This window comes from Juglans regia, chromosome 7 (genome assembly GCF_001411555.2).
Source record: "Juglans regia cultivar Chandler chromosome 7, Walnut 2.0, whole genome shotgun sequence".
Classification (NCBI taxonomy): Eukaryota; Viridiplantae; Streptophyta; class Magnoliopsida; order Fagales; family Juglandaceae; genus Juglans; species Juglans regia.
Genome location: NC_049907.1, coordinates 46862461 through 46932593, shown reverse-complemented (window position 1 = coordinate 46932593; position 70133 = coordinate 46862461). Strand labels below are relative to the sequence as shown.

Here is a 70133-nt window from a genome sequence, read left to right as displayed (position 1 = left end):
TATTTTGTTTTCAAAAAGGACTGAATATTTTCAACGACTTCAGCAATAAGCAAGAATTTTGAAGGGGATACCATAAAGAATTGGACTGAAGAAAACTCCTCTACGACCCCAGTCATCGCGGAAGCTCTAGTTGCTAAATTGGTTATCAAAATGGCGATGCATCTGAATTACTCGTTTATCTTGTTAGAAGGAGATGCTCAATTAGTTATTTCTTCTATCGAGGGAGAGTCTACATACGAAAAGATCATCGACATCATTGGAGATATTGTAAAATATTTTAAAAATTCATAAAAATTAACACTTTATAATAATTAATCGATCTCAAAATTAATTTGCAGACTCAATACACAATGAGGCGCTACAAACTTCATCTTTGGTAACATTCCACTAGCTATTATTATTATAGTTTTGTGTTGATTGATAGTAGGAAGTACCCTAGACTTTTTGTTTATTTGTTAAAATATTTCTCTATAATGCAAGCTTGATTAGGGGACCAAAAAAAAAGAGTCACGTGGCAGACTGATACGACAGAAAGCTGCTGGATAATTCACGCCTGCAACTAATAATTAGCAAAAGACGCATACAATAGCCACGTATAAAACGACGCAATCCATTTTATACGGAGTGGCACTACTCTTTGAATTAAAGGTAGACAAAGCTTGTTAAATATTCTCAACTCATCTCAACTCATCATTATAATATTTTTAAATTCTAACATAAAATATAATAAACAATTCAACTTTTTTAAATTTTAAAATAATAATAATATTAAAAAATAATATTTTAACAATATTTTATCATCTCAACTCAACTCAACTCAACTCACTTCAACATTCAAACACAACCAAAAAGTTGCTACGTTCACGGTTTCTAGCTACTGTTGAGAGTTACAGTTAGACAAATAATTATTATTTTTTTATATACAGTTAGACAAATGATTATTATTATTTTTATATGTATTTTTTTATATGTTTTTAAAAAAATAAAAAATTATAATTTTATTAAAAAATACTTTTTAATTATTAAATAATATATATATATAGGATCGATGATGATGATGTAGCTATAGCTAGCTATTTTCTTTTTTATCATTTTTAGGACTAATATCAGTTCGGCCAAGTCAGTACGACTTGATGGAAAAGGTTCCTTTGCCGCACGTTGCTACGTACTATATCCTTCGGATGAATTTATAGTCGAGTACTTCTTGAGTAATGCATGGATTGTGCATAGCGGCGCAGTACATTTCTTTTAAAAACAGTAGATTTATTATTAAAAATTATTATTATTTATATAAATCCTATATATATTTATTTTTATTTTTTTAAAAAATATACTATACTTATACATTTTATGATTATAAGAGCATTTACATTGACTTCTTCAAATAACATTTCATTTCTAAATTTAACTAATTTTATCAATAGTTAGCCCACATTAAGTTAGTCAAACTCTTTTCATCCAAAATATTATCTACAATAATTTTATCATTTTATTTAAAGATGAAAAGAATTGTTTCAACTCCAAATGTATTGTTTATTAATTTCGACTCCCTCTCTCTCGCAATTTCTCTATCTTTCTTCTTCTCTCTTTCTCTTCTATGTTTCTTCCTCTCTTTTTCATTCTCTTCTTCCCCATTTCTCTCTCGCGTCTCTTCCTTCGTTCTTTTCTTTTAGTTTTTTTTTTCTCTTTTTTCTCTTCTTCTTCCCTCTTTCTCTTCTTCTATCTTTTTCCCTCACAACTATTCTCTCCCGCGACGGCACTCTCCAACACGACAAGCACATTGTAAGATTCGAAACCCTAATATTGATTTTACTCTTAATTTTTATTATTTGGATTTGATTTTGTTGATGTTGTTTGGGTTTGATTCAAAACCCTAACCTTGATTCGAACCATTGAAATTGAGATGAGGATAAATAATGCTCGAAAGTGCTGTAATGTTTCTCTAGAAATCTCAAAATTGGGTTTAAGGTACTGAGTTTCTAAGCAATATGCAAGAATCTCGTGTATATAAGATATTACTGGAGAAAGGTTTTCTTTGAGTTCCCCGAATGAATTTATATTTATTTGGAGCGTGATCAAGTCCAAGTTGTTTGCACTTTCTATATGTGATGGGTATTAATTTGTTCTGCATCTGATTATAACATGCTTGAGTTTTTCATCTTTATACTCCAGCAGGAATTTGGCCTGAAGTTGCATTATGGTCTATTGTTTTCCAAGTTAATGTAAGGAAATTATAGAACACCTCCAAGCATTTATGGCAGGTTGCAGTTGAAATGATTGTTGTGATGTTTGAAGTCTCACAATTCTTTTCCTATTACTTCTGCAAAGCATATATTTGATCATATTTTCTGGTTCAACCTCTTTGAATTGTGCAGTGTACAGTTTCTAAATATTGGAGTCTGTAATTCATTTTGGGCTGTTATATGTTGGTGAAATTCATCTTTGTAAATTTTGGGATTGTAGCCTATGCTATTTTGTAGTTTTTTGTTATTTTGGATCACAAATATGGGTTGCTTGAGAACGCTTATATCCATGCCCCATCAAGGTGTAATCATCTTGAGTTCTTTGTGTGATTATTTAAAGTGATTCCAACGCTTGATCAAAAGCTTGTTCAATGGTATGACAAAAATTCTTTAGGACTTAGATTTGGTTTAACTTATGTGCAAGTCCATGTACTCTTTATATCCATGCCCCATGAGAGATTTGTTGTATGAGCCACATGCTTTGTCAACATAATCTATGGTAGTAAGATATGCCACTTCACATGATCTTAAAGCTTCTTCTTTACCGTTTAATGATGGCTTCGATTGTCAAAGTTTAAATATATCTACGATGAAATGATGTAGGACAAGTTACCCAAGAACAATGACTCAATTATATGGGAACCGAGATAATTCCCTTCTTAGTTTTGCAAGATCAAGTAAGAACCATTGCAAGTCCCAAGACCATTGATTATCAATGGATATGGGCGTAACAAGTGGTACAGAAGTAATGAAAGATACAAATGTGTTGTGAGATATGAGCACGACCTAGAATAGATATGTGCCAAGGGATCAGAAGGAAAGAATAATACAAACAAAAGTTATGATAGAGACGGTAGTGCTGAAGTATAAAGTGATGCTGGATTTTGTGGTGAAGCTACCTACCTACGTGGTTGATTTCATCAGGAGGCAAGACCATGGAGATCAGAGGAAGTTTTGTAATAATGTTTTTTGTAGTTTCAATGGAATTAAAGGAACTTTAACTGATTGCAAGAAGTCAACAAATATGATGACTAAATGGGAATTCCAGAAGAAGATGGTAAAAATGGTTGCATGATTGCATAAAACTCTTGGATAGAGCATTGGCTTGGTACTTCGAAATAAATAAAGAATTGGCTTAGTTGCATTGAAGATCGATGAAATTATTTTGATAAAATTGATATCGTGTGATGAAACTTTGTTTATTAGATTGTGAAAATGAAAATGAATATGATTATTGGAGATTATATAAGATTATAGAAGGTTATGAAAATATAATTAATTAAAAAATAAAAATTAATTATAAAAATAAAAAATAATAATATTTTTTTATTATAGAGTGTGATAAGTAATCCAATGTAGATTTTAAATTTTGGATAATTAGCTAAAAATGAAAAAACTACATATTAGTTAAAATTTAAATAATAAAATATCAAATCCAATGGCAATGCTCTAACTATCATCTTACTTTATAGCTAACTAACTTTGGAGTTTAATTCTTGGTTAAAAGTACTCTCTTTTTTTTGTATGCCGCAATAAAATTATTTTAACTATATAATTTTTTTTTATCATTTAACTATGAAAATTTAATCCATGGAAAGGTAGTGGGCTATTATATTATTATTATTATTATTATTATATATAAACCTGCATGCACCGGCCTAAGATTAACGAAAACTGGATCAAGAAGCTGAAGTAATAAATCCCAACTCTGAAAGACGATATATACGAGAGAATAAACCTCGTTTGTTGCATTGGCCTTGTGATTCCAATGGCATTAATTGAGGAGGAATGTATATGAAACATGCACTCCTTCAAACAAAACCTTCTGACTGGTTGGGCTTATAACCCACTAAAACCAGGTTGCCAATAATGTGAGGCCGCGTATGTATTTCATCTTTATGATGGTGTGACTGCACCTCACCTGATAAGAAGAACAGAGGGAAAGGGATTTTTCCCTTTTTGGATTTTATCACAGTATTTAATTCTAGATTTTCCCCTGGTCATTTGTAATATATACTGGAATTCTGATGTTGCCTTCATTAACTCGGTGTTTGGTTGCCCATAAACATTTGCTAGAAACATTGTTGCATAAATAAGAATGGTCCTTTATTTCTCATCACTCTCCTCCTCTGAACAGAAAAAAATGGTGCATTTAGTCTCGTTTTCTCTTTGTTTTAGTGTAGTGCTTTCACCAAGTTCTCAAGTATAGTGCTTTTACCAAGTTTGGTAAAGATTAGGCACAACAAGAACAGAGAAACAACAAGCTTGCTGAAGAGCTTAAATGTCGCTCTCGGGATTATATGGGTTTTTGGGTGGGTAATAACCAGACCGATAGCCGTGAGAGAAAGGAGCTTCATCAAAGAGATTATTGGAGTTAGCAAATCTTCACCATTGGACTCCATATTATTTTGATAATCAAAGTTTCTCAAGGGCCTTCATCATCATGGATTATCGCTGAAATATACTCTCCACACCACGCAAAAACCCAAAGCATTCACTTTCTCCAGGAGACACAAATGCGCAAGAGGAAACCACAGCCCAATCTCATCAAAACCTATTTGTGCATGTTTTTTTTTTTTGGAAACTGGGTACTTTCGCCCCAAAATATATGGGCAATCATTCATGTGGGCATAGTGGGCGACAGACTAGTGGGGCAAAATGGGGCTGGGTGAGTGAACGACTAAGATGGTGGGCAATTTCTGAGGTGGGCAACGGATACTCGGCGTCGGACTGGTGGTGGTGGACTGCTGGCGGTGGAACTCTGCTCGACGGTGAAACTAGAAGCACAGCTCGGTTCCTATGAAGCATAGATCGGTTTCCAATCTCTTTTGTTTGCCCCTTTTTTTTTTCATGTGAACGAGTCTAAGTTGAGTTCGGTGTAATTTATTTGAGGAAAAGTAGCCCGATGTTATGAACCCACTAGGTAGAACTCACCCTTGAAAACTAGCTTACAAGGGAAGGGTGCCTACGAGCTTATAAACCATCAACTAATCCCATACTTAGTCAATGTGGGATCGTAACAACCACCACGCTCCGCAACCGACGTCCACGGCGGTCCCGGCGCTCACACGGGCTGGCTGTGTGCTAGGTCTTTTCCTAGCTCCGGGCGAACACTGCCATGCCGGCATCACCCCCCGTGCCGCACGATTGCAACCGTCGCAACATGGCCTTAGATGTGAGGTGACTCTGATACCACTTGTAATGGCTCAAACTAGGGATTTAAGAATTATGTATGGATTCAGATGAACATTCATGTATATTGATAAGAAAATGATAAGGCTCTCTTCGAGGGGAGCTCCTCCATAGATGAAAAACCGAAAATAATAAAAGGTTCACACGTTCTGGATGCTCCTCATTCCGTTACAATGCCTAGATATACTAGTAATGTAAAAGGACTGGATTACCCTTAGGTTATTGGATTACAACTTGAAAGAAAATTAAAGCCGGAATGTGTATCAGGTCTGGCCCATTCAAGGCCCACGAACTCCACCTAGCTGCCCATTGTTACGGCCCATTCATTAACTCAGCCCACGCACGATCCTAATCATATCCGACACAAGTCTTCAGAAAGAACCCTAAGTCCCGAACGCTCAAGTCCTTCTCCCTTGCTGTTCTCTTCTCGTCATTGTCGGCGTGTAACATTCCCTCCCCCATCACAACACCTTGCCCACAAGGTGTGGGTAATCGGTGCATAACTGCGTGTACGGCTCCCAGGAGGCTTCTTCGTGCGTTTGGCCAGTCCACCGAACCAAGAGCTCGACGACGGGTAAGTTTCTCACTTTCTTCAATCTGCGTTGAAGGATTTCTTCGGGTTCTGGTTTTAGTACTCCATGCTTGTCCGTGGGTGGTAAAGTCGGGATGAGATTGACCTGATTTCCCAATTTCTTCTTTAATTGCGAGATGTGGAAGACGTCGTGAAGTTGAGCGGAAGGGGGTAGTTGAATTCTGTAAGCTACCTCACCAACTTTCCGAATCACCTGAAAGGGCCCGTAGAATCTCGGAGAGAGTTTCAGACAGTGGTGGCTGCGAAGTGAGGACTGACGATACGGTTGGAGTTTCAGGTAAACCCACTCACCGACTTCTAAATGTTGTTCCTTTCTGTTCTTATCAGCATATTTCTTCATTCTCTCCTGGGATCTGACCAAGTTTTGTTTCAACAGGGCCCAAAGCTGGTCTCTTTCGCGCAGTGTAAGCTCTACCTCTTCTAATCTTGCAGTTCCTGATGTATAACTTGTTAGCTTAGGTGGTGTATATCCATAAAGTGCCTGGAAGGGTGTTATTTTACTCGAAGCATGTTGGCTCGAGTTATAGCACCACTCGGCCAAGGCCACCCATTTAGACCACTCCTTAGGTTTATCACCAACATAGGATCTCAAGTAGTTTTCCACCCATTTGTTAACAGCTTCGGTTTGGCCGTCTGTCTGAGGATGGTATGCCGTGCTGAAAGCCAACCTAACACCCTGTAATGATAGGAATTCTTGCCAAAACTTGCTAGTGAATGTTGGATCTCGATCTGAGGTAATCGAGTTGGGCATTCCATGTAGTTTGAAAATGTGCTTGAGGAATAGCTGGGCGATAGTCTTTGCTGTGAATGGGTGGGAAATTGGAATAAAATGGGAGTATTTGGTAAACCTGTCAACAACTACCCATAATGCATTGAAACGACCAGAATTAGGTAAGCCTTCCACAAAGTCCATTGTAATGTCGGCCCACGGTATTGTTGGAATTGGTAGGGGTTGGAGCAAGCCACTGGGTAGTGTATTATCCACTTTGACAGTTTGGCAAATGTCACAGTCCTTTAGGAATTTTCTCACATCTAATTTCTGGCCAGGCCAGTAAAAATCCTTCTTGACCCGATAAAGGGTCTTATCAAAACCCAAGTGACCCCTTAAGGGGCTGCCATGTAACAAATCCAGGAGTTTGTTGATGAAAGAAGGAACTGTAGGAATGTAAACTCTGCCTTTATAAAACAGAATATCACTCTTCACTGTGTAAGGGGACTGTAGCTGCCCTTGTTTGTGTTTCTGTAAAAGAAGCTGAATTTTATCATCCCTTGAGTATAAAGAGGTGATATCATTCATCCAGTCCCAATGTGGAACAGAAATGAGAGACACCATAACCTCCGAGTCTAGCCCTTGCCTAGATAAGGCATCAGCTACCATGTTTTCCTTGCCTTTTTTATATTCCACCACAAAGTCATATCCCATGAGTTTCGCAATCCATTTTTGCTGTATAACTGTCCCCACTCGTTGGTCAAGCAAGAATTTCAAACTTTGATGATCCGTTTTGATAATAAACGGCTGGCCCAATAGGTAATGGCGCCACTTTTGAACTGCTGAAACTAGGGCCAGAAATTCTTTTTCGTAGGTAGAGAGCTGTAAAGATCTTCCTTTCAAAGCTTGACTAAAAAATGCGAGGGGTCTCCCTGTTTGCATAAGCACTGCCCCAATAGCTTCACCCGACGCATCACATTCAATGACAAAGGGTTTTTGAAAATTGGGCAGTGCTAAGACGGGGGGTTCAGTCATAGCTGTTTTAAGTGCATTAAAAGCTGTTTGGGCTTCCTCATCCCAAGTAAAACAGTCTTTTTTTAGTAAACTGGTCAGTTTTGCTGCTATAGCCCCATATCCTCTCACAAATCTCCGATAATAGCCCGTGAGGCCTAAAAAACCTCGTAAGGCTTTAAGGGATTTGGGTGGTGGCCAGCTCTTCATGGCCTTGATTTTTTCCGGGTCTGCCCTCACGCCTTGGCCAGAAATTAAATGGCCCAAGTATGCAATCTCCACGCAGCCAAACTCACACTTACTTAGCTTAGCATACAGCTGGTTGTCTCTTAAGATGTCAAAAGCAAGCTGTAGGTGGTGTAGGTGAGTCTCTTCATCCTTGCTGTAAATCAAAATATCATCAAAAAAAACCAAAATAAACTTCCGTAAATAAGGCTTAAAAACCTGATTCATCAAACTCTGAAAAGTGGATGGTGCATTGGTTAAGCCGAATGGCATAACCAAGAATTCGTAGTGGCCTTCATGTGTACGGAATGCGGTTTTAGGGATGTCTTCAGTTTTCACCCTTATTTGATGATAACCCGACCTCAAGTCGAGTTTAGAAAACACTTTGGCACCATGTAGTTCATCCATTAATTCCTCCACCACTGGAATTGGATATTTATCTTTCACTGTGACATGGTTGAGGGCACGATAGTCAACACATAAGCGCCAAGTGCCATCTGCCTTCCTTACCAACAAAACAGGTGAGGAATACGGGCTTTGACTAGGTCGAATAACACCAGATTCCAGCAACTCCTTGATGATTTTTTCGATTTCATCATTCTGAAAATATGGGTAACGATAGGGTCTCACAGATATGGGTTGGGTACCCGGTAATAGGGTGATACTGTGGTCTTGTGATCTGGTTGGTGGAAGGCTAGAAGGGAGGGCAAAAATGTCAGGATATAGGTCAAGGAGGTGCTGTATGAGTTTAGGAATATGGGCAAGTGTTTGGGCTTGGGAAACTTGTTCAATGAGCTGGAGTAACACCCCTTTTTTTTCCAGAGCCGTAGCTCTATTAACTGGACCTTCTTCCATTAAAGTGCTGCCTCGCAGCCCTTTTAAAATTACCACAGTGTCTTGGTAATTAAACTGCATACTGAGGGTATGGAAGTTCCATAAAATTGACCCTAGTCCTTGTAACCATTGCACACCCAACACTACATCACATCCTGCCAACACTAGCAAATACATATCCACAGAAAACTTCATATCTTGGATAATCATTGGAACATTTTTAATTCTGCCCTCACTTTGAACTTGGTCGCCGTTTGCAACTTTCACCCTTACTTTGTCATTAGTTAACACATGTAAGGAAAGTTTTGACATTAAGGAAGGGTCTAGGAAGTTGTGAGTACTTCCCGAATCAATGAGAATAGTTACTGGTTGGATACCAATTCTGCCCACAACTCGCATCGTTTTAGGGTTCAAAGACCCGATAATAGCATGTAAAGTAATCTCTGGAGGTGCACTATTGATCTCTTCAGTGATCTGGTCATTTTCCTTCTTAGTGTCAAGATCGACTACCTCATAATTCTCCTCAATCTCCTCAATCAAGTAGAGTTTTGGACTTGCACATTTGTGGCCAGGGGACCATTTGGAGTCACACGAGTAACAGAGGCCTTTTGACCTGCGCTCTCTCATCTCATTGGGACTAATCTTATGGACTGGAACAATGGCTTTAGGGTAGTTTAAGTGGCTGTCTATGGTTTGGGACTGGTGTGCAGGTTTAAGGTAGGGTGGCTGATGGTTTTGTGTGGCTGTTTGGTAAGGTGAATTTCGGTATGGAGGTTTCTTTTGCAAAAAATTTTTTTCCTCTTGCATTTTGGCCAGACCATAAGCTGCGAGCAGGTCAGTGGGTTTAAACATCTTAACTGACAACCTTATATCATCCTTAAGGCCACTGAGAAAGCAACTAAGTTTGTAAATCTCAGACAACCCACGCAGCCTGTTAGACAAGGCTTCAAATTCAGTTTTATAATCATCCACACTTCCTTTCTGGCTCAACTTAGCCAGTTGTTCCATTGGATCATCATAAGTGGTAGGACCAAATCGAATTACTAATGCCTTCACAAAGGCCTCCCAACTATTGATAGTCCCAGATTCTTCCAAGTCTTGAAACCAAACTAGTGCCTTCCCTTCCATATGGAGGGACACCAACCGTAGTTTGTGCTGAGGAAGGGTATTATGATAGGTAAAGAAATGATTTACCTTAAATAACCATCCATGGGGGTTATCTCCATGAAAAACTGGAAAGTCCAATCGAATGGGTCTTGGCTGGATGTCGGTATTGTGAGGTACGAGTTGTGAATTCTGATTTTCCAGATTTTGATTTTGTTGGGAATTGCTAGCTACATATCCTGATAGTGTTGCCTTCACACTGTGCAGATCTGCTGCCATACCCGAAAACTGCTTCAGCATGGTCTCCATTTGACGCCGCATAGCCAGCATCTCCACTCCTATTGTAGTAAACTGGCTCTCAGTGTTTTGGATGTGATCTTCCGTGATTTTTTGCTGAACATTGAGGCCTTCGAATAAGTCCTTCATACGCGTGCTTTCAGCCATGGTGACTCAGGGCAGGAAAGGGCTCTGGATACCACTTGTAATGAACCCACTAGGTAGAACTCACCCTTGAAAACTAGCTTACAAGGGAAGGGTGCCTAAGAGCTTATAAACCATCAACTAATCCCATACTTAGTCAATGTGGGATCGTAACACCCGACTGCTTAGAAGCAATTCTGTATATATATTACTCTATGATGGTGGGCTATCATGGCATTAATGTTGATTGACATTTTTATATATCTACTACTATTCATTTTTACATTCCACACCTATAATTTTTACATAAAGTATGAGAGTATTTTTTGTAAGATATGTGAGTGTTTTTCATAAAATGTGGGATGATGAATAGTGATTAATGAGAAATTTTCATGTTGATTATAATTCAACATCCGATAGCCAGCCAATTTGCAATGTTTATCTATGTGTCACTCTCTTACTAGGCCGAACAATGAGGACTTCTGAGAAAGGTTTTTTTTTTTTTAAAAAGTGAAGTTGCCGATTACATGGCCCAGTTGGGTCCAGTAGAGACGGGCTAGAAAGTGTAATTTTTATTTTGTTTTCAAAAGGACTGAATCTGTTCCACTACATGCCCAGCCCACCATGCTTTCCATGGCCTCGGAGCTCGAACGCGGGAGTCACAGCACAGTGACAAATTTCCCCGCGGCAGCGCAACAAGAAGCCGCCACATAATCAATCTGAACTTGGAAAGAATAACTGCGATCATAAACGACATTATGGAATTAAAGATTGTTGTGGAAAAAGACGAAGAAGCAGAGTGAGAATAGCAGAAACCAAACCAATTTTAATTTTGGATTTTAAGAAAACCTGAAGACCGGGGCTAAAATAGGAGCAAGAGATACGCTGGTTCACTCGTACCAAGAATAGGAATAGGGAATTTCCCATAGAAAGACGTAGGAACCCCAAACTCACCAAAAAGTTCGTTACAAGCCATTCTCTCTGAATTCACTCTCTCTCACTGTGGCTTCAGAAAGAAGACGAAAGATACTTCTGTTTTTCGCAAAGACTCTCAGTGGGCTTCTATTCTTCACACGCAGCTCCCAGTGTCGTTGGACTGTGAGATAGCTTCTTCCGGTTGGTGTGACGGAAAAGCAAAAAGAAAATGGCTGAGAACAAGACCATTAGCTTGGATGAGATCAAGAAGGAGAACGTCGATCTTGTATGTTCCTTTTTTTCTTTTGTTCTTCTATTTTCCCGAGTGTGTTTTTGTTTTACGTTCTCCCGGTTTTCTGCATTATCTATTACTGTTTTGGGAGGGAGTCTTTTCGTTTCTGGTGACTCTGTTTTTGTTTCTGCGTCCAATGCGTTCTTGTAGTTGTTACGGTAGGCCATCATTTTTATGTTCTCATAATAGTGACGTTCGTCTCCTGGTTTCTGAACTCTATTTCTGTGCATTCATTTAGTATTTCGTTTCTGTACTATCTGTTTCTTGTTTTTCTTATGTCTTTCGATCGCGTTTCTGCTTTCTTGATTTCTGCGTATGTTTTTTGTTCTCCCTGGTTTTCCTTCTTTCCTTTTTTTTTCCCCCGTTAATTCTCTTGTTTTATGCTATTCCTCGTCACAAAATCTCAGCTACTGGTTTCAATGCTGTAAACTTATTCTCTGAGTTGTTAGGCTATTTGCTTTTCTTATCTTTTCGATGTGTTAGTTCTAGATCACTTCCTAAAAAAATCTCTGTTTGGTGGCCGAGTAAAATATCACAAATTCGAATTTTTCTTTAGGACCCTGGAAAGTATGGAACCTCTTGCCGTTGAGCTTAGTTGAAGTATTTATCTCCCTTTTTTTGGCTTAGTGGCACACTGGTGTTATGATTAAGCTTAGTTATAAGTATTGTTACACAGTTTTTGAAATCTTGGAATTTGAGTTAGATTGCCAGAAGGGATGGTTTTGAAGTCTTGTTTTAGCGAACGCCAAAAAAGAAAAGGAATTTGATTGTTTACTGTGCTAAGTTGTTATTTTTTTGTTGATTCATTACTCCAATGATATGCAACGTGTACGTGTATGCAGGAGCGCATACCAGTTCAGGAAGTATTTGAACAATTACAATGCTCAAGACATGGTTTGTCAACCGAGGAGGGGCAGAAGAGACTTCAAATCTTTGGGCCAAACAAGCTAGAAGAAAAGAAGGTAATATCCATAAAACTTTTGTGTGTATTTCCCTCTAGTTTCAATAAATAGTAACAGATCCGTTACGAACGATCCTGAAACAGGAAAGTAAGTTTCTGAAATTCTTGGGTTTTATGTGGAATCCTCTATCCTGGGTGATGGAGGCTGCCGCTATCATGGCAATAGCTTTGGCAAATGGAGGGGTAACATCTCTCTCTCTCACCCGCGCATACAGGACACGCATGCACACACCATTAAAACAACGAAAAATTCTTAATCTCACTTTGAAATGATTTTCTTTTTTAAACTAAACAAATGTAGGGCAAGCCCCCAGACTGGCAGGATTTTGTAGGGATAGTGGCTTTGCTTCTAATTAACTCCACTATAAGCTTCATTGAGGAAAACAATGCAGGCAACGCTGCAGCAGCACTTATGGCAGGTCTTGCGCCAAAAACCAAGGTAATTATACATGATGTCACGGCTACAACAATACTTAACCCATGTGTGATGTAGTCAAGTCTGCGTTCTTGCTTTGTTGATTGTAGGTTCTGAGAGATGGAAGATGGACAGAGCAAGAGGCTGCAATCTTAGTACCGGGAGATGTGATTAGTATTAAGTTAGGAGATATTATCCCAGCTGATGCTCGTCTCTTGGAGGGAGACCCGCTCAAGATCGACCAGTCTGCCCTAACTGGTGAGTCTCTGCCGGTTACAAAGAATCCGGGTCATGAAGTCTTCTCTGGGTCCACTGTCAAACAAGGTGAGCTAGAGGCCGTTGTGATTGCCACTGGGGTGCACACCTTCTTTGGCAAGGCTGCTCACCTGGTCGACAGCACCAACCAGGAAGGACACTTCCAAAAGGTACCATCCCTAGAGTCCAGTGTGAAAATTTTTGAATGAAGCTCGAAAGAGCTATGAATGAACAGAGGAAAAGTGGGGGGTATTTTGTGAAATTGTGATATAATTTTATGATAACTTGGGAACTCGATAAATAATTACTGGCAAACTTGATCCGTTCTGAATACTACGATACAGAATTGGGTTTCATGAGCTTTGGTGAAGGGCAGGCTTCAATAAATTCTGAATAAATAGTTGTGCCAAGTTTGAACAACGAGGCCATCTCATTTTGCAGTCTTTTGCTCTGTCTAACGTGCAGTGGATGATGATTGTTTGATCAGGTGTTGACTGCCATTGGAAACTTCTGCATATGCTCGATCGCTCTGGGGATGATAATAGAGATAGTTGTTATGTACCCAGTTCAGAAACGTGATTACAGGAATGGGATCGACAATCTATTGGTGCTTCTCATTGGGGGCATCCCAATAGCTATGCCTACTGTTTTGTCTGTGACAATGGCTATTGGTTCCCACCGGCTGTCAAAACAGGGTGCTATCACCAAGAGGATGACAGCCATTGAAGAGATGGCTGGAATGGATGTTCTCTGTAGTGACAAGACCGGGACTCTTACTCTCAACAAGCTTACTGTAGACAAGACCATGATAGAGGTTAGTGGTTAAATTGTAGATGAGTACGTATAAACGTATGCCTAACTATGCATGAGGTAGGAGAAAAGGTAAATACAGAAGAACATATACTGTGATCTAATTGTTGAGTGAATCAACAATTATAATACTCGGTGATTTATTAATCGTGGAATGTTGATTAACAGGTATTTGTGAAGGATGTGAACCAGGACGCTCTGATTTTACTTGGGGCCAGGGCTTCCAGGGTTGAGAATCAGGATGCAATTGACGCTTGTATTGTTGGGATGTTGGGTGACCCCAAGGAGGTACGTTATACACCAAATACGTAATCTTTTCAACTTAATCCTAAATTCAGTTTTTCTTTTCAAAGTTATGTATGCTTTCACTGATCAGCTCACTGATCTTGCTGCTACCATACTCTCTCCACGCAATTGGAGCACCATGCTTTACTTTCTTGGCCGGCTGATTGGTTTATTCAGTCTTTTGATAATATTTAGGAGGTTTGTGCAGCCGTTTCTTATATACCCCAACCTTAAAAAGGCTATAATTTTCAAACGAAAGAAAGGAAAGGAGAAGGATGTGTTTGCAATTGCTCAGGATATGTTTGCAACTTCCTAAGATCCAGATGGAGAATTTGGAAGTTTTTGGTTCTTAATTTTTTTTCCTTGTTGGCGATGAGACGAGTGGTCACATTGAACTTCAATTGATAGTTTTGACCAGCTTAATATTCTACCAGTTTTGGCTTTCCTTGCTAGATTTTTGTATGGTTGACTATTAAAATTCCACACCTTGTTTTGGCTTTTTTTGCATGGCAGGCGCGAGAAGGTATCAATGAGGTGCATTTCTTTCCCTTTAACCCAGTTGACAAGCGTACGGCCATAACATACATCGACTCTGAAGGCAATTGGCACCGAGTTAGCAAAGGCGCCCCAGAGCAGGTGCTAGATTATTATTCGACTCATCATTAGTCATTACTGAGTTTTTTCGTTACAACTATCTTTGTACCGTGTTTATCTTTTATCTATAAAGCTAAGACCTCAATCCCTGCCAGATCATTGAGCTCTGCAACCTCCGGGAAGATGTAAAAGAGAAAGCCCATGCAATCATTGCCAAGTTTGCTGATCGTGGTCTTCGCTCTCTTGCTGTTGCTAGACAAGTGAGTTTGTGTTGTATTCTTCTCAGAGCTCTCCTTGGACGGTAAGGCTATTGTTAACCAAACTTGAGTTGTCATTGATTGTCTACTTTCAGGCGGTGCCAGAAAAAACCAAGGAGAGCGCAGGAGGACCATGGCAATTTGTGGGTCTATTGCCTCTCTTTGATCCTCCGAGACATGACAGTGCAGAGACCATTCGCCGAGCCCTCAATCTTGGTGTCAATGTTAAAATGATCACAGGTGATCAGCTCGCCATTGGGAAGGAGACTGGTCGCAGGCTTGGCATGGGAACAAACATGTATCCTTCCTCCTCCCTCCTCGGTGATCATAAAGACGAGTCCATTGCTGCCCTTCCTGTTGATGAGCTTATTGAGAAGGCTGATGGCTTTGCTGGCGTCTTCCCTGGTAATTGGACTGCATTCTTCATTTTGATTGAGATCTATGCGGCGTTCACCTGTAGCCATCTCAACATTGTGACTTTGGGAGAATCATTATATGAAATGAATAACTCCATGGGGGAATGAATTGGTGAAATACGAAAAAATTCTAATGATTAAATTAAGAGGGAAAAAGGAGTGCAAGAGTTTTGTTTCCTAAATGCAAGAATTTGTTGTCAATGTGGGATGGTTTAAAGTGAAGTTTGAGTGATTGTAAGATTTTTCAAGCGGGAACTAACTAGTGGAAGCCTACAGAACACAAATATGAAATCGTGAAGAGGCTGCAAGAGAGGAAGCATATATGTGGGATGACTGGAGATGGTGTAAATGATGCCCCGGCTCTAAAGAGGGCAGATATTGGGATTGCAGTTTCTGATGCTACTGACGCAGCCCAAGGTGCATCTGACATAGTCCTGACAGAGCCCGGATTAAGTGTAATTATTAGTGCGGTCTTGACTAGCAGAGCCATTTTCCAGAGAATGAAGAACTACACCATCTATGCAGTTTCTATAACTATCCGTATCGTGCTGGGTTTTATGCTTCTGGCACTGATATGGAAATTCGATTTCTCACCTTTCATGGTTCTGGTAATTGCCATACTCAATGATGGAACTATCATGACCATCTCGAAAGACAGGGTGAAGCCTTCTCCCCTTCCTGATTCATGGAAGCTTAAGGAGATCTTTGCCACCGGCATCGTTCTTGGCACCTATCTAGCTGTCATGACCGTTGTTTTCTTTTGGGCTGCTCACGAAACCGACTTCTTCTCGGTAAGAAAATATCAATATCCCAGCTAATTGCAAATTCATGGCATTTGTATAGACTTTCAGAAATATTTTATTGATGTTAGTTGGTCCTTAATACAAAATCAATCTAATAGCAAATTCATGATTATTCTTACATAACATCGACAGGATAAGTTTGGTGTAAGATCTATAAGGAACAACAATGAAGAGCTTACTGCAGCTGTCTACCTTCAAGTGAGCATTGTAAGTCAGGCACTCATCTTTGTTACTCGGTCCCGGAGCTTGTCTTATGTTGAACGCCCTGGTCTCTTGCTTGTGGTTGCCTTTCTTATAGCACAGCTGGTGAGTGTTATAGGAAACTCGAGTTTCTGGTTTCCCATGTGGTTCCCTTACAAAGGAGCATATAAATGACCCAAGTAGTGATTTGTTTTTCTGATGGATCAATGAAGGTGGCAACTATTATTGCCGTGTATGGAAACTGGGGCTTTGCGAGGATACGCGGAATTGGGTGGGGATGGGCTGGCGTTATTTGGATCTACAGCGTCGTCTTTTACATCCCTTTGGATATTCTTAAATTCATTATCCGATATGTGTTGAGTGGCAAGGCCTGGAATAATCTGCTCGAGAATAAGGTAACAGATTTTTTTCTTGATTCAAGGAATATGTGTTTAGTAAACATTTTTTCACCAATCTTTGACCATTCTTTTTTTGCAACCCATTATCCAGACTGCTTTCACGACGAAGAAGGATTATGGAAGGGGAGAGAGGGAAGCGCAATGGGCTGCAGCTCAACGGTCGCTGCACGGGCTTCATCCTCCCGAGACATCAGAACCTTTCACTGATAAGAACAACCATGGGGAGTTGTCTGAAATCGCCGAACAGGCCAAGAGGCGTGCTGAAGTTGCCAGGTAATTTTCAGGGTTTGCTGACATATAAAGGAATATATGCGTGCGTGCGTGCGTGCATGTGTAATTAGAAGTTAAATCAACCATTTTGTTTTGTTTCCAGGTTGAGGGAGCTCCACACGCTCAAGGGTCACGTTGAGTCTGTAGTGAAACTGAAGGGGCTTGATATTGAAACCATTCAGCAACACTACACTGTTTGAGGGAGGAAATAGTTTGGCAAATGAGCAGAGAGGCGGGCATACAAGTGACAGGAGTTCTTTGTTTAACGTTTGTCCTTTCCTCTCGTATGATTTTTGTAGGATGGCTAACTCTGATATTAATTAGCTTTGTATGCATATAGTCTGCATTCATTTTAAATGATAATTCCTTTCTTTGTGCTTCAAGCTTGTCAACTATTCCTGTTTATCGAGTAGAAAGATTTTCTATAAATCCTGACTTCACACACACACAATCGAAAACCGTAAATTACTTTCTATGTCGTTGCAAGATATACAATCGAAAACCGTAAATTAATCTCCTGTAAGGAGTTGGAACAAGCAAACATCATGTTTCAAGTACCATATGGCCCCTTCAGCTGCATGCTAAATGTTTTAGGCGTCCTTTGGAGAATAACCAATATGTTTCAAGTACCATAAGGCCCCTTCAGCTGCTTGCTCTGCTGCTGTTTTCTTTTTCAATTGGGGAGCACCAAAGCACACCAAAACCGTGGTTGAGGCTTCCTCCATCACGACAATAACCTTGAAGGTGAACCTATTTAGAACTACGAAATAGTCACTCACAATGAAGCATCCATGGAGGCAATATCTAACTATAGATTCTTGCATCTTTGGAGAGTTGGGGTGTTTGAGTAACATAATATATATATATATGTTGAACATACATTTTTGCATGGCTTGGCCCTTCCTCTTTGCAGCATTCAAATAAAGGGGGCTTCCAATAGTTTGCAGCGCAGATCTCGAACAGATTTGATTTCGCCAATCCCTTCTTTGAAGCGCCTACGTCATTTGTAAAGGTAAATTCTTCACAAATTCCAGTCCAACATAATCTCAAAAAACAAAAAAAAAAAAAAACTTTTTGGGGGCAACTTGAGTAGTGCTTATGAGAAGAGGAGTGTTAAGGCTAAAAAGGAATTACTCCAAAATAAATTTAGAAACTGACGTGATTTTATATGATCTATCAAATTTGCTTTACAATAAAAGTAATTTTACAATCTGAGATTATTTTTAAGATTACATTAATTTATAAAATTATTTTTATATAATCGATTTGTGACTAGAGGATTTTTCTTATGAGAAAGACGTGGGAATCTACTACAATTTACCTGGAGTTGAAGCTGAGTTCTCTCTTTACACCTTGCCATATACTGGAGATTCTAACGAGGATAATGATAGACTTATTACCCTCTTATTATCTTTTTATTATTTTATTGTTTACATCTAACAATAGATGGCGGGTTCTTGGAATAAAATACGGAGATTTACAAGAAAAATCTTATTAATTTGTTTTAAGTTAGCGTTAAACTTATTTATTATACTCTCCATAAATGTTTCGAAAATAAAACATTTCACCGAAATATTTATTATTTATAAAATTGGTAGGGAGCAAATAACAATACTGATGGGTGTGGCTTAAAACCTTTCAAAAAGAAGTATGATATGAAAAGGGACAAACATATGGATAGAAATGTAAAGCACCAATTTCCCAAACATCTCATTTTCCTCTTAAAAGGGGACAGCCTCGCTACTCTGCTGACCTTATTTTTTGTAAATATGTTATCTCTAATTTTGGGTAAAGAAGCCCAGGAAACAATGCCAAAAGACATAGCAGTAATGTATGGCACAAACAATCTTGGGTTTAGATCTGTACCATCTGTAGATTCATTCTGAAAGGCTATGTTTCCCCTGCCCCCCATCACTCCATTGGAGGTGAATTCTCTGCACTCTCTGGGACAAAGAAAAGCATCTTCTTCAACCATCAAGTTCTGTGCTTGAATGTTGTAAGCTTGATTGGCTTTTGTGGGTCGCCCATCATATTCAACCAGCTTTAGACCCTGTTTGGCGCTTGGCTTTACTACTTTTCCTAATGCCCTGGTTTTGGGTTTCCTTGAATTAACCTGGAAAACCCCACACACACCAGATAAGGAAAAAAAAAACCTGAAATACCCAATTGCAAACAGCCACATACAGAGAGAGAGAGAGAGAGAGAGAGAGAGGAATTGGCGTTTCTGTCTACCTGGGAGTGGGAAGTGGGAGAGGCGTGTGGATTTATGGGGGGAAGAAGCTTGAGATCAACAAAGAATTTTTCTGGGTTCGAGGAATTCATTTCCATATTGCTGCTTACCCACTGCAGGAACTAATGGGTCTAAGCGGTTAAGCAACTAACCAGAGAGACGGGTTTGCCCAAACTCGTACGTTTTACACCGAAATGACATTATCACCCAGGTATAGCTGCTAGATGTAGAGCAGCATCAAGCAGCAGATCTGCCCAGATAATTAGGTAATGAACCATCAACTACTTTTAGCTCATATCTTGTGCTTGCATTTAAATAATTGAATTCAAAACGTCACTCTTCCATATAAATCATCATTATTATTTCGCTCTACCGACGTAATAGTATTTATTTTCTTTAGAATACGATTAGTTCTTGCAAAATAATTATTTCACAATTTGTTTGAATTTTATGACAAGGAATAGCTCTTCTCTGTAAAATACTCGGCCCTCAAAATGATGAATATTTATTCCTCATGGGTTGTTGGGAAAGAAAATTTTTAAAAGCTTTTTTATTTTTTCAAAATAGTTTTTAAATAAAAAATATGCAAAGATATTAGAAAATTTTCACTTGAAATGAAAAAGTATCTCATTAGTACAAATTAATAGCTGGGACGATCCAATGAAATTAAAAAATATATATATCATATTTTTTATTGGAAAGATATTTTTCATTTCAAGTAAAATGGAGAAATATCCTTATTTTTAAGCACATCAGACGATATTCAATGCTACTTCCATAAAAAATGTATAGTTTTTTCTTCATTAATTCCTGTACTGTTCCCAAAAAAATATAATTCTGATATTACTATACCATTTCTAATACTGTTACAGAGAAATAGCGGAATTAAGAATTTTCTGAAGCCTTCTGAATTCTGATCTCGTGCATGGAGTATTACAGAGAAATGAAGTATATATGCTTACTTTGACCCTCTTTATGTGTATATATACTTGTTATAGCCTTAAAGATGGGTTAAAATAACATGCATGGATAATTACAATTATTATTCTTCCTTGATGCTTTCTAGACTCGGTTGCCAATGATCAAGAGCTGCAAGTTTCTTGGGAGACCCTTTCATCCCAGGCCTCGTAAAATCACTAGGCCTCTTTCTTGTAAGCAGTTTGACCTCAGAAGAACTGTTACTGCTGCTTGGTGATCCTGTTTCCTGACTTGAGTACTCCTCGCCACGAGTCTCTTGAGTCTTGATACCCTTTAGCAAGCCCATGAAGCAACTGTCATCAGAAAAGCAACACTGCTTGTCTGCATTAGGTTTCATGCTGCTGGCATATGTTAGGTTTGGAGAAGAAACAGCGCCATTATCTTCTTCCTCTCCTTTGCTAGATTGAGCGCTTCGGATTTGACGAACTAAAGACGGAGAATTCTTCAAAGCGTTGCGCTGAAGCTTCCGTATTGTGCCTATGGGCACGACATAAAACTTCTTGCCGGGCATCAGCGTCGTCTCTGGTTCGATAACCGCCCACGGCTGCTGGAATACATGTGGGTGGGCGACGCAACATTTTGGGTTCCGAGTCATGACCTCTGCTGCAAGGATTGGCCTGTCATGAAGCTCGACATGGCCACCAGGATGAACAATTTTAACAAGCATGTTCTTTGTGCTGCTAGCGCACAGCCAGCTTGAAATGGCCATCGATTCTTTGTCATAGACAGAGACAGAAAAAAGCAATTGGGCTTGAAGTTTGGGGGAATTAAGTAGAGTTTCTTTTCTCGGGATGATCGAGAATATAGATTAAAGAATTGTAGTGCTGCTCAAGAAACTTGGAGTTGTATTCTTCTTCATAGTTTGTTTTGTTTGATGCATTGATAATATCGTCCGCACTTCAGGCTTTATATAGTTGGCATTGTATAATTCAGTTAGCCAAATTACTAAAATGAAAATGTATTTGGGCCAAGAAAGTCTATGAATTGAACCAAAAAATACGTATCTGTAATGTTTATTTACATTCTATCTTGTCCACGCAAGATTTACACAAAGGCAGGGGTTTTTACGAAGAGAAAGAAGATTCTGATGAAGAATAAGAAGTCAAAAGCCGGTTCCTAAGCTGCCCATAAATGGTTTTTGGTGGACCATGCCTAGGGCAGAGGGGTCCAACCATTTAGAGAAGAGGGGGTACCAGTTGAGAGAAGTGGCTAGATTCGTTATAGAGGCCAAGCCCATTGCGGGACCTGATCCGACCCCAAAACCTAACCGCACCTTGGAGATAGAGGGAAGATCGCCAACCCCAGGTTCTAAGATTCAAGTATATGTGAGGACAGCCATCCGATTAGCTACCTCTGCTGTTCTTCCAGCTCGACAAGGTGGTTTTCTTCCCGTGCCAATTGCAAGTCCTGGTTTTCCAGGTTTGGAGTTGTATTCGAGTCTACAACTGTTAGCTCAGAAGAATCAGACGTGTAATAAATAACATGTAGTATTTGGCAAGCCACTAGCCCATTACTTTGGAATGGAGTGAAGGGCAAGCCACCTCATACTGGTCTTCTGACTGACTATCTGAATTCCATAGACGCCCTTCCTACTATCCCCTAGGCTTGGAAGCCAACTCACTTATCGAGCTAAGAGTGCACTAAAGGTTTTTCTTATTGAATTGAACAAGTTGGGGGGAATTCCTCAAAGAAAGGATAGGAAACACAGGGGACCAATCCTCACTTTAGGAAGAAATAAAATACTTCGGAGCCCACCTTCATACCTATCTAGGAACGAGAAAGCTAAAGATCGTAGGCAACTAAGAGACAACGAAGGACGGGAATCCCCTCAAGAATGCTATTAATCACCTTCTGCCTTATATGGTGTTCTAACTCCTAGTCATTCGTCCCCTTCACATGTATTGCATTCATGGTAGCAACAGCCTCAATCAACTCAACAATGGTTTCCTCCAACCCTTCTAAGGTCGTGGTCATAGCCTTGGCAGCACCATCACCAGGTCTTTCCATGACACTCCCCAGCCCACTTGCAGTAGTCATTTATATAATGAAAAAAGACTCAAAGTTCAAAGTTCACTACTAAAGGCCCCTAATGAAATTTTCTTCACCTGTTGAATGTATAACAGAGTTGGTGATCCCATGCATCACCTAGCCACTTTCTGCAATGATTGTCAAGGGTACGAAAATAAGGAGGGGATGTTAATCTACCTTTTTCAGAAGTCCTTGGAAGGAGGTGCCGCACGATGGTTCTTATCTCTCCCTAGTCATGCAATCCGAACGTTTGAGGATGTGGTGGACTTATACATAATAAAGTAGTTGCACCAAGCAGATCGTCCGTCGTGCTTGATCGAGTTGATTAACCTTTCTTAGAGGCAGGGATCACAGAGAGTACTATTGACTTCATCGATCGATGGAGGAATCTTGCATCAAGAGTGACCTTTTCAATACCTGAAGGTGATGTTGTACATATAGTCCTTTACAACATCAGAGGTCCCAAAAATGGTGCAATCGCATTAGGTAATTAAAAAAAGAAGACCTTTTTCCAATTTTGACGAGCGCACTATACGCATTTAGAGTCCCAAACTGGCGAGAAAGATTGAGAAATTTGTGCCTCTCATTTTCTAAAGCTGCTAAGCAAGTGCCTTCTAACTGATATCACATTTAAGCCAATGTCATATATTGCCTATCGCCTACTTTGAAGGGAAGGGCACTAAGGAAAGCCTCTCTGTGAGATGACGATGTTTGGCGTCATATTCTATATGTCACTTAGTCATCTCTGCCTAGCTACGGGTTAGCACCTCCGAAAGAAATGGAGGACTTCATTTAGTGACTCCACGATCGCCCTTTGAAAGATCAGAATAAGGTAAAGCTTGAAGATAAGTTTTGTACTCTATTAATTTCTCAATCCTTCTAGTCAAGTGGGCTAGCCGGTCTATCGACTAGAGAGGTATTCGAAGTTCGTAGATAGATTCGTTTTGATTTAAACAAGCTCTTGAGTAATAATATATTGCTGCAGAATAGTCTTATTTTGTTAGAGAATAAGATGAAAAATCATAGAAGATAAGGGAAAAAAAAAGTAGGAAAAAAAAAAAAACAACAACAACAACAACAATTTGCAGATTATCTATGAATAGTCTTCCTGTTATTGAATGCTCATAAGTAACTTATTTTGATTTCCTCTTTCCAATTCAATTGTTTTAATGCAATGCTATTTCATTCTTTCTCTTTCTCCTAGTTAGCAGAGCTGCAAAAAATCCTTTTACAGGCAAAAATCTCATGTCCAATGTTCGTTGCTTGTTCAAACACGCAACGGCTTTCTAAAGCTCAATCCCTTGCTTTGTTCTATAGTAAGGGGCATTTTCTTTCAATAAGGCTCGCGCTAGGCGCTCACCTTTTTTGGCCCTCTTCAAGCAAACAAGCTCTCAATTTCTTGCTTTTGTTGGTTGTAGCTTAAAGGTTATGGTTGAGTTTAAGCTAAGCCACAATTGATGAAGCAATTGACAATCAGGAATTGGCTTTGGAATATTGGCAGTTAGCTTTAGAAGTAGAGGTAAGAAGTGAGTGAGTATCCCAAGATATGCACGAACGGTTGAGCTAGCCTCACATCTCTAGAGCTATAGAGTATGAGCCTTCCCCGTTGCCCTCAAGAGCAGAGAGGGAGCCGTAATTCGTATGCAGCTCATACAGAGTGAGAAACATGTTCCTCCTCGATTGGATTCATACCAATGATATTTTTTATATTAAAAGATTTAGCTTTAACTGATTTGGCTTAGCCTTCAAGTTCAAGTTGTTGGTATGAAGATCTGGCATTGAAATTCTCTCTGTGTTTGTCTTTGAACTAACTACGCTCTAAGATATGGAAGTCAAAATCCATTTATCATGTGTATATGTGTGATAACTCCAATCGATGCAAAGGCTTGAATAAAAGAGTTGGAAGATGAAAATTGTCGAAATTTGACCAATCAAGCTTCTGTCTTTCGAGCTATTTATTCATGTTTATTTTTCCTGGGTTGCAGATTAAGCTTATAGCTGGAGACAAACCTCTCATTTTCCATCAAGCGTCTCAACATCTTTGTCTTCTTGTGCGTCTTTTTCCTTCTCTGCAGTAGTGGTTAACATATGTGGTGCAAGCCTTAGGAGCCAACCTCACGTTGACGTCCAAGAGGAAATAAAAATACAAACAGAGTCTCTCTATTAATGAAATCTCTCCATTCTCAAATTCAATATCATCTCAAAAAATTCGGCAACTGCCTTTCTTTTCTATCATTGCCATATTTAAAGGATTACAAGTGCTATAAATCAGGAAATAAAGTAGGAAGGGATTGCTAATATAGCAACCAAGTCTTACGGGAATAAATTACGAAAGATTTAACAACTTAGTAACAAAAGTTTGAAATAAATATATAAGAATTGATAAAGATTCTAGCAATTGAATAAGTCCCCATCCCCCACGATTTAAGGAGTAGTTTCCGCTTGGGAGTCGTGCTCTCTATTTGCATCAATCAGTAATCCTACATACAATCATGGAATGCGCAAGCGCCGTGCCGTTGCTTTGAAAAAGAGTGGAATCTACTATTAAAAAATTAATTTCTTTTCATATGAGTTCCATATTTATTCATTTTTTTTAAAATAATTGCACGGCGTTTGCACACTCACGACTGCAATTATCATTTCTCTTGCATCAATATGTTACTGGATGAAGATGGCAATAAATAAAGAGGGGGAATATGCTGAGAAAAAAAAAAGGGGGGGGGAGGGGGGGAATAAAATATAGGGTACGAAACAAACTAGGTGGAAAAGGAAAAACAAAAAACAGGATCAAGTTGTTTGCCTATTGCTCAAAATCTGTACGTGTTCCTTTTAATCATGAAGAACATAACGAAAAGGGCACTAGTGCAACTAACTTGGACGGTGACAAGTAACGATGGTGATTCACAGATGTTGTGTTTGTTGTTCTCAAGTCTTGTTTCTTCGAGCAGGTATAAACGGGTTGATACGCACGAGGCCAAAAGTTGGAAAAATGAATTCGTTGTAAAAGCAGAGTCAATACGATGTTCTAGTCGTTGATAAGATAAACCATGATGTAGCAAAATGAGATTGCCATAGAATGACCATCAAATTATCGACTTATTCATCCGTAGGATGAGAAAAGTTTATTTCACATATTTTTGGATCCCCGCGCCTCTCTTTTTTCTGGTTCTCTTACTGGTTTGAAATTGGTTCCCAGACTGTAATGGAAAAATTACATCAAATTTACTACAATTTACATCTTTAATTAAGGAAAAAAAAAATCTTCGTATCATAAGTTTACTGCTGTCCAAATCTCACGGAAAAGGTAATCTGCAAAGAATGATCATGAACACGAGAAAATGAATCGGGTGTTTTGAGTGATAGCCTAGATGTGTTGATCTGGAGCATGACAATGTGTAATAGTCACGAGCTAGGTTCTCCAGTCAGCGGAGGGTTCTGGGCGGCCTGGCTTCACAGGTTCTGTAACTCTGAGTGACGGCCTGGCTTCACAGGTTCTGTAACTCTGAGTGACCCTCCAAGCTCACAAGGGACAAGAGGGATGAGTGAGTGCAGGACATCCGTTATCAACGGCCTGTAACATGGTTCTGGTTGTACGCATAGCACAGCCACAGCAGCAACCTGTCCAATGGTAATACGATTATAATTTAGCTGCAAATCCCAACACATAACAATTCATTAGGTACCCACATATTAGTGTTTAGGAACCTGATATAAGTGCTTTAGGTCCATGGTGTTTTTTATTACAGGATCAACAATGTTTGGAAGCTTTGATCTGTCGGTAAGCTGGGGAATAGCCTGCAAATCAAAAATTGATTCAGACATCAAGCACCAGAAACTCAAAATTCACTTCATCAAAGGCAGCTTTGTGACTTCTGAAAGACGACCTACCCATGTAACAATAGATTGGCATTGAGGCAGAGCATCATTTTCCAATGGCTTTCTTCCCATAAGAAGTTCAAGAAGGACAACTCCAAAAGCATAGACATCACTTTTATCTGTTAGTTTACCTGTAAAAAATAATCTCACATCGTTTATATGGAAGAAAACCCTCTACTTGGAATTTTGGTTCTTTGTGGCATTAGAAAATCAAACATTGGGACAACCTAAGACAGCTAATTGTAATGCCTTCTTGACTACAACTATATGATTAATGAGTGAAAATAAGTCATCCACTTTCTTCATCAACGGGATTACAGAAACAATAGATAATTGACTTGTAATGATACATGGCCCATCCTACAACATCTTTTTTATCGGTAGCCCATCCTACAACATTAACATTGAAACCGTTCTTTTCAACATTACTTTTACCCTTGGAAGTTGGACATAGAACATTAGGAAATAATACATTCTAAGCATATGGATGCACTAAGGAACTTCTACACTATACTGATGGTGAAAGACGGGGTTTATGTTATTTAAATCTACCTGAATTTTTTTTTTTTTTATAGGTAAACAAAACTTTATTGATCAAAGAATAGGCATATCCAAATACAAATAAAAGAACACTGAGTGCCCTAATCCAAATACCTGAATTTATGAATTATTATTACCCTTCGTATCATCGCAGATTATTCACACTGTGTGATTAACTTGATCATTCTAAGCAGTTTATACGCTACTCAGATCATGATGTCTGTTAGCAGTGAATAGATGCATACGCAAGGCAATTACAAAGAAAAAGCTAAAACTAGTTCTTTTAAGGCAAAATATAAAGACACTATGCTTATGAGAACATGGAGCATTCGAGTGCAAGAACAGAAATTCAAAAGGTTTCACAGAAAGAAGAGCTCTCAAAGGAAGACAAATGCAACAAACAAGCAGATCATTCAAACGAATGCTTATTAGTATGCAGTTTAAACATCATATAAAATTCTCCATACCATCTGAAAGATACTCCGGTGCCAAATAACCTGATGTTCCTGAAATCTTTATGTTCTTGTTTTCAGTGTCAGAAGTTACGGCAAGGAGAAAATCTGACAGCTGATTCAAGAAAATCTCGTTAAAGGAGAAAGCATTCTATTGAATATCACATACAGCCAAAATATCGTGCATGCCAGTTTCAAACAGACAACCTATAGATCTTACCTTAGCATTGTAATTAGAATCCAGAAGAATGTTAGAGGATTTTATGCCTCTATGAACCACGGGAGGATTGGAATGCTCATGAAGATATTCTAACCCCCTATCACCATTTATAACAACAACAACCATATTAACATAAAAAATGGAGAAAAAATAAAGTAAAACAAGTTATGAGCATAGTGGACTTACCTAGCAACATCAACAGCTATTTTCATCCGCAAATGCCACGTTAAACCTGATCCCCGGGTAGATCCTACAACATTGAGAAAAAACAGATACAATACAAGCAGACCTACAAAAGTTTTTTGGCTATTGTCCTTTTTAATTCTTTGCTTTAATTGATAAATGATAATGAAGAAAAAAGATATACCATGCAGTTGAGTTTCCAAAGAAGCTTTCTCAACCATTTCATAAACTAGAAACCTTGATTCTCCATCGATGCAGTAACCAAGTAGTTCAATAATATTCTGATGCCGAATTTTGCTCAAGCAATTTACCTCATTCTGCAATTCCAAGTAATCAATTAAGAGGAAACCCATAAATAAAAAGTTCAGGAACCAACAAATGGATATCCAAATCAATTTCAGCGAGAATATTACTTCAAATTCTCTTTCCATGCCTAGCCTGAAACCATCAATTCTCCTCACTGCTGCAAGGGATTTTTCATCAAAACAAGCTTTGTAGATACGTCCAGAACTACCCTCACCTATAACATTACTTTCATGGAAATTGTTTGTCGCAGCTTCTAATGATTGATAATCAAATATAGCTACCGCACTTTTCTTATCGAGCATCATCAAGGAATTAAATCTAACCATCATTGGACTTTGCGACATCCCTTTTCCAGCCTCTTCAGATCATATTAGAGAGACAAGATAAATGGAAAAAATGTGAACATTGATCTCAAAAGGGAAAAAAAAAAAACAAAAACAAATGCAATTTTCATTAAATAGACGATACCTAAGCTTTTTTGACCTTTTTCATTGGAGTTCTTTGAGTTTTTCCATCTATAGATCCAAAAACATATTGAAAACAGCAAAATCCCACCAAGGAGAATGGAAGCAACAATGAGCGCTATAAGAATTCTCTTGTTCAAATCTTGGTGGTGCGTTACTCTAACCTTTGGTACTCCTGGTATTAGCATGAGAAAACCATGACCAAACATGCTAATTTAGAAATACAGCAAAATGGTTTTTTTGATAAGCAGAAATTTTATTAGAACGCGCAAAAGGGAAATATAAAAATATAAAATGTGCATAGCATATATAAACGTGGAAAGGTATTGTTTTCTGTTTAGACAATCATGGGGATTATGAGATCGGAAAAGGAAGCAAAATGTGAATGTGATATTTTAGTCCAAACCCAATAAATAACTGCCATGAAATAAGTACTGAAATATTAAAGAACAACATTAGTTTACTGTAGCATGTTTCCGTTTTGTTCCCGAGGAAACTGCGTACTTAGCTCTTAAACTCCATGTTCCGATTTTCTTTCCATTTTTTTCTTTGTATGAAACACCCATGTAATCACAGCAAAGCAAGATAGTTTTTTTTTTTTTCAAGTACAATTATACAATTGATTGAAACTTCTGGTTTTTGGGAAAATCAAACAACAAACAGCCTATTTCTAACCAATTTAACTTTTGCTTACGATACATTTTCTCAGAAACCAAACAGAGCACAAGAAAACGAGAAGAGATTAAACCCGCTAGAATACAAAATTACAGGGGATACTTCTTCCTTTCACGGCATTGTCAGAAACCAAACTGGGCGAAAGTATAATATCTAAAACCAAAAATCAAAACCCCAAATATCGAATAAATCTAGACTGAAAACATATCCACTCTAGTTGGGGTTTGAATGAATTCGAAAATTGGAACCAATGAAAACCCATTAGACAAGCAAATACCCAACAGGCCACACAAGTCCCTGAGGAGGAACAAAGACCAAAAACAGAAATCCCTGTGCATTTTTGAAGTACCTGGAGATTCAGCTTCCATTTTTAGAGAAAATTGAGAAGTAGGCTCTCTCTGGGCAACAGAAGCAGGCTCCGAAATTGCAGATATAGCAGGCTCTGATCTAGCATCAACGATGATTGTAGACAAAATGGCGCTCGATACCCACATGGGAAGCAGAAGACCAAGAAGATTCATCATGCCACTTTTTCTCCTCAGAGAGGGGAGAGAGAATGCGTGCAAGAGTGTGTTAAATTGTGTTGGGACTCTGAGAAACTTCCTTTGTTGCTTGTGTCGAGTTATCTATGTATGTAAAAATCTTTGTTATCTGCTGGCAGAAGAAGACAAAGAAACTGCTGGAGGGAAACCAAGAAAGCACTTTTATCTATCTATCCGGTGGAGAGTGGGTGTATGTATAATAACTACGGATACCTGAGAGGGGCCGAAGGGCGGAAGGGGACGTGCATCGCGTGGGCCAAACACAGCCTACCATCTTTTCTTTGATAAGAAAAAAAAAAAGTAGAGAGCGTTTTTGGGCGACTGAGACGTGCGGGTCGTAGTGGGTAGAGACAAACTCTGAAAAACAGGAGAGTGTGCTGAAGTTCCGAGTCCGTGACCGTTATCTGTGATAAATTATCATAAATATATACCTAGTTCGGAGGTTGAGATATTTTTGTAATATTTTATTATTTTTACTACTATTCGTATAATTCTTGAAAATATTTCACAATTCAAATACAATTTAAAAAAAATGATATTTAGAGAAGTAATATATTTATTTTTTTTAAATAAATAAATAAATATAAAATTTATATGGAAAATTGAGTGTGTGATATTGGTATAACTCATAATTGTATATAAGATTATTAAAATTTAAAACCCAAATCGTAAAGAGTCGGAGAAAAATGTAAAATGGGAATCGTAAAAATGCAAACTTGGTGGGAATTAATTAGCGACACGAGCATATTCTGTTGAAAGTTGAAACTAGCATGCAATGCAATGCAATGCATACGACGTACGGCGCCTAATTAATATGGTTGACAAAAATAGCTTAGCTGTTCTTCATCTTTGGGTAAAGATCTAAAGAAAACCTATTCTGTACCACCGTACGTGACATAATCACAATTCTCATGTGAACCTTTTGAACCTTGAAAATTGACAAAATATAAATATAATTCCGAGTGGAAAACGTCATTGCTAGCACACACAATGTTTTTATTAATTTATGCATTCAACTTTGTATTACGTGCGAAACAAACCACAAGAACTATCAAGTTTCTATAATCTTGAGCTTTTCATTTATATATAGCTCATCTCCAAGCAAATGGCAGCCATATATTATAGAATTTTGTTATGCATCAGCCACTATTCATATTCATATTTGACAAATTTTTTTTATAGAGTGTAGAATATAGAATAGTAAATAGTAACTGATCAGAATAATTATTCTATACTATATTTAGAAAGCATTGCTCCTTTTGTTAAAAAAAGAAAAAAAAAACATTGCTCCTTGTTTCAACAATTATGATAAGTGAAGTTCTACGTCAAAACAAATATAAAGAAATCTCATAAAAATAAAATCACAAACTATCATGAGTTTATATGATACATTAAATATACTTTACAATAAAAATAATTTTATAATCTAATATACCATGTCAAGTCACGTTAATTTATAAATTTATTTTTGTGAAGTCTTTTAGTGGATAAAACATTTTTATTATGATTATACATATATTGACAATATGTATGTATAACCAGTAGCTATATTTTTTTTTTATTTAAATGAGTAGTGATAGAAACAGAATTATTTTTACTACTTTTTTATAATTTTGTTTTAAATAAAATATATGTTTATAAAATAATAACACTCTTACAACTTTATTAACTAAATTGTAAAAAAAGCTGTAAGAAACAGTCAGTACTGAATAATAACAGCGAAAGGCCCCTCATACATTTTCCATGAAATAGCCTTCACTTGGGATATATTTTCAAGCATCTCTCCTCACATATTGAGCTATTTTGGCATGGCAGTCTAAATGCCAGCATGAGCTTGCCTCAACTTCCAATATTCTAAAGTACAAAGATGATCATCAGGAAAAAAAAATATGTTTGATGATGACTCGAGAATTGCAATGAAGTTGTTAAGATGGTATCATCTTGAAAGAACACTCACTCAAAAAAAAAACAAAAGAAAAAAGTAAAAGGGACGAGAGATATTATCCTAAAGACTACGGGCTTGTTTTGAAAAAAATTTAATTTCAAATTTTTTTTTATCTCATCTCTTTTTTAAAATTATTTAAATATAAATACTTTCAAACTAATAATTATAATTTTTTCAAATTTTCAAACAAAAAATAAAAAATAATTCAACTTTTTTAGATCTAAAAAAATAATAATAATAATAATAATAAACTAAATTCTAATAATATTTAAATTTTTTAATATTTTTTATTCAACTTTTTATCTTTCATTTCTTAAAATTCTATAAAATATTATTTAAATTATTTCATTATTATTTACAAACTATTTAACTACTTAACTACTGTTCACAAAATTTTTATTTCATCACACTTCCAAAACTTGATTTAGATAATGATTGTCGATTGATAATGCAGTCAATTTAGATAGAATTTTACATGAAAGTGTACGTGTACATATCATTTCACATTATATATGAAAAATCCATATTTATTACTAGCTAAGCAGTCTCAATCTATTTATAATTATATTAAAAAGATGAAATATATATACACAATATATATATTATATATATATATATGATTCGAGTAGCCTTAAATTTAAATATATAGATATATATTATTCGAATAGTTTTAAAATTTAAAATTCAAAATTTAAAATTGAACCAACAAGAAAGGTAAAATGAACTCTTTTCTTTTCCCTTGATTTCAAAACTCCGATCTATCCACGGATCTCAAGATCTGCTCTGCCAAAACAACTTTACCCATCTCTCCCTTTCATTCCTTCCAGTTCCTCCAACTGAAATCAATGTCAGAGAAACCCCCCGTACATCTTCCCGAAGAATGTTGGGAACTCGTATTCTCTTTCGTCGACCACCATCGTCACTTTGAATCGCTATCTTTGGTCTGCAGGCAGTTCCTTGCCATCTCCAATCAACTTCGAGTTTTCCTCACTGTCACCGACCAGACAATTCTTTTACTTCCTCGACTCCTCCGAAGATTTCGTCGTCTCCGCAAGATAGAAATCCGTGACTTTCATGGAGACCTCGAAGGCCTTCTTAATCAGATTGCAATATCCGGGTTAGACCTCGAAGCTCTCCATCTTTCCAACCAGAAGAGTCTTCACCTCGATGGGTTGAGAGAATTGGGTTCGAATATGAAGAACTTGAGAAGCCTGAATTGCTCCAAGATAGGCTTATTGCAGGACATCCATCTGTTTACTATAGCATCATCGTTTCCAAATCTGGAAGAACTTGATATCAGCTATCCTGAGCATAAAGTTTGCTACTCCTCAAATGGGTTGGATAATTTGGGGAGATTTTCGGGGCCTGTGACTGACTTGGGGGTTTCTGCGTTGACATTGAAGCTTAAGAACCTGATCAAGATCGACCTTTCAGGTAACCAGTTCATTTCCAATCAATCACTAATCGCTCTGTCATCCAATTGTACCTTAATCAGAGAAATCGCGGTCCGAGACTGCACTTGCATAACCCCAAATGCTATTGCTTTCGCGATTCGTTGTAGTCGTGAATTGAGGTCCATATCTGTAAATGAAATCGGGTTGCCTTCAATGGAGGTTGGTTTCGTAGAATCTTTTCTATACGCTAAAGCCTTGGGAGATATTGATCTGTCAAACTCATTTGTTGCGGATGAACTGCTTTATTCAATTGTAGAAGCATGTCTCCCACTAAATAAGCTCACTCTTGCCCATTGCCACGGTTTCACGTTTGCCGGCTTCTCTTTGCTGTTGAACAAGTACCGGAGTCTTAGTTTGTTAAACCTTGAAGGAGTAAGTTTTCTCACAGACCAGAACATAATGGAGTTATCCGACTCTTTCTCCAAGTTAACCTCAATAAATCTCAGTAAATGTTCTAAGCTCACAAATTCGACCTTCTTTACCATCATGAAAATGTGTCACCTACTGAATGAAGTCAAAATGGAGAGAACAAATCTAGGGAAGGAAGATCTTACTACGGATTTTGTGGTGAACCATCGCGTCAAGGCTCTAAACTTGGCTCAAAATGGTAAATTGGGAAATGAGAGTATCAAAACTTTGGTTACTGTTTGCCCCGGTTTACAACTCCTCGACCTAAGTTCTTGTTGGGAAATCACAGGAGAAAGCATTTCAGAAATTTTTAAGAGTTGCAGGGAGATCAGGCATTTGGAGATAAACCAATGTAGAGGGATCAAGGAGTTCATGATAGACTTCGAACTCTCCGAATTGGAGGAACTGAGTGCAAAAGGATCAGGGATTAATGATAATGCTTTGGCTATGATCGTAAAGAGAAGTTGCAGGCTACGACGTTTGGAATTGGCGGGCTGCCTGAATGTGACGGATAAAGGGGTGAAGGAAGTACTGAAGAACTGCAGAGGATTAAGGGAGATAAATCTGAAATGGTGCGATAATGTGAATATAGAGATTGCGTGGATGGTGTTTTCAAGGCCATCATTAAGAAAAATCACCCTGCCTTCTGGTGGTTTTCTTTCTACTGAAAGGCTAAGGAACCTGTTCTTGCGTCATGGCTGTTTTGTTGGGGAGGGCTAGCAAAAAGGACCCGGAAAGTGTCCCTCGGATACTCAAATCATTTTACAGCTCCCTTCAGTTAACTTCTGCACATAATTAGTTGAAAATAAACGTTGTGTGAATTTTTATTTGTTTTTGTATCAGCAGACTCGTAATTTTAAGAGAAATGTCATTCTTCATGCTAGATTTTGTTATCCCACTGCTCTAATTTTGTCAATACAAAACTTGCTGTTTATAGCCAATGTTAAAGAATGTTTTGAAGTAATTCAGTGCTGAGTGGTCTTCTGTTCAATAGGGAATGTAGTAATCTAAATAAAATTGGGATATCAACTGTAAAAACGTTGATGAATTAAAGATGAGAGAAAGCAACCAAGTCATGGTTCACATGCTTACATTTTCCCTTTCTTTTGCTACCTTTTGTCACTTGAGTAATCAAATAAATGTGGGTTAAAACAAAGAATTTTAATGGTTGAATAGTGAAAGCAAGAAGTCCTAAGGCAATACACGAAAAAATGGCACCCCGAGTCAACCACTACATTCATGGTGGGCATGTTAAACATAGTGGACTACTTTGAATATATATTAACCACCCATTGAAATCTATGAAGCACTGTAAAATTAATGCTTTGTCCTCCTAATTCTCCTTCCGCTTTTCTCCGATCTTTCCATAGATTTTTAAGAGTGATTGTCCCCGTTGTTAGTGGGTGATAGATCAAATGAATGTTTTGTCTTCCTAGTTCTCCTTCCGCTTTTCCTTGATCTTTCCACAGATTTTTAAGAGCGATTGTCCCTGTTGTTAGTGGGTGATAGATCATAGGAATGCTTTGTCCTTCTAATTCTCCTTCTACTTTTTCCCGATCTTTCCACAGATTTTATAAGAGCGATTGTCCCTGTTGTTAGTGGATGATAGATCATTGGAACGCTTTGTCCTCATAGTTCTCCTTCCGCTTTTCTCCGATCTCTTCACATATTTTTAAGAACGATTGTCCCTATTGTTAATGAGTGATAGATCATAGGAATGTTCTGTCCTTCTAGTTCTCCTTATGCTTTTTTCCAATCTTTCCACATATTTTTAAGAGCGATTGTCCCTGTTGTTAGTGGGTGATAGATCATAGGAATGCTTTGTCCTCTTAGTTCTCTTTCCGCTTTTCTCCGATCTTTCCACAGATTTTTAAGAGCGATTGTCCTTGTTGTTAGTGGGTGATAGATCATAGGATGAGATAAGCTAGAGTTAAAACAACTGGTTTAGTGCAGAGGCAACAGCATTAAATGGAAATTACAACCCCTGACAGAACACAATGACAACCAATCAAGCAGCGGCACGCAACAAGCAAGGAGAAAAAACCAATAATATAATGTTGAACGTCAGGTTTTCTGTTAAATCTAATCGAGTTTTTTATTTCCTGTAATGGAGTATCCTGTTAGGTGTCCATTGATAGACTCTATTCCCGAAAGCAGGGGCTCTAGTGCCCTAGTATGAAACCAGAAGAAATGAAATTTATAAAAGATGTCGGCCCACTTCATTTCCCAAACGAATGATCTTCATTCCGCGGAAAGCATCATGTTTTTTTTTTGGGAGAAAGCACCATTGCTTGGATGAAAGCACTAAGTATAAACTAATTGGGAAGAGTCATTGAGTGGGATTCCCGGAAGTCGTGTCACTGCAATATTAAACCAGCAACTTGTTCTTGAGTTGTGTTCCACGTAATTTTGTTGACACTGCACAACCGCGTGGAAATTGCAAAAAGTAAAATAAATGAAGATTTTCTTCTTGAAGCATCCAGTTGATTCATAGCGGTTTATTTATGCAATCAGAAACTCTCTAATTTATTATAATACTAGTTTTATTTAATACTCATCTTAAATATCTCTTACTGAATTTGCTTCTTGCGTTCATAAGATTTACAAAATATCTCTTACTGAATACTGCAAAACAGAACAGAGTTTAGTGCCTTCTAAAAGATAATGTGAAACGGCAGTGTGGATCGAGCCACCATGATGCATGCATAGAACACAACAAAGACTGCATTCGTTCAGACAAAAAAATACGCACTTTTACTGTTTAAGTCTACTCCCATCCATTTAGATATCAAGTGCCTGGTAATCATGGTAAATGCACCACGCTGTCATGATGAGAACAATGTCAGCACCACCGTAATGATAATAATTATGGGTGAGAATCATAAACGTAAGTAGTCATTACTTATTGATGTAGGGCTGAGGCTCCACCTCAAACATATAAGAAGAAAGTGCTCATTTCTTGATAGGGCATTATTCATATTGGAGATAAAATTCAAAATGATCCTAACGCCACACCACAAGCCAAGGGAACAAGTATGCCGAGTCAAATCTAAGGATATTGCTACTGATATGTCGGGCTAGCAGATTTGTTAACGTTGTGATATTATTTTTGATTTTTGAATAGTTTATGTATAGAAGGAGGTAGGGGTGGGCAGCAAGGTCCTGCCCTAGCTATCCTGCCCCTGTCCACACCACCCCGCATGAGGGGGCGGGGGCAGGTATGAAACCCTCCCACCGGGGCATGCAGGTAGCACCCCTAGGAGGAGGTTATGGAGAGTTTGTATATAAATATTATACACTGCGTACAATTGATATTATCTTGAATGAAAATCTCTCTTCCAGTGAATCTTTACAATCTGGTAGATATCAATCGTGACATTGGATAAATTAGCAGATTCTTGAGAGAAATGAGATTAATAAAAAAAATAAAGCTTGGAAAGGCAGGATCTCTCTTAATTCAGAAAGTAGAACTTGGACCAGCTTCCTTAATTGATAGCAGAAACATATGGTGCTTTCTTTACACCTATTTTAGTGAATGGCAAAGTGAGGACGTCGTGAGCTGAAGGGGCTCGCAAGTGTTGCCACATCGCCCTCTTCTCATATGGCATGCCCCAATTTGGTATTTAGAACAAGGCTAATACGTACTAAAATGAACGTTGTGACACTGTCATGCTTGTTGGCAAAATATTTTGTGGGGTTTTTAATTAAAGCTTTAATCCGAGATTAGCGTCCTTGTGTTAATCATCTTAATTGCTATGCGATTTTGATACGCCTTCCTTGCTACACCGTATTTGTGTCCTGGTATGTGATCAACACAGGGATAGGAGGAGGTGTTGAAGTAGATGGACTCTACTCTTGTTTGCTTATACATTAGCTGCAGGTTTTTTAATGATCAGCGTGCAGGGAAAAAAAAAACTGAAGTATATGACAAGCACAGCTGATGAGAAGAACTAAACTATTTCTTTCATGGTTACATGTTTAATTTTGTATGTTAAACAAAAAATAGAACTCTTTTTTCTTCTTTTTTCAGTGGTGAGGTAATATATATATTTATATATATATATAAATATATATTTGCTGGCTAGCTTGCTTCAGGTATGCTTTCTAAGTCAGGCATCCACCCTCTACAGTTTTCATCACCCGTGTATTCACCTGCCCCGCATATGTAGCTTTTACTCTGAAGTTGAGAAACCTTCTCACCAACAGAATCGACTCCTTTCTCTAGTATCTCGAGCAGCTCTTTCTTGGTAATGATCAATTTAATCCTGACCACCCCACTTTCTTGCACTGCTTCCCCCTCTGGATTTGCAAACCTCACCGTTTTCTTCTTCCCAACTTTTGGTGATGGCAAGGGAAGAGGCACTAGATGGTATACATGACCTCTGAGCAGTTTGGTTTCTGGCTTGAGATGCCGGAGGACAGGAAGGGTGTCAGATATTGCATGGCCAGGAAACTCCAACAAGACTTGGTGGACTTTCATGGGGGCTTTGTATATGAGAACTTTCCCATCTGTTTTCATGATCTTGATAGCTTTTGTTTGCAGAACGAAGCTATTTCCCATGGTTTTGTTTATTGAACCAAATCCTGGTTTAATGGAGGTTTTCTAAGTGGAGAGTTCTAGGAGCAAAATGTGTAATATTTAAAGGAAAATGTTACAGAAAATACCCTCGTTATGTTTCAGATATTACAGAAAATGGCCTTTTTCTCTCTCTCTCTCTCTGGACCCCATTCAGTTTATTTTTGTTGTCTCAGCTGGACTGAGTTCAAGACTACTACTGGGTCATGACCTCCTAATTGAAGTAATCATAGCCTTCTACAAACTTGAGGGTCGACTCGTGCAGAGTTGTGAGAGTCAAAACAGATTGGCGATTGTTGGAATTTATAACATGCAAGTAAGATCATAAACCCTCACCACATAATTATGATTAGCTTTGCTTTCATTAAACAGTTGATCATGATATTGCTACCTCAGTAACTCTTAGTCACAAATCTTGGACCGGTTTACATCTTTAACAAATTTGTTTGAAGATCAAGCACAGATTTGACAATTGAAGTATGACAGAAAGGATGTTATCAATGAATAATAGTAAGTCAGAATAGCAATATCAGAACAAGTCTGTTATTTGTGAATCACACAGAGAATTAATCACGTAAAGTGAGGTTTTTACATGCTTCAGATCTGGAAAAAAAACATTTGCCAAACACGAGTTTGTTGCCAACCTCATGGTAATTTTACTAGTAGAATCATTCATCAAGTGTAAAGGGCAATGAGTCAAATCAAGTATGTGTCGTGTATGGCATTACACAACCACCAAGTGGATTCTCACCAAAACCCATTTTTACAGTGAAAGATCAATCAAGATACAGTAGAGCTGCGACTTGGTGGTTGACCACTGTGCACATTGTGATTGATTATTTCTAATGCAACACTGACATCTTTGCCCTGCTCTTTTCAGCAGTAACATCACCCATATGCTTGTTGAGGGTGGCTAGGTATTTGAGCAAGTTACACTTCTCTTCTTTTCTAGTGTTTGGATGCCAAACTAGAATCATTTGTGAAGATACTGATCCTCCTTACTTGGGAAAAGATAAGAAAAAAACGACAAATTGTATTTCTTCCCATTATAAAATAATTTGAAGGACTTCATTTGAGGAAGAGTTCAAGATTACACTTTTACTATCCAATTCCAATGATACATTTTGGGTGCCACTATGTAGTAGAAAGATGTAGATTTTATTATTTATATTATATTATTAACATTCCCCCTTACATGTGGGATAGTCTCTTCTTAGAGCATCTTCTTTGACTTGGCCAAAGTCCAATAATAGTTAAACTTTAGCATGTGCCAAAAAACCACCACATTGGATTAGGCATTGTTATAAAATTTTAGATTTCAACTACAGTGATTCTTCAAATTTGTAGGTAAACAGTAGGTTAGCCAAACATTAAAATATTTAATTCTCACTCCTCTCACAAAATATGTAGGTATTTTTTGTAATTAAGAAAATTGGTTCAATTTATTATTATTAAATATAAAATGTGATAAAAATAAAATAATTAGTTAATATTAATAAGAATATTAACTATTAAGTTAATTATAATGGTAAGTTAATTAGAATATAATTATTATTAATATTAATATTTAATATTTAATAAATGTAATAAATATTAAATTAATTTAATTAGAATATAATTATTATTAATATTAAATTGATAGAATTATAAAATGTGATACAAATAAATTAAATAAAAAAATTATTAAATTAATAATATTTTTTTATTATATAGAGAGTAAATAGCTAATTCAATGTGGATATTGAATTTAAATAGAATAGACAAATGCAAAAAAATGTAATATTAGTTAAATTTTGAAGATAAATTTGGTCAAGCTAATGAGGATGCTCTTAATGATTAGGCTCAATACATTGAATATTTAATTAAATTGGTAGAGTGTAGAGTCAGGGGTCGAACTCAGGACTTCTGTTCTGATACCATGTGAAATTATCACTTATTCTAAAAACTTAAACTAATGAGAAGAATTAAATTTTATTATTTGTATTATATTCTTAACCGGATATGCATCAAAAACCGAAAGGGATGAGCCGAGTTGTCAAAAGGATGAAGAAGACAGCCATGGTAAAAGTGTAATGCAAGAGTTGGAATATTGAAACAGAGTCTGGCCAAGTTGAAGGAAATGGCAGGGGAAGTTTTGCGTGTAAGCCATGAAAACGATTGAGAGGCGGTTGGCGCGTGAATTGTGCGGATTGGAGAGTTGTGCAGAAAAGGTGGGCTTAGTGCTGAGTGATGTTACCAATACGCAAGCTTGATATAATAACACTCTCGTGGGGTAATTCTTTTAAGAATAATGTTAATCTCACCACTCTCGATCCTGCTCTTGGTCCCGCTCAGTGTGAAATTATTTTTTTAATATTTTTTTTTACTTAATGATTAAGTAAGTATTTTTTAATGATATTCTATTTTTTTTTATTTTTTTTAAAAATATTTTATAGTGTTAAAAAATACATGTATAAAAAAGTAAAATAAAAAAATACTATATTTTACACTGAACGGGACCGAGAGCGGGAGAGGGAGCGGGGGCTGTAGCAGGACTCTTCTTTTAACTAGTGGAGGTAGGAAATAGTTCCCTTCACTATAATTTCCAATGGAAACAGAAAGGGACCATGAACTTTGTTTCATCTGGGGTGGCGCGTCTGGCCTAAATGTTTCATCATCATCATCATAGCATTCAGATTTTGACATTGAAGTATCATGATAATCAGTAGGGGTGTAACCGGTCTGGTCCGGTCCGGTCCGGTTTTGGATAAAATCTAGGACCGAACCAGTATGTACCAGTTTTGTATTTTTCAAAACCGATTACGCACCGGTTACCCTCCTAAACCGGTACTTCCAGTTTTACCGGTTTCCGGTCCGGTTTTCTGATTTTTTTAAAATGTAAATTTCACAATTTGTCATTAAAAATTTGTTTATAAAAAAAAATTTGATTTAAAAAAAACTGTTTTATACTTTTATTAATATATTAGACTATATAATAGTATTAATATTAGACTATTGATATAGTTATAAGTTATATATTAGTATTAGTTATAAACTTTTAGTGATTTAGTATTAACATTTTATGTAATAATTTATAAATTATAATAAGAAATTATTTCATATATGAATATATATGTTATATATAAAATTTCACATAAAAATTTATAATTATACATTATATATAAAACTTATATATATTAATATTTAATATATAAAAAATATTTTGTATAAAACTTATATATAAAAATATTATTTTTTAATTTTTTTAATAAACCGGTCCGGTCCGGTCCAAAAATCCTGGAACCGGAACCGGACCGGAACCAGCCTATTTTTTTTGTTTTAAAAATCGGTTTCTGACCGGACCGGTTCAAAACCGGTAAAATCGGTCCGGTTCGGTCTTGTTTGGTCCGATTTTTCAGTTTTTCGGTTTGAATTTATATCCCTAATAATCAAAACTTATTTTGTTAAAAACAAATCGTTGGATGGTTGGGTGAAGAAATAAACGATGATTATCCAGGCATACCGAGTTATATTGGATGATTATCCAGGCATGGCCTTCATATATGATATATGTACACACACTTCTCAAAATCTTTCACGAATAGAATTAAGTTGTGTTTGGATAATGAGATATTTTTATATATTTTATAAATAATAGTAAAAAAATAATGATAAAATATTAAATAATAATAATAAAATATATGAAAAATAATAATAAAATAATAAATAATAATGAAAATTTTTTATTTTTTTACTTGTTTTTGGGATCTGAAGAGGATTGAGATGGTGTGAGCGATTGTGTCAGCATGATGAATACGCCTCTCTGTAATGTGTGTTTGAAAACAAATAAAAAAGAAAAGGCAAAAGAAAAAGAAGAAAATTCACATGCAACTTTCTTTTAGGCCCAGAAAGAGACGTGTAATTATGTTGAAGTACATTGCGTTCGATGCATATAATTGTAAAAGTGGCAAGACCGTTGCAAACTGCCCACGCTTCACGCTTTGCTTTGCTTTTGCTTTGAGAAATATTTAGCAATAAATAAATGAATTATATAAAAATAATTTTATAAATTGATTGGCTTCACGTAATTTATCATATTATAAAATTATTTTTATTATAAAATAAATCTAACAGATTATATGAAACTATATCAAATTATATGATTATTTTTATGTAATTTCTTTATGATTATAATAGTCTTCTTTACTTTTGTTTTTGCTCTTCTCTTCTATTCTCTTCCCTTCCCTTCTCTTCTCGAAGCACGGAAAATGAGAAAACTAGATCAAACGGAGAAGTTTTGTTTTGAAGGTAGCTAATGACGAACAGTTCAAACTGGGGTGTTGAAATAGTAGGCATGATTTTTTGTCATGTTGCTGTTGATATCCGACCTGTTTTCTCGGAGCAAGAATCGGTTTTTTTTTTTTTTTTTTAGTAATGTTACATACAGTCGTAGAATGTATAAATATCGTACAGTTGTTTTGAAAAGGAGTGAGATTTACTATTAAAAAATTAATTTCTTTTCATATAGATTCTATATTTATCCACTTTTTTTAAAATAACTGCACGACACTTGCACACTCACGTTTACAAGTATCATTTCTCTTCTTTTTTTTCCAATGTTGAACTATGGTGTCCTTCAAATAACTCAAAACGGAAAGGAAACTACTGCTCACACTGGACTCCTTTGTCCTCTCTCAATCATATTAAGTCTTGAGTTTTAGAAAAAATCTATACAATCTCTACACACCATATTTTTTTTAATTATTATTATTTTTTTTTTATCAAATATTTAATATATAAATAATAAATAGAAAATTTGAATTAGTTTAAAAAGACTAAACTCAAAAAAAATATTAAAAATATTAAAAATTTTTAAAAATGTAGTGTATAAAAGTTTAGAGGATGTTGTGTAGCATTGCTTTGAGTTTTAAGCTGCATTTTTTACATTGAGAAATTGATTTGTGAATACTAATATTTTTTGAATCTCATTAAAATATATTTGAATGTAAATAGATTAAGATATGTTCGTAAATGTATAAAATAAGTTGATATAAGTTTAATTTTTACATAAAAAATTAAAAAATAATAATTAATTCTATCAATAATTAATTTAAAATAGATTTAGATAACTAACCAACCAAACATGGCCCAAGAACTTCCTTTAAAAACAAAAGATAAAGACAAGATCACCTTAGATTTTCGCCCAACATTCCCTCTCTTTTTGTGAGACTATATATGGCTTCTAGATTGCGTCAAGACTCGAGAGTGGAGAGATATGGTCGGCTGATGTGGCGTGGCGTGGCGCATGAGGGAGCGGAACTTGCCTCTCACTGGTTGAACGGCACCGTCATGGAGAATTCTCTTTAATTAATTGGATAATATTTTTCCTTGGACTTGGGGGAGGGGATTAAAACGGTCATTAAGCAATTATGATGCTTTTTTAACTTGATCATTGCAATTGGCATTTTCCGGGAAAGTGCCATTTGTCCTCCTTTTGGAATGTCTACGTGGAAGCCCTGAATGTCGCTTGCATATGTCAGCACATGTTTTGTTTTGAGAAATAATATTTACAGTCGTGAGTATATAAATATTATACAGTTATTTAAAAAAAAAAATAAATATGAGACCTACATAAAAATAAATTAATTTTTTAATAGTAGATCTCACTATTTTTTAAAACGATTGTATAATATTTACACATTCCACGACTGTACGTAACATTGCTCTCATTTTCTACCTCTTTTATTCATCAAAGACAGATCCCCATATTGGTGCTTAATTAGTGTTGCAATTTAGTATTATAGAAGCGAGATAAATGCCCCACGTCATTTACACACGATTATATTTGTGTTTAAATAAAATAATAAAAATAATAAATTATATATTAGTATGAAATATAGAAGATGATAAGTAAAATTTTTCATAGAAATTATGAGCAAAATCTCAAGGATGAGTTTTACCTTGAAATTCGGATAAATTTTAGAAGATTCTAATCACTTTATAACAGAAATTAACACCTTAAATCAACAATGCATTAATTATATTTTATAAACATAGGAATATAAATCATTTTCTTAATTGATTATAGTCTCATAAATGATTCCTATCTAAAGTAAAATATAGTTAAATCAAACATTTTCAACATGTCTAAAGATAAAACTATATATGTTACAATTGCAAACATAAAATGAGTAGGGTATTGTAAACCATTTATAAAACGATTGGATATCATATAAAAACATTTTTATGGATGATAAATTATTCTTATCAGTCACTATTTATCACATTATGAAAAATACCTTCATACTTTATAAAAAATATACCTATACTTTATGAAAAAGTTATAGATGTAGAGTGTGAGAATAAATAGTAATATAATAAATTCTTTTATAAATTATATAAAAAATACCGTATTATTTTCATAAATAATATATAAACAGTATAATATTTTGCCCATTTTGATATTTTGTTAGTGTGTGTAGCACAATTCATTTGAATAACTTGTTGCACTTCAAAATTATTCCAGATGACATCACATTCCAATTGTTAATAATAGTAGGCCTTGGTGCAGTGTATTAACTATTGAGAATCATCACCGTCCACCAGAATCTTTGTCTCCTACGGTGACTTTGGCATTCAAGATTTTCAAGTTTTTGTTTTTTTTGTTTTTTTTTGGTTTGATAAGCAAAGAATTACAAAACTTAGCATAATGATATTGTATTTCATTTGTGTTAATTCTTCTAAGTTCTTATCCCACTCTATGCTAGCTGAAGTTGTGATGTGATGTGCTGCACATCACTTAAAAATATGTATTTTTTAAGAAATATGAACTATAAGAGTAAAAAAGTAAATCAAATATTTTTAAGTAGTATGCAGGAGTGTGAGACTTATATCTATAATTTTTCTACAAAAAATGGTAATGTATTGAAATTTAAACAACCATGCCTTCAAATCTTCTAGCCATCATCAACATTAACGCTTTGGATACAGAAACAGTTTAATCTCATTATTACAATTTTTCTAAATTCCCACACAATATAATAAATAGTTTAAAAATTTCAAATCCTAAAATAATAATAATATTAAAAAATAATATTATAACAATATTTTATTCAATTTTTAACTTTCATCTAAAACCATCTCATCCCATTTCACTATTCAAATATGGCCTAAAAATGAAAAACCGTGTCTTCGAAGAGACATGCATTAAGAACATACTTGTTCAAGAAAAAGGTAAAAAACAAGATAACAAAGAAGTATTTTTTTTATAAGTAATCAAAATATATTAATAAAAGAATAGGCAAAGCCACGTGTAGTACAAAGAATTCCCTAACTACGTGGGGACATTAGAAACAAGGAAATTATGAAAATCTTGTCCATTAAAAGTAACGGAAGAGGCCCAAGTACAAAGGGTTCTAAAAAAAAAAGCAATGAGTTCCTTTATCGATCTCTCTTTATCCTCGAACGTTCGTTCATTACGCTTCTGCCATACACTCCACATGATGCAAATAGGAATCATCTTCCAGACAGTCTTGATCTGCCGATTTCCTCTTAGATCTGTCCAGCTAGCCAAAATCGCTATTACTGACTCAGGCATTACCCAATCCAAGTCTAATCTTCCAAAACCCTCGTTCTATAACCCTCGAGCTACTTCACAGTGTAGTAGAAGATGATCCACAGGATTTACCCCCATTCCTATACATGCAACACCAATCTACAATGATCACTCCTCGTTTTCTCAAATTATCCATTGTGAGCATCTTACTCAAAGAAGCTGTCCACATAAAATAAAAAATAAAAAAAACTGCTTTGAGAGGCGCCTTGTGTCTCCAATTCTTTTTCAAGGAAATTGAATAGGGAGCTCATGTGAAATGGATTTATAGAACAAGCAAACCGAGAAGGTAACAAAGAAATATGAATCATAAAATGGATAAACAAAAAATAATTGTAATACCTTTTAGCTCCCTCGACAAATGGAATTATGGAAACCTCAGGTAGACCAACTAGAATAGTAATCTTGGGGAGGAAAAGAAGAAAAAAGGAAAGAGAAACACAGTGATGGTAAAATTGTTGACTAGTCTAATTTTCTCGTAATCAAGGTTGTGCCAAAGACTACAAGTAATTATCTTACAAAGAAAACACAAGGTTGGCATTGTTGACTAATCTAGTTCTTGTAATTAGGATTGTCCCGGAGACCGAGCTTAGAGAGAACCAAGCAGTAGGAATCCCAGTCGGTTCTTCGGAGATACTTCAATAACCTCTTCCTCATCTGCACCATTCCTATAAGACCCTTTCGAGAATGCTTATCCTACAACATTATGACAAGTAAATCAAATTAGGAAAAAGAGGGAAGTAATGACACCTCTAGGATTCCAACTATGCAATCGATTAATAGGTAGACTTGTTGGCAGTCATACTATTATTTTATTTTTCCATTTTTCGGGGGCGCTAATGGTCAGGCACGGTTCAGATATCATGTTACAAGTAAATTCTCACTAAACATGCCCAATAATTTAGAAACTCAATATAGTTGGCTAACCACCTCTTTATAGGAGCGGATGCAATTTCTTGTTCAAATAAAAGGATTGGTATTAGCCTCAAGTAAAACTATAAAATGCTAAATATAGTTCATCAAACTAAACAGTAGAGAAATGAGCAGTGATACAATGAACACCATCTAATATAGTAGACTGTATTAAAGAGATACTTAGTTCCATTGTCACCTTCTTGTGTAAAACAGAAGATAGATGCTTGATCTTAGTTGTGAGTTGTGCCACTGCAAAGAAATCAAAGGAAGGACCTCAATAATCCTTGGCCAGTAAAAAAAAAACACCACTAGTTGCAAACATGATATGTATGGAAAGACTTCAAGGATAAAACTGAAATGCTCACTTCTCTGATCTCTCAACCGTAGGTTCAAAAGGAATATAATAGCTTCCCCTTGGGGAAAACGGTGTGGGGAGACGGGGGCATACACAACCACCCAGATATGTCATGGATTTGAATGTCTCAAAAAGAATTCTACATCATTAAGTAGATTATTATACTGCTAAACATCTCTGCTTCCCTCCCATCATCAAATCCATTATCATCATACATTTGCAAAAAATGAATAGAGGAAATTAGATTAAAAATTTTACGTTAACCGTTTTTTTTTTACGTATAAAAAAAATCACAAAATATGAGATACCCTTTTGCCTATATTTATCAAAAGGGAACTACTAGCTACCCAATTTTATGTCGCAGTAGGGATTTTAATAGCACCCACTCTCCAATAAAAGTACAAAACAACCAGCTCGCATAGAAAAAAGGCAAAGTCCCCAAAAGTTGCCTTTTTGCAAACCCCTTTACCTTGAACACGTGCAGATCCGCAATCTGACTCTGACATTTTAAATTCATCTCTTACTTTTGCAAGCTCAATTTTCAGTTTTTCTGCAGAAGACATATTATCTGGATGGAAATACTGCATTAAACATATTTAAAAAAAGAACAATTAGAGCAACAAATCTCCTCCAATATTAGAAAGTAGAGTAACTTCATGTGGAATGATCGAAATGTAGGCAATCAATAAGTTCATACTGGGTACAGTTTAAGGAAATGCACTTTCCAAAGAATGAGCTACCCAAAAATAAATATCTTGAGTGTGCACATTTTTTTTGTCGGTAAATAAGATTTTATTGATCATAAGAATAGGAAAAGCCCAAGTACAAGGGTCATATACAAGAGCAGCCTACAAGTGATGTTCTAGTGAAAATGCCAATTCTAGGAGTGATGGCGGTAATGTAAGGTTCACTTATTTCATCTGAGATTTATGCCAATTCCGTCATCAGCATATACTGAATTTGTCTTTCAGGTAAAAATGCTCGATGTAAGAAGGACAGGATGCTAAGAGTAATACTGGACATATTCTAAATCTTAAATAAAAGAATGCAAAAATAGGATCACAAATAGATGAAGATTTCAAATAAGCTCTTTAGCAAGATTATATGAATTAAAAAAATACACTTCACGAAAAGCCCTTGCGACAATCTCATCCAATTGAATGAATAACAAAAATGTAAAAAAGCGAGTAGGATACTTGCCTTTTCAACAAGATGCTCCTTTGGAGGTTGCAGCATAAAGTTTGGAGTTCTGCCTAACTGAGCCAGAATATCCAGTCTCTGGACTGAAAAAAAAAATCTGAATCAGTAAATTATATGAGTTTATAGATATCATATCCAACAGGAAAACTTTAAGCTAAATAATTATAAAAAGCTACAAAATTTTGTAAGTGTTATTCCACAACTGAACAAACATTCTAACCAGCATTATATGAAAAATGTTAATAAAAAATAAAACAAAATGAAAACGAGTAGTGATAACGCAAAATTTTCTTTGGACCCTGCTAACACACACAAAGGAGTTCAAGAAATCCTTTTGTCATACTTAAAGGTTAATCTAACAGGGATAATAAGAAAGGAAGAACTAAAACAGGCCCGCTCATGATCTACCATATAGGTAAGTCCGGATTCTAGAAATTATCCAGTTGATGGAACAAGATTAGTATTGTGGAGCAGCGAGATTGATTTCATTCTCAACACTTTGAGGGGAATAAAAGGGTGGAAAACCATAGAAATTAAATATTTTCACTATTTATGAAACAAGAAACAAAATTTTAGCCCCAATCAAGCCAAGTCCTAGAATGTAGCAGCACGATATCTATCATTTTTTCTAAAATTTTACAGAAACCACGGAAAGAGAATCTAAATTGTAGTTATAAAGCCAAAAATGGAGCACAGTCTACCATCTAGCATCTTTAAACTCTTGGAATTTGATAACTTCAGGTTGATTAACTTCCGGATGATAACTGAGTTCAGCACAGTCAAATAAAGTTTTGTTCTGGAATAAAGAAAAAAACAGTACCACTCAAACAAGTAGTCCAAAAGATACCTGCCTAAATGCATTTTTCATATTTAATGTCTTAACCGGTCCAAAATAATAAAATACTACCCTTTGAAACTTCCACTCTTTTCATTTATCTTCAATCTCAGCAACCGAAAACAGAGGTTAAATCCGCATACCATGAAACATTAAAATATAACATCACAATAAGCACAATTTAGACGTGCATAGAGAAATCACTCGATTGAAAACCTTGACCCCCTCCCAATGTGCCATTATCGAATGCAGAACTGTTTTGCCTCTCACAATCGTTCACTTTTTTAGGGAGTTTTAGCAAGGGGGGTGTGGTAGCATATTAACGTTTTTTTAATACGTAATCAAGAATTTTATTGATGAAAGCAGGTTACATATTAACATAAAATCAAGCAATCCAAACTACCCCTTTCTTCATTCACAATAAAAATACCAAACAAAGAAACAAAGTTTCCCATCCTCTACCAACCATAACAATTTTCTATTATTTTTCATATTCTATTCCAAGACTAGCATGCAAATTATCAATTCCATAAAACTTCCTCAGACCCAAAACAGAATGTACATTCTTCCATGATCTACTATCCAAATGATAGAACATGCCTAGAATCTATTTTATTGAACACCATGCAAAACCATGTTACTTACTGGAACTTTTCTTCGCCTTCTCATCGTCTGATATCCTCATTCTAACCAAGCTCTCCCTCAAATCCTTATACGAAACCCCGACAATCCTCGACTCTGTCTCCTTATCCTCCATCTCCCTCAGTTTCATCAACCTCTCGTTCAGTTCCCCAAGTGAAAACCATGCCTTCCCTTCTTCATTCCCATCCGGCCTCAGCTTACTCAGTTTCTCCCCCAACTCCCCATAGCTATACATCTTCACAAACTCCGTCTTCATTGCCATTTTCTCCCCCTCCGTATCCTTCCGCTCCCTTTCCTTCCCAAACACTGAAACCGGCAGCGTACCAGTCCCGCCAATCACCGAAACCGGATCCGTAGACGGCTTCAATTTCAAATTATTCTTAAATTCCGATAACGACATCGGGTCAGCCCTCCTCTCATTCTGTGCCATCCCGGGCGACGAACGTAGCTGCCGTAAACTCTCTCGAATTGCTTCGAACGAGAGCTTTCCGCCACTGCGGCCAAATTTTCCGGCGCCCGAAGCTGTGTTGGTACCGTTCTCGTCGGCCTTCTCACTCACATTCCGTTTGTAAAGCTCTTGAAACGAGATGTGCTGGGATGAAGATTCGGAGGACGGTGTCGTCGCATGTGCGGAGTTGGGTCTGGAGAGAGGTGGCACAGAGGATCGAAGGCGGAACTCGGAGAGGTTCCTGCGGATTTCTTCGAGGGAAGCGATTTTGGAAGGCTTGGAGAAAGATGAGTCTAAGGGGCTCGAAGGTTTCGCTGGGATTGTGGGATTCCTTTGTGAAAATGGGGAAGCGGGTCTACGTTGTTGCTGTTGTTGTTGTTTGAGACTGGCTTTGACATCAGAGAAATAGGAGGATAAGGATGATTGAGATTCGGAGGGGTCAGATGAGGCGGATGGCGGGGATTGGTCGGCAGAGGTGGGCTCAGGAGGGGTCGAGGAGGTAGAGAAGAGGTGAACCAGGGAGGGGTTGTGGAGGGTTCTGTGTTTGGGTCTGAGTTGGAGAGCAGCCATAGGAGGCGAAGAGGAGTGAGCTCGTTAAGGGATGTAGGATTTGGGAGGTGAAGAAAAGGAGAGTGAGGGTTTAGTGTGCGAACCAGGTAGGGATTTTGGTGTTTGGGGGGTTGAAGACGATGACTCTGAGGAATGGTTGGGGCCGGGTTTAGGGCTTGGTCCACCTGAGACAGGTTGTATACTAGTAATTTAAAGAAAGCAGCCTCTTTTTCTTCTAGGCCCAATAGAAGGCGGAAAAAACTCTTCAAAAGGAAATCCGAGCTTACGAACTTTACCGCGAATACATTAAGTGACCCAGTAGATACTTGTGAAAGTGGCCCATCCCACACGCAGCGGCCGAGCCTATCATTATATGGCCCAACCACGTGCGAAACACCTTATAACAGTTGAAAGATTACAAGCCATCATATTTTAGATCAAAAATGATACAATACTGTTTGCGTTTGTTTTGTCAATTTTATCGTTTATTTGTATTATTTATTTATTCTTTTATTTTTTTAATATATTTGGAGGGAGGTTTCGAACTCTAAACCTCTATTTTGGAGGTTGCGAGTTATGCCAATTAGGTCACCGGCCTTTGGCTTTTTTATTTTACTTAATGGTTCAAGATGTGACTATTAATGTATTAATACATATATTTAAAAAATATTTGAAAGAAAAAACAAAAAATGCTCTACGGACATGCCCAATGGTCAAACCTGAGCGGCATAATAGCACTACCCTTTTAAATCAGGAATATAAAAAGAATAAATAAACTAATTACTTTTCTTTAAAGTTTGATGTATCTATTATTTCAATTAATATTAATTCTCAAAATAGTTCACTTTTAACATTATTCTGGACAAATTTAAAAGTCTCAAATAGATAAGTATCTAGTAGTTTATTTATTAAAAAAAAAAAGTGAACTCCACTATAAAAAAAAATGGAAAAAAAAAACTTCATTTATAAAATTCAAATTTTAAAAGTTATATTCTAAATCAAAATATGACATATAAATAATATCTGGTGTAGAGGTTTTAAAATAGAATTATTATATAAAAGGAGATCTATATTATTTATTATTATTATATTAATTTTTTAAATAACATTAAATATCAAATACATGTATAAAATTAGGGGTGTACAAAAATAGGGAGACGGGATTGAACAGGTAGATTCATTCCATTCCGGTTTATAAGACTTTCGGTGCGGTACAAGTTTTTAAGAATCAAAACTTATCATAAATCAGTGTTGTACCGATTTTTCGTATTTTGAAAACTAGTTTAAACCGAATCGGACTTGTATATATATTTATAATTTTTTATATTATATATTAATTTAATATTATATTATATTTTAAATTGGTAACTAATATAACATGAAATTCTAACCTATTTATTCAAATCTATTAATCTTATAACATAAGATTAATACAACATGTGATATAAAATAAAATTAATCTTATAATTTTTAATAAAACATTTGATATAACATATAAATTTTACTCGTAAACATAAATATTAATATTAAATTATTAATATAAATTTACTTTTTATATATATATATATGATAAACACATTTTTGGCATAATAAATTATAATATATATTATTTTTGTAAATACACTTATACACATTTGATCATATATACTTATATAAAATGTAGGAGTTTAATAGATCTGATTTTAGACATATTTTAGAACCGATACCGCACCAATTACACCTCTAAACCGGTACTTCCGATTTTATTGGTTCCAGTTTGATTTAGTCCGATTTTTCTGATATATTATATAGTATATAGTATATTATAGTACATAATAATATAGTGATAATATATTGTAGTATATTACAATATATCACTATATTATAAGTGTATTATAGAATATATATTGTGATATATTATAATATATAGTGATATAATATTAATATAACTATTAATACAATAGTCTATATTGATAATATATAATTATTTATATAGGATTTTAAAGTCTAATATTATATTGTTTGGTAATTTATTATATAATACAAAATAATTTTATATATAATTATATATAAAAGTTATATATAACATAAAAAATCATATAAAAACTATTAATGTATTGATACAGATATTTAAAAAAATATTTGAAAGAAAAAACCAAAAAAAGTATAATTTGCTTTAGGGACATGCCCAATGGTCAAACCTGAGAGGCATAATAGCACTACCCTTTTAGATCAGGAAAATAAAAAGAATAAATAAACTAATTACTTATCTTTAAAGTTTGATATATCTATTATTTCAATTAATATTAGTTTTCAAAATAGTTCACTTTTAACATTATTCTAGACAAATTTAAAAGTTTCAAATAGACAAGTATCTAGTAGTTCATCTATTAAAAAAAAAATCTTTATTCATAAAATTCAAATTTTAAAATTTATTTTCTAAATCAAAATATGACATATAAATAATATGAGGTGTAAAGGTTTTAAAATAGAATTATTATATAAAAGGAGATCTATATTATTTATTATTATCATATTAATTTTTTAAATAATATTAAATATCAAATAAATGTATAAAATTAGGGGTGTACAAAAATAGTGAGACCGGACTGAACAGGTAGACTCATTCCGGTTTATAAGCGGTTCGGTGCGGTACAGGTTCTTAAGAATCAAAATTTATCATAAACCAATGTGGTACTGATTTTTCGTATTTTGAAAACTGGTTTAAATCGAATCGGACCGGTATATATATATATATTTATAATTTTTTATATTATATATAAATTTAATATTATATTATATTTTAAATTGGTAACTAATATAACATGAAATTCTAACCTATTTATTAAAATCTATTAATTTTATAACATAAAATTAATATAACATGTGATATAACATAAAATTAATCTTATAATTTTTAATAAAACATTTGATATAACATATAAATTTTACTCGTAAACATAAATATTAATATTAAATTATTAATATAAATTTACTTTTGATATATATATGATAAACACATTTTTGGCATAATAAATTATAATATATATATATTATTTTTGTAAATACACTTTTACATATTTGATCATATATACTTATATAAAAGGTAGGAGTTTAACTGATCCGGTTTTAGATATATTTTAGAACCGAACCGGTATATACCGGTTTTAAAATTTGAAGAACTGATACCGCACCAGTTACACCTATAAACCGGTACTTCCAGTTTTATCGATTCCAGTTTGATTTGCTCCGATTTTTCTGATATATTATATAATATATATAATATAGTATATTATAATACATAATAATATAGTGATAATATATTGTAGTCTATTACAATATATCACTATATTATAAGTGTATTATAGACTATATATTGTGATATATTATAATACATAATATAGTGATATATTATAATATTGTGATATAATATTAATATAACTATTAATACAATAGTCTATAGTGATAATATAAAGTTATTTATATAGGATTTTAAAGTCTAATATTATAATAGTTAGTAATTTATCATATAATACAAAATGATTTTATATATAAAAGTTATATATAACATAAAAAATTATATAAAAGATATTTTATACAATATAAAAACTTAAAATATATATATATGAACCGGTCCGGTCCAGTGTTAGAAAAAGGAAGATCGAAACCATACCGATTTTGAGAAAAATGAAACCGGTACCGAACCAAACCAAATCTATCGATTCGGTCCGATCTGATCTGATTTACTGAATCACCAATTTTTTTTCACCCCTAATAAAATGTATAGAACTTATATAGGCCATAGTCAAATTCAACACTATACTAATATGCGTTAATTATTATAAAATAATGTACTTATACTGTAATATAAATAGACTAATAGTTTAGTAAATGTAAACATCATATTATTATTAATATAGATAATCCGTAAAATCAGAAAAATCAGATTGGATCGGCTAGTTTCGGTAGTGAATCGGTCCTGTAACGATTCTTAAATTTTCAAAACCGATGTATACTGATTCAATTTTAAAAAATGTACAAAATCGGATGCAACCGAACGAATACCCTACATAAAATAAGGGTTTTGTTATATGCAACTACTATTCACCCCCATACTCCACATCTGATAATTTTTTTTTATATAAGGTGTGAGGTATGAGGTATGAAAAAAAATAAGGACTGATGAAAAAAAATTATTCATCAAATAAACTTCTACTGTTATATCTTTTGTATCCACGGTATCATCTTCGTCCCTCTACTGCAACAGTCCAACCACTGCAACATCCATCACTATGTAACATCCTCACAATCCGTATGCATATGTCCTCCTCACACTACTTCTATCAGTGTCATGGCTACATTTGAATTGACCAAAACACTAAAAAGTCCCTTGTTGCCAGCCACCCCCAATTCTATGTAGAGTCAAGACTCCTCTATTGATCATGTAACTACTTTTCCAAACTCCTTGCCCCGAGTCTCTGTCTCTTTGTGTCAACTCGAGGGTGCCATTTATGTAAATGTGGAGAGAAGTGTTTTTAAGCTGATTTTGTCTTCTTTTTTTTTTTGTAATCTCGATCGGTGGCGTGTTTTCCAGGCAAATAGGTATGCGTATAGTTTAGTGTAGTGTTGGTAGTGGTTGTGCACCTTATGTTTGCTGCGGGTGGCCAAATGATTCCCTGTTGTCACTGTAGATTGGTTTTTCCTTTGGGTGCACAGTAAAATCTAGATGATGTACCGCCCATCTCACTACGACTCCGTCGAACTCCTTTTTTTTTTTTTACTTTTCACACTCTCTTTCTTATTAAAGACAAACCTATAAGAGCATCTACATTAGATTCCTCATAAAATTTCCTATAATTTAACTAAAACGTACATTTCCTAAAAATTTTTTCCAAATTTTACTCATCTTTCAAAATCCTTCTACATCTCATTTCTCATCATTATCGCATTTCTCATCCTTAACTACCAACTATTATGTCTTATTATATTCTTTTCAAATATCACATTCTACTAAATACTTATACAATCTTAACTACCGAATACAATATTATTTTTCAAACCGAAATCCGTATTATAAAAATAGTAATTTTTTTTAATATCTGCATTTTCTAACGGTAACATTTTGAACTCCTACCTCCAACGGTAACATTTAGAACTTCTACCTCCAAAGGTAACTTTTTTTGTCTTTCCTCAAACAGTAAAAATTTTTGTCCTATATGTAACGATAACTTTTTCCTTTATAAATACGCATTCTGCTTGCATTCACATTCTCACAAACTCAAGCCTCATTTGATCTAAAGAATTGAAATTCAACAGTCTCTCCTGATATCTCACTCCCTTCATCAAATGGCTCGTACCTTCTTTTGCAAATTGCTCACGTACTTATCCTCTGAAGATGATTTAGATGTTGTTCTTAATGACAAGGCCGATGGACAGTCATCGAGGCATCGTGGCAACCATCAACGCCGTAAGTTCATTCGGCGTGATCATATTCACGGACACGAGCGCTTATTTCGCTATTATTTTACAGAAAATTCAGTATATCCTTTGAATCTATTTCGAAGAAGATTTCGTATGAGTCGTCCCCTATTTCTCCGTATTCTAAATGAAATAGAGTCTTAGGAGCCGTACTTTATCCAAAGAAGAGATGGTGCCAGAAAACTTGGTTTATCTTCTATGTAAAAGATAACCGCATCAATTAGAATGATGGCGTATGGGGTTACTAGAGATTTTATGGATGAATACATACGTATTGGTGAAATCACCGCAATGGAGAGCCTTAAAAAATTATCTAAGACAATAGTAAGTATTTTTTCATAATCATACTTGCGATTACCAAATGTCAATGATATTACTCGATTGCTTGAGCTGGTGAACAATGAGGATTCCCAGAAATGCTGGGAAGCATTGACTGCATCCATTGAAAGTGACAAAATTGTTCTGCAGCTTGGAAACGTATGTACTCCGACCACATTCGTGAACCAACTATTATTTTAGAAGCAGTTGCTTCATATGATATCTGGATATGGCATGCATTTTTTGGTATGTCCAATTCACATAACAACATTAATGTACTAGAGATTTTCTATTTTCACGGAACTTGTCCAAGGGCGTGCTCATCCAGTCAATTACACAATCAATAGCAACAACTACACTATGGGGTATTACCTTGCGGATGATATTTATCTCAAGTGGCGAACTTTTGTAAAGACGATTCCATCACCACAAGGGAATAAGAAGAAAATTTTTGTGAAATCACAAGAATCAGAAAAGAAAAGATGTCAAGCGTGCATTCGAGATAATTCAACAACGATTTGCAATCATTCGTGGACATTCCCGAATGTTCAAAGTCAAGGAACTAAAAAATATAATGAAAGCATGTGTTACTCTACATAATATAATCATTGAAGACGAGCGTGATGATAATGAGGGTCATGACATTGAGTATGTTCAACTTGATAATGAAGTTCCAGAATTGTCGCGCAACCATACAACTTAGCTTATGAACTTCATCCAACGTCATCATCATATTAAGGACAGCTTGACACATCGTCAACACCAAGCAGATCTAATTGAATATCAATGGTAATTATTTTCCCAACAGTAGACATGTCGCATAATCTTTGATTTGTTTTTTCCTCCATTTTACTAGTGATAATATTTGATTTAATTACGGTAGTTTCGTATTTCTTTCATGCTAGTAGTGGCTATATTTGAGCGTGCATCTAATAATAGTTTCTAAAATTGTAATGACCAATTTCCTTATTTGAACATTTAAATTTAGACAATCCAAATAAAAATTAAACTATCTTAGTATCAATAATATTGTCATACATCTTCGATTGAAACAGAAAATAAAGAAATAAACTGTGAAAAAATTCTTAATTTTTTATCAATCCAAATGTGCAAGATCATTGCGTCTCGCTATGATTTCCCTCTGCAGTTCCTCGAAATATAACCATTGCAATGCTGGCATGGCACTAACATCCATCATCATAATGCGCCGATCTGCTTCCTTCTTGGTGAGCTCTACTTTCTCTGCCTCCAACTTTAGTCTTTCGTCCTCTTGACGGATTTTATTTAGCTCTTTTTCCTTGTCAATTTTCATCTTCTCGGCCTCCAACCTCAGTCTTTCGTCCTATTGATGGATTTTATTTACCAAAAGCATATATTCCAACCTGTTGAGCACAACAGTCTCCACTCCTGCCATACCTTTGGCCTTTCGTTTTCCTTTCTCAGATTTCCCTCCCATTGGTTGATCCAATTTTATCACGGCATTATCTATCACATTATCTGGCCCGAGATCAAAAACTGAATCTACCGTCTCAACGCCCGAACATTGAGTTGGGGTCGGGGACGGAGACATCGTCTTCATTCGCTTTGGATCCTCCTTTGTGGAACGCCAAATCCATTTAGGTTGATCCTTCAACAGGTGCCAACAATGCTTGAATTTGAAGGAACATTTCTCTAGCACTTCGTACATATGTTTGGCCATCTCATACTAGCATGTAAACAAAATAACGACAAGTTAAACCAATGTGAAAAAAAAAACTAATTATTCGTAACTCAAGTAAGAGTATGGATATTTACCTTGTCTTGCTCGGTCATGCTACTTTTATTCCACCCTTCAATCTGGACTAATTTTGTACAAAATTTGTTTGTCGCCTTTTCAATAACTGACCACCGATGTATTAAAGACTCAATTGTCCGGTCATTTGTAGTTTATTTAAATTGCTCGAAATATTCAAAAAAAAATTTCTAAAGTTGGGAATGTTTTTGGTCTGTTCCCTGGACGGCATCAAGGCTACAATTAAGTCATGCGGAGATAAGTAACTTGTCTTCTTCGGGGGTAAAGTTTGCACTACTGACTGATTTCCTAACTCCGATAGGATCGTTATGGGGTAGGGGTAGATTGTCATGCACAGTCATAGAAGAGTTTCCACTTTACCCACCGTAATTGGGGTCAAGTTGAGGATCTTGACTTAGGAGGTTGGTGGAGTTCATATGGCCAAGATCTTGTGAATCCATATCTAAAAATGCATTGAAATATTAGACACGTAACTATGAAATTTGAGATTTTTTCATCGCTGGCTTGGGAACCAAATGGTGACATCTATCAATTCACATATTCATACAAAACAACAACCAAATAGCATGCAAATCACAATAATACTAAATACAAGCATTTTCATTGGATTCCCCATAAAATTCTAAAAATAAAGAAATAAATGGGCAGGTGGAAATATTGACAGCATGCATAAGCAATGAGCCATTCACATCGAATGGCTGCAAAATCCCACTCGAACATCCATTGCATTTTCTGGAAAGTACCACAAACTGCAATATGACAATCCGGGTGAGGATTACCCCGGCATATCGATAGGGCCCTATTAACACTTGTGAATTAACCCACACTATCATCACAGCCTAATAACAGCCTAATGACAACCCCGTCTCCCGAGAGATACGAAACACTATAAAGAAACCCAACAACATAGAATAAATTACCCATGAAAAGAGCAATGAAACATAATTGGTTTAAGGAACCTAAAATTACATTTTTTGGATATTATGAAATTTACATAATTGGTTTAAGGAACCCATGAAATTTACCCATCATTTCCTTTTTTCAACTTCGGGGGTAAAAGTATGCACATTAAAAGAATCAATATCAATAGTATGTGGTGTCTCTGTTTTCAATAAGGGGTGCTAACTAGTAAGAAAACATATGCACAAGGATATGATTTCCCGAACAGAGACACAAATCACAATCAAGATATGGTTTCCTGAATAAAGGACCTCACTGCCACTCCTTACAGTTTGCTACCATTAGAGGTAATAAACGGTCCAGTCAGATTGAACGGACCGACCGTTTCGGTCTGGACCGGACATTTTAGAGGATCGAAAAGTTTCGGTCCGGTCCACGGTCCATGGTTTTTCCAGACCGGACCGGACCAAATGAAAAATAAAAATAAAAACATTTCATATATAATAATTGTACAATTAACAATATAAATTTTTAAATATATTATTAATACTTATTAATATTCTATAAATTAATAATATTTTATATATATCTTCATCTAACCTATCACTATTAACAATATAAAATTTTAAATATGTTATTAACACTTGTTAATATTTTATGAATTAACTAATATATAATATCAATTAGTTAATTATATAGTAATTATATAAATTAATAATATAATTTTCATCTAATTTATTATCATTGACCATATAAATTATTTTTTTTATTGAGTTTGTTACATAATCCACACTAATAAATCACTTAATTTAATTTAGTATTTTAAATAAATTTTTTTTATTAAATATTTAAAAAAATAAAAAAAATTAGGCCGCACCGACTGGACCGGTCCATCGCCGAACCGGACCGGACCATTTGCAGCCCTAGCTACCATATATAAGTAGTAAAGCTCAAAACACTATGAAACCTAATTTGCATTGCAAGGATAAAATGAAAACTACATTATCTGCTAGAAGTTTTTGAGATAGTGTTGCTGCCTCTATAACAATGCTATACAAGAGCAATACTGCATAAACTTACAAATACCAAAAATCCATTGCTTAACAAATAGGCCAACATCGTTCAATTACTTTCAATAGTTCCCCTCCCATGATATCAAACACCACAAATAATTACATAGTACATGTTGAAAGAAGATAAACCACAAGTTGAATCACACAATAAAAAAAGATAATTCCAAAACTGAGAAAAATAAAACAATAGGTCCCATATTCCATAAACCTGAGCTTAATTAAGTATTTCATTTAATGATGAAGGATTCTCACTTTTAACGCATTCAAAAGCACATATAATGTCAACACCCAAATTTCGTTTTCTTTCTCCTAATTTACACAGCAGCCAAGCATATGGTACACAAAAAGGGTGCATATTTTAAGTTTCAAGCAAACCAAGAGGCATATATTGTATGATATAAAGCATTAGAAACCAATACATGAAGGAAAAGAGAAATCATCATAAAGCCAAAGGGAAAAAAAAAATACATCAACTATTCAGTTACTTCTTCATTCTGCAACTAGAGACTTCCACAGAAATCTGTCATTTTTTCTAAAATTTTGCAGAAACCATGGAAAGAGAATCTAAATTGTAGTTATAAAGCCAAAAATGGAGCACAATCTACCATCTAGCATCTTTAAACTCTTGGAATTTGATTAGCTTCCGGATGATAACTGAGTTCAGCACAGTCAAATAATGTTTTGTTCTGGAGTAAAGAAAAAAACAGTACCACTCAAAGAAGAGTTTTGCTAGGTACAAGCGAGTTTGTGCACTATATCACGTACCGATAATTTTTTTTATTTAAAAAAAAATATTTTGAGAGAAGAAGAAAATCTCCTATATCATGAAAATTATTTTTATCTTTAATTGACATCGTTTCATTAAAAATATACATTATATATTAATATCGGTACACGAATTGGTACACGAACTTGCTTGCAAGTAGATTTTTCCCTCAAAGAAAGTAGTCCAAAAGATACCTGCCTAAATGCATTTTTCATCTTTAATGTCTTAACCGGTCCAAATTAATAAAATACTACTCTTCGAAACTTCCACTCCTTTCACTTATCTTCAATCTCAGCAACCGAAAACAGAGGTTAAATCCCCATGAAACATTAAAATATAATATCATAATAAGCACAATTTAGACGTGCATAGAGAAATCACTGGATTGAAAACTTTGACCCCCTCTCAATGTGCCATAATCGAATGCAGAAATGTGGTAGCATATTAACATTTTTTTAATACGTAATCAAGCATTTTATTGATGAAAGCAGGTTACATATTAACATAAAATCACGCAATCCAAACTACCCCTTTCTGCGTTCACATTAAAAATACCAAACAAAGAAACAAAGTTTCCCATCCTCTACCAACCATAACAATTTTCTATTATTTTTCATATTCTATTCCAAGACTAGCATGCAAATTACCAATTCCATAAAACTTCCTCAGACCCAAAACAGAATGTACATTCTTCTATGATCTACTATCCAAATGATAGAACATGCTTAGAATCAATTATATTGAACACCATGCAAAACCATGTTACTTACTGAAACTTTTCTTCGCCTTCTCATCATCTGACATCCTCCGTTTCAAATTCATCAACACATCCCCGATACTCCTCGACTCCGGCTCCTTATCCTCCATCTTCACAAACTCCGTCTTCATTGCCATTTTCTCCCCCTCCGTATCCTTCCGCTCCCTTTCCTTACCAAACACTGAAACCGGCAGCGTACCAGTCCCGCCAATCACCGGAACCGGATCCGGATCCGTAGACGCTTCTACAAAAGCTACAAAATTATAAAAAGTTCCTTATCCAACAGCAGGAAAACTTTAAGCTAAATAATTATAAAAAGCTACAAAATTTTGTAAGTGTTATTCCACAACTGAACAAACATTCTAACCAGCATTATATGAAAAATGTTAATAAAAAAAAAAAAACAATATGAAAAATGTAATAAAAAAATAAAAATAAAATAAAATAAATCTTCATTTATAAAATTCAAATTTTAAAATTTATCTTCTAAATCAAAATATGACATATAAATAATATGTGGTGTAGAGGTTTTAAAATAGAATTATTACATAAAAGGAGATCTATATTTTATTATTATTATATTAATTTTTTAAATAATATTAAATACCAAATACATGTATAAAATTAGGGGTGTACAAAAATAGGGGGACCGGATTGAATAGGTAGATTCATTCCGGTTTATAAGACTTTCGGTGTGGTACAAGATCTTAAGAATCAAAACTTATCATAAACTAGTGTTATACCGATTTTTCGTATTTTAAAAATTGGTTTAAACCGAATCGGACTGCTATATATATTTATAATTTTTTATATTATATATTAATTTTATATTATATTATATTTTAAATTGGTAACTAATATAACATAAAATTCTAACCTATTTATTCAAATCTATTAATCTTATAACATAAGATTAATACAACATGTGATATAAAATAAAATTAATCTTATAATTTTTAATAAAACATTTGATATAAAATATCAATTTTACTCGTAAACATAAATATTATTATTAAATTATTAATATAAATTTACTTTTAATATATATATGATAAACACATTTTTAGCATAATAAATTATAATATATATTATTTTTATAAATAAACTTTTACACATTTAATCATATTTTAGTATTTTAGAACCGATACCGCACCAGTTACAAATCTAAACCGATACTTCCAGTTTTATCAATTCCAAAAAACTTCCTCAGAGCAAAAACAGAATGTACATTCTTCTATGATCTACTATCCAAAAGATAGAACATAACTGATAAAAAAAAAAAAAAAGATAGAACATGCTTAGAATATATTTTATTGAACACCATGCAAAACCATGTTACTTACTGGAACTTTTCTTCGCCTTCTCATCGTCTGACATCCTCAGTCTCAACAAGCTCTACCTCAAATCCTTATGCGTAACCCCGCCAATCCTCGACTCTGTCTCCTTATCCTCCATCTTCACAAACTCCGTCTTCATTGCCATTTTCTCCCCCTCCGTATCCTTCTGCTCCCTTTCCTTCCCAAACACTGAAACAGGCAGCGTACCAGTCCCGCCAATCACCGGAACCGGAACCGGATCCGGATCCGTAGATTGCTCCAATTTCAAATTATCCACCACTTCCTGAGCCAACAGCTGTTGCCTCCTCCGCTCATTCTGTACCATCTCGGGCGACGAACGTAGCTGCCGTAAATACTCTTCGAACACACTGCCGCCAAATTCTCCGGGGCCCGAAGCTGTGTTGGTACCGTTCTCGCCGTCCCTCTCGGTCATATAACGTTTGTAAGGCTCTCGAAACGAGATGGGCTGGGATGAAGATTCGGAGGACGGTGTCGTCGCATGTGCGGAGTTGGGTCTGGAGAGAGGTGACACAGAGGATCGGAGGCGGAACTCATCGAAGTTCTTGAGGGTTTGTCCGAGGGAACCGATTTCGGAAGGCTTGGAGAAAGATAAGTCTAAAGGGCTCGAAGGTTTCGCTGGGATTGTGGGATTCCTTTGTGAAAATGGGGAAGCGGGTCTATGTTGTTGCTGTTGTTGTTGTTTGACATCAGAGAAATAGGAGGATAAGGATCGTTGAGATTCGGAGGGATCGGATGAGCCGGATGTCGGGGATTGCTCGGCAGAGGTGGGTTCAGGAGGGGTCGAAGAGGTAGAGAAGAGGTGAATGAGGGAGGGGTTGTGGAGGGTTCTGTGTTTGGGTCTGAGTTGGAGGGCAGCCATAGGAGGCGAAGAGTGAGCTCGTTAGGGGATGTAGGGTTTGGGAGGTGAAGAAAAGGAGAGTGAGGGTTTAGTGTGCGAACCAGGTAGGGATTTTGGTGTTTTGGGGGTTGAAGACGATGACGAAGGAATCGTTGGGGCCGGTTTTAGGGCATGGGCCACCTGAGGCAGGTTTTATATTAGCTTACGAACTTTACCGCGAATACATAAAGTAACCCAGTAGATACATGTGAAAAGTGGCCCATCCCACACGCAGCGGCCCAGCCGATCATTTTATGGCCCAACCACGTGCGAAACACCTCATAACAGTTGAAAGATTACAAAGCATCATATTTTTGATAAAAAATGATACAATACTGTTTACAAAGCAATCCAAACTACCCCTTTCTTCGTTCACAATAAAAATACCAAACAAAAAAACAAAGTTTCCCATCCTCTGCCAACCATAACAATTTGCTATTATTTTTCATATTCTATTCCAAGACTAGCATGCAAATTATCAATTCCATAAAACTTCCTCAGACCCAAAACAGAATGTACATTCTTCTATGATCTACTATCCAAATGATAGAACATGCTTAGAATCTATTTTATTGAACACCATGCAAAACCATGTTACTTATTGGAACTTTTCTTCGTCTGACGTCCTCAGTCTCAGCAAGCTCTCCCTCAAATCCTTATGCGTAACCCCACCAATCCTCGAGTCTGTCTCTTTATCCTCCATCTTCACAAACTTCGTCTTCATTGCCATTTTTCTCCCCCTCCGTATCCTTCCGCTCCCTTTCCTTCCCAAACATTGAAACCGGCAGCGTACCAGTCCCGCCAATGACCGGAACCGGATCAGAAGACGACTTCAATTTCAAATTATTCTTAAATTTTGAAAACATCAGCTTAGCCCTCCTCCACTCATTTAGTGCCATCCCGGGCGACGAACGTAGCCGCCGTAAATCCTCTCGAATTGCTTCGAACGAGGGCTTTCCGCCAGTGCCGCCAAATTTTCCAGGGCCCGAAGCTGTGTTGGTATCGTTCTCGTCGGCCTTCTCGATCACATTCCGTTTGCAAAGCTCTTGAAACGAGATGTGCTAGGATGAAGATTCAGAGGACGGTGTCATCGCATGTGCGGAGTTAGGTCTAGAGAGAGGTGGCACAGAGAATCGAAGGCGGAACTCGGAGAGGTTCCTACGGATTTCTTCGAGGGAAGCGATTTTGGAAGGCTTGGAGAAAGATGAGTCTAAAGGGCTCGAAGGTTTTGCTGGGATTGCGGGATTCCTTTGTGAAAATGGGGAAGCAGGTCTATGTTGTTGCTGCTGTTGTTGTTTGACATCAGAGAAATAGGAGGATAAGGATGATTGAGATTCGGAGGGGTCGAATGAAGCGGATGGCAGGGATTGGTCGGCAGAGGTGGGCTCATGAGGGGTCGAGGAGGTAGAGAAGAGGTGAACAAGGGAGGGGTTGTGAGGGGTTCTGTGTTTGGGTCTGAGTTGGAGAGCAGCCATAGGAGGCGAAGAGGAGTGAGCTCGTTAAGGGATGTAGGGTTTGGGAGGTGAAGAAAAGGAGAGTGAGGGTTTACTGTGCGAACCAGGTAGGGATTTTGGTGTTTTGGGGGTTGAAGACGATGACTTTGAGGAATTGTTGGGGTCGGGTTTAGGGATTGGCCCACCTGAGGCAGGTTTTATACTAGTAATTTAAAGAAGAGTTGTACCACGGATAAGCCACGCTGATCCGTAGCACACATTGTGAGGGAAAAAAAAATACCCATAACCCATAAAATTAGGGTCCAGCCCACCAAGTCATTATTAAGGACAAAAAGAGGGCTGCACATGTCAGGGGGATAGGGGGACAAGAGAGATATTAGGGCTGTAAAGTGGCAGATGGTCAGAAGAGAAGGCAATGGGATCACGCAAAGGAGATTAACCAAAGGCTCACTGGCATGTACAATAGGGGGGGTCAGACAAACCTATAAAAGGTGATGCCCAGACAACATTAAAGGGGACTTCTGAACTAAGGAAAAAGTGACCATTCGGACGAATGAATCGATGGACATATACAGATAGGAAGAGCTCTAACTTCTCTATACAGTGAGACATGATGATCCATGGGTGATTGTAAACGGATATATATTATATGGAAAACTTCTCTCCACAAACCCCGTGGACGTAGGCATATTACTGAACCACGTAAATCTTGTGTCATCTCTCTTTACTTTTTCCTGCACTTATTTTTCATTCACCGTCATGGACGTACGAACCGCCATCGTACAGCCGCACCGAAATATTGCCGGGGGCTCCAAATAATTCACATCGCTGCACCGGGGGCATGAAGTTGTCCAGGCCCGCAAAACACGATGTCAACAGTGGCGTCGTCTGTGGGATCTCTGTTGTCCCATAACCAGCGTGTCCTTCGTAGGCCGGCAATGACACACTCTCAAAGTTTGCGATGTGGAGAATAACAAACTGAAACGATGAAAGAAAGAGCTAACGAACAGCCTATAATAACACAGAAGAATGATGCAATAAAGGTGGAAGAATGATGATTTTCCAGTGCACTGAATAAATTCCTAATAAAGATGGGAGCTTCCTCCAGATAAGTATTCTTAACTTTCTTGAATTTTTACATTTATAAAAAAGGGGGGCGAGTAAGCACCCAGTAAATACCGAATGCATAAGAATTACGCTGCTCGGGCATTACAAGTTGAATACTGTGCACTTAAGTGCACAGTAACACACAAACACTCTTCTGACCTCCACAATACTTAGCTAAAAACACTGTGCACAGTGCATGAGCATGCACATTGCACATCTGCATGCATGGACTTCTGCAGGCAAGGCCACCTTGCACTGTGCAAGTGCATGGGGCCTAGCATTCCAGTGCGCCTAGAGCCACGCCGCGACCCAGTCGCTCGCCAGGAATTCATCGAGTAAGTACCCAATAAATACCAAACGCGTAAGAATTACGCTGCTCGGGCATTACAAGTTGAATATTGCGCACTTAAGTGCACAGTAACACACAAACACTCTTTAGACCTGCACAATACTCGACTAAAAATATTGTGCACTTAAAAGTGCACAGTGCATGAGCATGCACGTTGCACGTCCACATGCATGGACTTCCGCAGGCAAGGCCACCGTGCACTGCGCAAGTGCACGGGGCCTAGCTTTCCGGTGCGCCCAGAGCCGCGGTGCTGCGCCACGAGCCCAGTCGCTTGCCATCGATCACCACCTGGACTGCCAGTAGACTCTGGCTCCAGAGACGTGGCCCCCACCGGGGGCTCATGAGCAGTACTTCCCTTGCGCACACGCCAAGCGCACAAAGACCATGTCGTGGCCCAGCCACGACACAGAGGGAGAGGGGGACCGGCTCCCATCATGAGGTGCACCGGCACCTTCTGTCTCCTCTGGGCCAGTCAATGACCACCCACTCCCTCCGGCGTGATTCTACACAAACCATGTCTAGTAGCACTAAAAACCAACGCACGACCCAGCCGTGTTGCGGATGGAAGAGGTACTGGCGGAGGTCCTCTTAGTCCGCTGGCAATATTTGACCTCACCGGTGCTGTCTCCAAAGCCAATGACTGGCCCGCGGTGGCCATTTGTTGTGCACCCAAGCACACGGTGCCGTGCACACAAACAAAAACAAACTGTTAGCATCCAATCACGAGCATGGTTGTCTTGTCGGCGGTCACTATGTGAACCGCCAGCACTTTCTCAGCCGTTATGTGAACCACCGACGGGGGCCCTTGTCTACCCACCCCGTGTACACCTCACTAGGTACACAGAAAGCTATACGGTGGCATCGTGTCCACGTGCTCGGACCCAATGCTTGGTCTCCAGCTCGGAAGTTAGTAGCTCGGAAACAGCTACTCGGGAAACATTAGACGACCTGCTCAAAACTCACCCTCATGGAAAACTATTATTCAAAAATCACCGAGAGCGAGTATACACATCATACACTGTCTCCTCAGCTCAGTAACCACAAAGCACAAGTTCCTTAGCTCGGTAACTATCAAGTAGGGGAAACTCAACAGATGAAAAACTACTCACGAACTACTCACCTGCTCGGGTGAGTCGAGACTCACCTGCTCGGAGGCAACAAAACTTGCATGAAACTCAGTTTGGCAACAACACGCACAAACTACTCAGTATGACAACTAAATGCATGGATTCCCCCATCTTGTAAATTTATACACAGATCCTTCAACTCGGGAAAACTATTGTTAAGAGATCACCGCATAGGAGCACACATTTCATTACACGAAGCACCAACTCAAAAACCATCAGACTGCTACACCTATCGTTTGCTGGATAAAATTGCACAACTAGCATGAGACTTTTTTGTTCCGCTCAGCTTGGAATTCTTGCTTGGTTTGGATTTCCTGCACGGATCGGTTTTCCCGCTCGACTCGGATTTCCTGTTCGGCTCAATTTTTCTGCTCGGATCTGATTTTCTGCTCGGCTCAGTTTTCCTGCTCGGCTCGGATTTCCTGCTCGGCTCGATTTTATTGCTCGGATCGAATTTTCTGCTCCGCCAGGTTTTCCTACTCGATTTTTCTATTCTACTTTACACTGCTGCATAAGCAAGCACGGACTCTCCCTGACTAAATCAACAACTCCAGGTTTGTTACTTTCAAAGTTCATGTGAATTTTGTTTCTACTAACAAATTTATCTTTATCATTGAAACAAATTGCTTGGAGCGAAAGGTCAAGAATCGCCCGACCTACCAGAAACAAGTTTGATCTCTAGATCGACCACGAAATATAAAGCACAAGAATCGAGCCATGAGTTCTGACCTGCTAACAGCTATTCTCAACGCAGTCTAAATGACTTGCCGAGATTTGTGCAAAAAGAAAACGGAACGCATTGGTGAGGGAGCAGGGCTCTCGGGCCTTGCCAACCTATAAGTGCCAATCCATGAAGTATAAAGCACAGGAACCGAGCCATCAGCTCTGACTTGCTAACAACTATTCTCAATGCAGTTTAAATGACTTGTCGAGCTTCGTGCAAAAAGAAAAAGGAATGCGTTGGTGAGGGAGCAGGGCCCTCGAGCTCTGCCAACCTATAAGTGACAATCCACGAAGTTTAAAAGCACAGGAACCGAGCCATGAATTTTGACCTGCTAACAGCTATTCTCAACGCAGTCTAAATGATTTGCCGAGTTTCGTGCAAAAAGAAAAATGAATGCGTTGGTGTGGTAGCACGGCCATCGGGCTCTGCCAACCTATTAGTGCCAATCCACAATGTATAAAAGTATAAGAACAGAGCTATGAGCTCTAACTTGCTAACAATTATTCTCAGCGCAGTCTAAATGACTAGTAGAGTTTCGTGCAAAAATCTCCATCGAACATAATCTCCATCAATGCAAAAATCTTCGTCAAACAGAATCTCCATCAAGTGGAAATCTCCATCAGTGATAGAATCTCCATCAAACAGAATCTCCAGAACAAAATCTCCATCGAACAAAATCTCCATCATAAGAAAACTGAGTCATTAGACTCTCGCGAGCTCCACGCTCGCGCTATTAGGCGGTTGAGTAAACTCCCGCACCATTCGAGCTTCGCGCTAGCGCTATTACGAGGTCGTCGCACCATTCGAGCTCCGCGGTCGAGTACACTCCTGCACCATTCGAGCTCCGCGCTTACGCTATTACGCAGTCAAGTACACTCCCGCACCGTTCGAGCTCCGCGCTCACCCTATTACGCAGTCGAGTAGACTCCCACACCATTCGAGCTCCGCGCTCGCCCTATTATGCGGCAGAGTCAACCTCCCGCACCATTCGAGCTCTGCGCTATTACGTAGTCGAGTCGACCTCCCGCACCATTCTAGCTCCGTGCTCGCACTGTTACGCGGTCGAGTCCACTCCCGCACCATTTGAGCTCCGCGCTCGCGCTATTACGCGGTTGAGTCCATCTCACGCATCATTCAGGCGCTTTCAACATACGCGTACTCATTACAACGCGTGATATCAATTCGCAAACCCATTCAGATTCAGCGTACCCACCCAGGAGCATAAACAAAAACTGAAGAAATATGAGTGAAAAGACACTGAGGAAATATGAGCGAAAAGAAACTTAGGAAATATGAGCGAAAAGAAACTGAGGAAATATGAGGGAAAAGAGATTAAGGAAATATGAGCGAAGAGAAACTGAGGAAATAGGAGCGAAAAAAAACTGAGGAAATAGGAGTGAAAAAAAAAAACTGAGGAAATAGGAGCACAATAAATATTCTTTATAATTTACAGCCCCAAA

At 36.7% G+C, this 70133-nt stretch overlaps 8 protein-coding genes across 16 annotated transcripts; 2 read left to right on the top strand and 6 right to left on the bottom strand.

Annotated features, from left to right (window-relative positions):
• The first annotated feature begins 12842 nt into the window (after positions 1 to 12842).
• LOC109008616 (ATPase 9, plasma membrane-type) lies at positions 12843 to 17581 on the top strand. 2 transcript variants are annotated; one of them, XM_035692206.1, is made up of 12 exons: positions 12843 to 12937; positions 13024 to 13338; positions 13656 to 13982; positions 14147 to 14266; positions 14777 to 14899; positions 15013 to 15117; positions 15210 to 15519; positions 15807 to 16321; positions 16466 to 16639; positions 16747 to 16929; positions 17024 to 17205; positions 17306 to 17581. In XM_035692206.1, the coding sequence occupies exons 1-12, from the start codon at positions 12911 to 12913 to the stop codon at positions 17400 to 17402; spliced, it is 2478 nt and encodes an 825-aa protein (XP_035548099.1). In that variant the 5' UTR covers positions 12843 to 12910; the 3' UTR covers positions 17403 to 17581. The 2 variants fall into 2 exon arrangements, with proteins under 2 accessions (XP_035548099.1, XP_035548100.1); XM_035692207.1 differs by having other exon boundaries at positions 15210 to 15587; positions 15800 to 16321; positions 17306 to 17511.
• A 34-nt stretch (positions 17582 to 17615) lies between these two features.
• LOC109008618 (ribonuclease 3-like protein 1) lies at positions 17616 to 19698 on the bottom strand. 2 transcript variants are annotated; one of them, XM_018988786.2, is made up of 4 exons: positions 19435 to 19698; positions 19069 to 19315; positions 18083 to 18197; positions 17616 to 17952 (listed from the first exon to the last, which is right to left on the bottom strand). In XM_018988786.2, the coding sequence occupies exons 1-4, from the start codon at positions 19528 to 19530 to the stop codon at positions 17793 to 17795; spliced, it is 618 nt and encodes a 205-aa protein (XP_018844331.2). In that variant the 5' UTR covers positions 19531 to 19698; the 3' UTR covers positions 17616 to 17792. The 2 variants fall into 2 exon arrangements, with proteins under 2 accessions (XP_018844331.2, XP_035548101.1); XM_035692208.1 differs by lacking the exons at positions 17616 to 17952; positions 18083 to 18197 and having other exon boundaries at positions 18767 to 19315.
• Positions 19699 to 25504: 5806 nt separating this feature from the next.
• Positions 25505 to 29977, bottom strand: LOC109008617 (probable receptor-like protein kinase At1g80640). 3 transcript variants are annotated; one of them, XM_018988782.2, is made up of 11 exons: positions 29910 to 29977; positions 29504 to 29780; positions 28484 to 28654; positions 28123 to 28373; positions 27894 to 28026; positions 27713 to 27776; positions 27527 to 27623; positions 27322 to 27421; positions 26327 to 26445; positions 26144 to 26233; positions 25505 to 26056 (listed from the first exon to the last, which is right to left on the bottom strand). In XM_018988782.2, exons 2-11 carry the CDS (start codon positions 29676 to 29678, stop codon positions 25889 to 25891), a joined length of 1368 nt encoding a protein of 455 aa, XP_018844327.1. In that variant the 5' UTR covers positions 29679 to 29780; positions 29910 to 29977; the 3' UTR covers positions 25505 to 25888. The 3 variants fall into 3 exon arrangements, with proteins under 3 accessions (XP_018844327.1, XP_018844326.1, XP_018844328.1); XM_018988781.2 differs by lacking the exon at positions 29910 to 29977 and having other exon boundaries at positions 29504 to 29839; XM_018988783.2 differs by lacking the exon at positions 29910 to 29977 and having other exon boundaries at positions 28499 to 28654; positions 29504 to 29839.
• A 2416-nt stretch (positions 29978 to 32393) lies between these two features.
• On the top strand, positions 32394 to 34462 carry LOC109017894 (F-box/LRR-repeat protein 2-like). Its single transcript, XM_019000075.2, has one exon. It carries the CDS (start codon positions 32487 to 32489, stop codon positions 34221 to 34223), a length of 1737 nt encoding a protein of 578 aa, XP_018855620.2. The 5' UTR covers positions 32394 to 32486; the 3' UTR covers positions 34224 to 34462.
• Positions 34463 to 37441: 2979 nt separating this feature from the next.
• LOC109008619 lies at positions 37442 to 38106 on the bottom strand. Its single transcript, XM_018988787.2, has one exon. It carries the CDS (start codon positions 38062 to 38064, stop codon positions 37585 to 37587), a length of 480 nt encoding a protein of 159 aa, XP_018844332.1. The 5' UTR covers positions 38065 to 38106; the 3' UTR covers positions 37442 to 37584.
• A 7850-nt stretch (positions 38107 to 45956) lies between these two features.
• LOC109008621 lies at positions 45957 to 50781 on the bottom strand. Its single transcript, XM_018988790.2, has 5 exons — positions 49621 to 50781; positions 48141 to 48223; positions 47410 to 47521; positions 46782 to 46834; positions 45957 to 46366 (listed from the first exon to the last, which is right to left on the bottom strand). Exons 1-5 carry the CDS (start codon positions 50633 to 50635, stop codon positions 46223 to 46225), a joined length of 1407 nt encoding a protein of 468 aa, XP_018844335.2. The 5' UTR covers positions 50636 to 50781; the 3' UTR covers positions 45957 to 46222.
• A 6580-nt stretch (positions 50782 to 57361) lies between these two features.
• Positions 57362 to 64034, bottom strand: LOC109008620. Of its 5 annotated transcripts, XR_004801987.1 has the most exons (4): positions 63021 to 63544; positions 61691 to 61930; positions 58184 to 58623; positions 57362 to 58094 (listed from the first exon to the last, which is right to left on the bottom strand). XR_004801987.1 is itself a non-coding variant. In XM_035692205.1 (3 exons), exons 1-3 carry the CDS (start codon positions 63052 to 63054, stop codon positions 58090 to 58092), a joined length of 279 nt encoding a protein of 92 aa, XP_035548098.1. In that variant the 5' UTR covers positions 63055 to 63544; the 3' UTR covers positions 57366 to 58089. The 5 variants fall into 5 exon arrangements, 2 of the variants coding, with proteins under 2 accessions (XP_035548098.1, XP_035548097.1); XM_035692205.1 differs by lacking the exon at positions 58184 to 58623 and having other exon boundaries at positions 57366 to 58094; XM_035692204.1 differs by lacking the exon at positions 57362 to 58094 and having other exon boundaries at positions 58101 to 58623.
• Positions 64035 to 64604: 570 nt separating this feature from the next.
• Positions 64605 to 65387, bottom strand: LOC109008614. Its single transcript, XM_018988779.2, has 2 exons — positions 65040 to 65387; positions 64605 to 64973 (listed from the first exon to the last, which is right to left on the bottom strand). The coding sequence occupies exons 1-2, from the start codon at positions 65385 to 65387 to the stop codon at positions 64605 to 64607; spliced, it is 717 nt and encodes a 238-aa protein (XP_018844324.2).
• Positions 65388 to 70133: the final 4746 nt, after the last annotated feature.

Coding starts and splice junctions, on each gene's coding strand:
- LOC109017894 (XM_019000075.2), top strand. CDS start 32,487: ATGTCAGAGAAACCCCCCGTACATCTTCCCGAAGAATGTTGGGAACTC.
- LOC109008618 (XM_035692208.1), bottom strand. CDS start 19,530: ATGGAAATGAATTCCTCGAACCCAGAAAAATTCTTTGTTGATCTCAAG. Junction 19,316..19,434: donor CTCCCACTTCCCACTCCCAG/GTAGACAGAAAC, acceptor GGGGTTTTCCAG/GTTAATTCAAGGAAACCCAA.
- LOC109008616 (XM_035692207.1), top strand. CDS start 12,911: ATGGCAGGTCTTGCGCCAAAAACCAAG. Junction 14,267..14,776: donor TGTTGGGTGACCCCAAGGAG/GTACGTTATACA, acceptor TTTGCATGGCAG/GCGCGAGAAGGTATCAATGA. Junction 15,118..15,209: donor CTCTTGCTGTTGCTAGACAA/GTGAGTTTGTGT, acceptor GTCTACTTTCAG/GCGGTGCCAGAAAAAACCAA.
- LOC109008614 (XM_018988779.2), bottom strand. CDS start 65,387: ATGGCTGCTCTCCAACTCAGACCCAAACACAGAACCCCTCACAACCCC. Junction 64,974..65,039: donor AGTTCCGCCTTCGATTCTCT/GTGCCACCTCTC, acceptor TCTTCATCCTAG/CACATCTCGTTTCAAGAGCT.
- LOC109008617 (XM_018988782.2), bottom strand. CDS start 29,678: ATGATGAATCTTCTTGGTCTTCTGCTTCCCATGTGGGTATCGAGCGCC. Junction 27,422..27,526: donor ATTCTAATTACAATGCTAAG/GTAAGATCTATA, acceptor TTCTTGAATCAG/CTGTCAGATTTTCTCCTTGC. Junction 26,057..26,143: donor ACCTAAAGCACTTATATCAG/GTTCCTAAACAC, acceptor ACCATTGGACAG/GTTGCTGCTGTGGCTGTGCT.
- LOC109008620 (XM_035692204.1), bottom strand. CDS start 63,054: ATGTCAGACGATGAGAAGGCGAAGAAAAGTTCCA. Junction 61,931..63,020: donor GAAGGCGAAGAAAAGTTCCA/GTAAGTAACATG, acceptor ATAATTTTGTAG/CTTTTGTAGAAGCGTCTACG. Junction 58,624..61,690: donor GAAGGCGAAGAAAAGTTTCA/GTAAGTAACATG, acceptor ATGCATTTTTAG/ATATGGATTCACAAGATCTT.
- LOC109008621 (XM_018988790.2), bottom strand. CDS start 50,635: ATGGCTGCTCTCCAACTCAGACCCAAACACAGAACCCTCCACAACCCC. Junction 47,522..48,140: donor AGGAGCATCTTGTTGAAAAG/GCAAGTATCCTA, acceptor TGTTTAATGCAG/TATTTCCATCCAGATAATAT. Junction 46,835..47,409: donor CGGATCTGCACGTGTTCAAG/GTAAAGGGGTTT, acceptor ATTTCTTTGCAG/TGGCACAACTCACAACTAAG.
- LOC109008619 (XM_018988787.2), bottom strand. CDS start 38,064: ATGGGAAATAGCTTCGTTCTGCAAACAAAAGCTATCAAGATCATGAAA.